This window comes from Oreochromis aureus, linkage group 14, assembly GCF_013358895.1.
Source record: "Oreochromis aureus strain Israel breed Guangdong linkage group 14, ZZ_aureus, whole genome shotgun sequence".
Classification (NCBI taxonomy): Eukaryota; Metazoa; Chordata; class Actinopteri; order Cichliformes; family Cichlidae; genus Oreochromis; species Oreochromis aureus.
The window spans coordinates 423,927-485,189 of NC_052955.1; the positions used below are offsets into that span (position 1 = coordinate 423,927).

Below are 61,263 nucleotides of genomic sequence, written 5' to 3' on the forward strand. Positions count from 1 at the left end.
TGTGTCGCCCCGTCTATGTCCTCACCATGTGGGCTCAGAAGCACATCCCAGTCTGTGGTGTCGTAGCAGTCTCTCAGAGCTTTCTCCTTTTCTGGGGTCCATCTCCTGATGGAATTAATTACTTTTTCAAAGTAACTTGCCCAACACTGCTCAATACACTATGTCCAGATGAACAGTAACAACTGTTTGGGACTACAAAGAGACCAAAAAACCCACGAAGACTCAAAATTACAACAAAAATAACAAAGAGGAATTGGACAAAAAGGGACCAAAAAAACCCCAAAAAACAGAAAAAGGAGACCACAAAACAAAACGACATAAAATTTGATTGCTGTTTTATTTATATATATATATATCACAACAGTAGTCATGTCAAGGCGGTTTTAATTGTAATGTAAAGACTGTGCAATGATACAGAAAAAGCCCGGCCTGCTATGAGCGAGCACTCACCGACAGTGGGAAGGACAAACTCCATTTTAAGAGGCAGAAATCTCTGGCAGAACCAGGCTCAGCCAGGGGCAGTGATCTGCCACAACCATTGGGAGTGAGGGCAGAATTACAGCCATAAATTCATCACTGTCATGGTCCTGGGTCTGTGAGCCCGCATTTATGTGTCTGTTGATCACTTGTTGTGATCCCTCTGCTTATACTTGTATTCATAGCTTCTGTCATGCCTCTTCTGTTCCCTATGCTTAGTTGTTCTCCACGGTCACTGTGTCAGGCTGAGGCTCTGTCTGTGTGTTTCCTGTCTTATTTTGATAGTGTTTTGTCCTGCGTGCATTGTGTTCAGTATTAGGTCCAGCGTGTTCCTACCTGTAGCCTATCCTCTGTCATCCTGTATGTGGATTCAGGCCCTCTGTCTTCCTTTGCTCATTGTCATGTCGTCCCCTGTTAGCTGTGTGTTTTCTCCTCTTGGTTTGTAATTTCGTGTTCAGTGTTCAGTATTTACTCCCTTTGTCAAGTCAAAGTCATCTTTATTGTCAGAAACCACATATACAGATCATACATACATCATATACAGGGCAGGGATAGCTCAGTAGGTAGAGTAGTGGCCCCATGATCGGAGGGTCGGGGTCCGAATCCACTGAAGGGCTACCCTGAGGTACCCCTGAGCAAGGTACCGTCCCCACACACTGCTCCCAGGCGCCCAATGGCTGCCCACTGCTTCACAGAGTGAATGGGTTAAATGCAGAGAGGATTTCCCACGGGGATCAATAAAGTATACATTACACAGGAATTTGACATTGCAGTGCTGACACGGCCCTCAGTGTGACATGAAAGATACAAATGTTGTTCCTGCGTTTGTGTCCATCATCCGCCTGCCACACAGTCAGACATGACAATGATAACTCATCATTAAATGCAGAGAGGTGCATAAACACACAGTGAGTGAAGAAGAAACACCCAGTGCATCATGGGAATCCCCCCGCAGCCTACACCTATTGCAGCATGGCTCGCCCCTAGGATACTGTAGAGAACTGAATCATGAATGTATTGGAGTAACCATTATTCTTTCTCCTGAAATGTCCTTTAATGTAGTTGTATCGTATTGATAACCCTAACCTACTGAAAATGATTTGCTTTTTCATAAATTGTCAACTCTTCTTACAAAACGCACCAGCCACAGGGGTGGCTGTAGTTCAGGTGGTAGAGCGAGTCACCTACTCACTGGAAAGTTGGTGGTTCGATCCCAGGCTCCTCCAGTCTACATGCCAAATATCCTTGGGCAAGATACTAACCCTATGTTGACCTCTGATGCATCCATCAGAGTGTGACTGCGAGTGAATGTTAGATAGAAGCACTAAAAATCTTAAATAAAGTGTTTGTGTGAATGGGTATGATTGGGTGAATGCACGAGTTGTACAAAGCGCTTTGAGTGCTCAGTGAGTGTAGGAAAGCGCTGTATAAGAACCAGTCCATTTACCACAGAAGTGCTCTTCATTTGAACTTAAACGGGTTAGACAACAGGCAAGAAATTAAAGGACATTGTTAATAAATTATTTTACAAATAAAATGGCATGTGTATCTAAAATATATGATCCAATCAGTGGTATGCCAGTCAAATAAAATTATATTAAAAGAGAAGAAGTGCATTTCATTAATGCCAAAAAGGAAACACAGCATTTTGATAATGAAATAAGGCACAACTGGAACATATAATTAAACATAAAACTATGAACGGGCCTCCCTTGTAGGTTCTCAGTTATCCAGGTCTGTAGGAAATTAATGTATACCTTCAAGACACTTATATCCAAATTTCCTAATCCTTCTGAGGTGCTTAGTGTGTCTTAGTGTGTCTCAGAAGGATAACAGAAAACCAGACTGGGCTCAGTTAAATCACACTTTACACCAGTAATGAGGGAAACAGATACAGCCCTGAAAACACCACTAAAATCAGGGCTTAAAGGGGCCGCTTTGGCTAACGCCATGTTTTCAGATCACCTCGGATTGCCTAGAACTCTCGCTGAGTAGGTGCTAAAAAAGTACCTGGTACCAGGTCAACATGATAAGTTATGTTTTGGTGATAGAGTTATGTATTCAAATATACAGTTAGTATACAAAATTATACATAATACTGATCCGCCACCCTTGAAAACATTTGGCGTGCCCTGTGCTGAACAAATGTCCTGCAGTCGTCTGCCTGAGCAAAGCACCGCTTCAAAAAGCGTAAACACTTTCACAGCTTTGGTCATGATGTGAAAAATGGATTTTGAGTCTCGTCAGCATTAATCTCATTATTTGTTGTATGGAACTGTTCGTATATGTTTATGTTTTTGACATTTGTGTTGTTCATATTTTTGTGTGTGTGTGTTTTTGCTGACTCATTTTAAATGTATCTTACTGTATTTTTACACAAAAAAAATTACTACATTTTTACAAAGTGCTAAATTTTAAATAAATAATCAAACAAATAAATAGACCTGGTCCAGCCCTAACTATATGCTTTAGCAAAAATAAAGTTCGAAGCCTAATCTTGAAAGTAGAGATAGTGTCTGTCTCCTGAATCCAAACTGGAAGCTGGTTCCACAGAAGAGGGGCCTGAAAACTGAAGGCTCTGCCTCCCATTCTACTTTTAAATACTCTAGGAACAACAAGTAGGCCTGCAGTGTCAGAGCGAAGTGCTCTAATAGGGTGATATGGTACTACAAGGTCATTAAGATAAGATGGGGCCTGATTATTTAAGACTTTAAAACTGACCAGCACATTTATAACATCAAAAGAAGGCTTTGTGCTGCTGCAGACGGTAGTAAATCTGACCCTGGATGTTATATTATATTTCACAGAAGAGTCTGTGAAATATAAGGTTGAAATTTCAACCTTATATTTCACAGACTTTTCAGGTTTAAATTACCTCCAGAAAACAACGTTGTTAGATGCAGGTTTTGTAGTCCATCTTCTGCAAACTGTAGTGTGAGCACTTCAGACATCCGATGTCACATCATGGAGGAAAAACAAATGTGAGGTCGTTCCTGTCCTCAGCATACGGCTCTTCTCTTTTCCTTGACCTCAGTGACATTTTTATCGAGGTCAACGAAAACAGGTTAGGAATAGGAGTGTGACAATGAACCTGCAGGTTGTGTGAAACGTCACAGTAACGTTGTGTGTCTCAGTGTAGTTTGCAGTGAGAAGGGAGGTATGGGTCTGTTGATTTCGAGCTGTTCTTTGTGTCCAGATGCCATGGCTATGTGGCGACGCCACCATGATGGAGATGATTGAGAAAAAGAGAGTTTTATGTCGAGAGATCAAAGCTCGTCAGCGGCCAGATAAGAATCTGTGCAAACAGGACAGTATGCCCATCCTGCCCAGCTGGAAGAGGAAGCAGCCACCGCCATACTCGGCCTCGCCCACTGCCGCCGGCCATGCTGCCACCGTGTTCTGGGACACCGCCATCTGAAAGACAAATACTCGCGCCATGAAACACCCAAAACACTGTTGTGTAAAACGGAGAAACACAGCGATGATGATCATGATGAGGTTCCAAATGCACTGAATGCTTTAATGTGATCAAAGATGCTTTTCCTTCCTTGTTTCACGAGAGCAAGAGCAGAGCCACTGCTGAAAGTCACCAGACTAAACTTCTTTCTGCCCTTCTGAGCATCTTCACATTTTACATGAAATCAAGTTATAATGAATCTAACAGTCATGAAAGAGCAAATGTTCTTCAGTTATATACAAAAACTGACAGTTGGACCTGCTCCTCTTTGTGGTATGTTTGTCGTTTAAAGAAAGAACATACCACAGTAAAGCTACAGATATCCTGATGTGTCCAGATCCATCAAAAGAATAATCAGAGAAATCAGTCAATCTGTGCAGAGGGCAGTAATGTTCACACGCACTCAGAGCCCTCGGCGCGACAGGATGTAACAAGTCCTGGAGTCTGAACTAGGACCTCCAGGAAAAGGCACTGTCCAAATCAGCGTCTTCACAAAGAAAAGGGGCGTGGTTTTTCAGTGATCTGGATATTGATTAGCCAATCTGTTTCCTTGCATGGGTTAAGCAGGAAGTTGCCCCTACATGCTTATCAGGTACCTTGCCGGTACCTGATAAGCAGTCACCTCCTACGCAGTACAGCACACATTAAAAGGACCAGAAATGTCCTCAGTTTAAAGTCGACCCCCCCCCACACACACACACACACACACACACACACACACACACACACACACACCATGCAGGTGTTCTCCTGCCATCCAATCAGAGTCTAGAAGGGCGTGGTCATTCCGGTGTAGCAGAGCTTTCTGTCGTCTTTCTACTTGTTATTTTTCTATCTGTAAAAGACTGATGTTTTTTTTTAAGTCTGACAGATGTGTAGAAAAAAAGTCATTTATAAAGTGTGTAACAAAAAAAGGCTGAAAATGTTGCTTAATCGTGTTTTTATATTTAAAAATTAAAGGCTTGCTCATCTGTGTGTGAAAGAAATGTCAGGACGCGTGACCATGTTTTATACGGAAAACACTTTTATTCAGATGAGAAAAGCTATTTTGAAAAGAGAATATTTTGACAGGTTGTTTGTTCGTCTGCTCTCATCAGCTGCCCCGACTGTCATCAACAAGAGGGAGAGACAGCTTTGTCAGGGTCAAAGGTCACTTCTTTGGGGGCAGTAGATGATGATGACGGTCTGCAGAAAGCTTTCACTTGACGAATGCAGTTTATTGATCATTGGTGAATGAGCTGATTGATTATCATGATGTCAAATCAAAGCACTGAAGCAAAGCATTATGGGATATCAGACAAAGGTAAATCAGCCTCAAGCCAAGTGGAGTCTGACTACAGACGGAGGACAGGAAATCATGTGACATCAGCGACCTCGCTCTTCTGTAACAGAGGAGCATCTCAGGCGGGGGTTATAATCGAGTCATGTGATGTCTCCACCTCAGCTGATTCTACAAACATCAAAGTTTGACAGAGAATTATGAGGGCCTGTTCCTCGTGGTTGTGCACGCCCGCCTGCTCGGCCACGTGTAAACGACTGCACGTGTCTTCCACTTCTGAGGTCACGTGACTTCCTGTCCGCCACAGAAGTTGGCCATCTTGTCCGCAGCTGTTCTCGAAGCCATGGGGAGATTTCATGTTTGGATATGCACACAAACTCTCACACTCAATGTGATCAATACAGAGTGTGATCATGTGATCTATAGCGTCCTTGTTAACGATTTGATGCTTTTTGTTCCTGTAATCAACCAAGTGCACTTCTTCAGTTTGTAAAAGTCGATATTAAAATAAAACTTTATTAACTCGTCCTGAGACATTTTAAGATTAATCAATGAACAGGATCAGTGTCTGTGAAACATACGATTGATCGTTCCCTCAGACTATCTGTGAAATGTTTAAATCATTGTATCTGTTCCCACCGCGCTCGGTGTCACTGAACGTTACACACCAGAACCACAGCAGAGTGCAGGACAGATTCTACTGCGATCCCATGATGCTGAACGCAGCTGTGCAGCCAGGTAACAACGTGATGATGATGATGATGTCCATTCCACAAAGACTTACTGAGCGTGCTCAGTTTGTCTTCCTCCTTTCCTCTGTGCCAGAGTGTGAGCAGCCGTAGCACAGGCTGTAAAATCAGCAGCTGGTCAGAGAGAGGGACCAACATGTAATCAGTTCATCATTACTGTATCACTGAAAGATGACGGTACTGTATGTAAGGTAATTACATACATGTAATGTCATGTTGACCACTGCACTGAGGGAACAGTCACATGACCTGTGAGTGTCACATGACTCCTCCATGCAACATGAAAAACTAAAATATTTTATTCTTCGAACTACGCCTGGTTTAAGGCTCGGGATGAAGCCCTGTGTCGGGATGTAAAGGTCAGTCACATGACAATCAGGTCAGTGAAGACTCATTTTGTCCACATGATGGCACTGTTTCACCCTCATTCGTGTGCTACACCTGTGGGCAGGTGTCTGTGTGACTGAGCGGAGTGCTGGCACTGAATCAGGGTCCTGTTCCAGAAAGCAGCTTCAGTTAAAACTCCTGAAAGGCAGTTAAACTCTGAGTCCGTTACTGTGGCAACAGACTCTGTGAACTTCACCTTTTCACTGGCAGGTGTTCTCTCTGACTCCGCCTCGAGTCCTGCAGCCCAACCATCTGACTGACCTTCCATTTCGTAGAGTAGCTGTCAGAGATCAGAGCGAAGTTCGTACAAACACTTATTTTTCACTGTGACCTCTGACCTTAACACATTCTCAGTGGGTATGCCAGACAGCAGGGATTCCACAGCACTCACTCTGCAGGATGGATCCAAATTGGATCAGGTGCACGGATTCAGACCGGATCAGACTGAGGTTCGGTTCGGCTCTGTGTTGGATCTGTGTTCCCCATTTAAACGTCTCCTCCTGAAATGTTTGACCATTTCTGAGCGGCGTGCAGACAGCTCTATAACAGATGCTGTCGGCAAACTGGCTCCGATCGTTGGATTTAAGGTCAAAGGTCACATCACGATTCAGCTGATCTGAATCAAACTTTATTCAGTTTGTGACGATGACAGAGCGCTCTTTGTTGACGCTTTGCCCTGGTCTGTCAGGCTGAACATACTCAGAGCTGATTGGACCAGCTCGAATCATCTGGAACAGAAAGTTCAGAGTTTGCTGAAGCCGCTTCCTGGATCAGGGTCCAGGTGAACGAGTTCAGAGCCTGTGTTTATTTTTATTGACTGTTGTGACACTGTGATGAAAATAAATCAGATTTTTAATGAACACACTTTTGCCATTTTTATCATTAAACTGGAGTCAAATAGTTTACCACTGTGGATTCAGATTCATGGTTTTACTGGGTCAAAGCAAAGAATGCTGAGTAAAACATTAGTGACTGTCTGTTTTCAGACGTGAGATTTCTCTTAAACTGTGATTCTGATTTTAAATAAACTTAGCAAAAATATGTCCAGCGTGTTACAGACAGAAATATATCTCCCTCTGGTATCCAGCAGAACTTTAGTTCTCTCTTGGGGAGGTCGCCTGAGGGAAACTGTGGTTCCAGCACCACAACACCAGCTCACCTTAAATGCAAATAAGAAAAAATACAGCATCAGCAATAAGAATTTAAAAGGTGATAATTAAAACAAGTCCCGGAATGAAAGTGCACCTCTGAGTGACCTTTTACCCAAGACCAGAGAGTGTGACGCTTCAGTATCTCAGACGATCTTCTGGACAGACACCCTCACAGTTTGGGACACAAAGCTTCCTCTTTTTCTTTCAGCTGCTCCCTTTACAGGTTGCCACAATGGATCATCCTCGTCTTTCTCACCAACCCTCTGCATGTTCTCTTTCACTACATCCATGAGCTCTCTCTGAGGTCTTCTTCTTCCCTCCTGCCTGAACTCATCCATCCTCCACATCCTCTCAGCTCCATCTCTGCCGATCGATACAAGTTCTCATCTCGTTAGTGTCCAGCCTCACATACAGCTCACTATAAGCCTTTTCGTTCTAATTTGCCACCTCTCTCTTATCTGCACACCTAGCCTCTTAGTACTCCTGCAAACCTTCTTCATCTCCTGTCTCATTTTTCATTTGATAACCTCTTCCTTTGAATACTTTCTGAAATTGCACCTGATATGGGGGCAAAGACGGAGGAAGCTATGGATGTGGTGCACAGAAACATATCATTATTCTGGAGACATGTGAAAGAAGAGATTTAGCGTTGACTTAGCTGTCGGTAAGAGTGGGAGGTTCCACTTTGCTGATGTGCTGCTGTGGGAGGACTGGGAGGACCAGGAGGAGGCTGTGGCCTCACACTGAACAAGCGAGGCAGGCTGGGAAACGGTTGGAGATGGTCTGAGGTGATGACAGATGAACAATTTTGTTTAAGAAAGTTATTACTGGGCCAACAGAGTTCTGTTAAACGTCACCTGTCACTGATCTAGCCGTAAGTTTTTCGTTTCAGTTCTTTACTATTTTTTACGTGGCTTAGGGTTTTTTTTCTGGTACTTAACTCCTATGTTAAACTTAAAAATGTTGTTTGGCTCATTAAACATTCGGAGTTTGAGCGACATATTAGGATGTCACATTTTGGAATGACCAATGGGGAGACAGGTTTTTTTTCAGCATTTTCCTCATTCACTCATTTCACTTCACTGTGATTTTGACTGCAGCTCATTACCAGTTAAACTCTCAGATTTCCATAAGCAGATGCCTCTTTAATGGAAATGAATATACAAATATAACTTTACTCCTCACAATACAACAACAGGTACATCGACTGGGTAAAATAATCTGCGGATGAATGATCCAAAGGGATTTGGCTTGTAGCCCATTTTACGGATGAGGAGGGTGTGACCTGTTACCTGTGAGAAGTTCACAGGTAACAGGTCTGTGAACTGTTACCTGTTCACAGGTAACAGTTGATGGAACTATAAAAGTGTCCCTTTGAGATCAAAGATAAAGAAGATATTATGCTCTCTAAGGTTTCCTCTGGACTGACACGGCTCCGCAGAGCAGGAACTGACTTTTGTGACACAAACAAGGCGATTAGAACTATTTTGTCCTAACCCAGTTATATTCTTAAAGAATTTAAGAATGAGGAGATTAAGGTTATATAAAGAAAATATATTTCTCTTCCCCTTCCTCCTAAAGTAAAAGAAGTAAACGTCAAAATAATAAATAAGATCTTTATAAGATTGAAATTTAATCTGAATACGTGTGTATTCTGTGAAAACGACACTGAAAGCCTGCATCACGTGTTTTTTCACTGTAAATGGGTTAAACTTTTTGGAACGACACGTGGAGCTGCATGCAGTCCAGGGCAACTCAACCGTCGGGATAGTTATTGATAATAAAATCTGCATTCTGTTTTCAGGACAGTGCTGTTATGAGGGATATCTTTTTATCTATAAATGTAGATGCTGTGAAGCTTAACTGTGTATGAACAGATGGCTGAATGAAAAACTCCCGATTAAAACACTGAAACTTGCAGATGACAAGAAAGCCTTAAATTAGATGCTCTATTTAATAGGTTTAGTTTATGTTAACATGACTCACATTTTCATTGTACATGTGTATGATAATAAGGGGCAGCTCTATTTTATTCTACTTTTCTTCTTTTGACATACAGTAAAGGACTTGTCATTATCTCTTCACCTTTTGTGTTGACCTTTGTCACACTGTAACAGGTTTTTTTTGTATAATCTTTCAGGCTCAACCTTGTGGACATATGTTTCTTTAATCATTGTTGGACTGATGTTCATAAATAAAGTTCAGTATGATAACCTGATAACATCGTTATTTGGATAAATTTCATCTGACGTTTTAGAATTGACCTCTTTATGTTAGGATGAATTGGATATGATTTTTTTCTAATTTTCTCATTTTTCTGATGACGTCTCCTCAGACACTCTGGGTGCGTACGCTCAGTTAATTTGTTGAGCGCTTCACCTTTCCTCCAGCATGTGGTGGTACTACCACGAAGAAGGAAAAGAAGAGAGATTCGCCTTCTGACCCGGAAGTAACCATCGCGTCAGACCGCCATGTTGGCTGCAAAGAGAGCGGGGAATCATCCCGCGGAGAGTGTATTCGTCTGACCTCTGACCCGGACCGGCTGACCCGAACCCTCCTCGGTCGGTTCCTCCGAGCCTCCGATAATGTGTGCGCGCGGACCGGCACGGGACAAAGACAACATGGCAGCCCTGAGCACGTTCTCTTCGCAGGTGGAGCTGATCATGGAGGTAGCCGTGGGGAGCGCCGTGCACGAGTTAGAAAGGGAGGGCGCGCGAGCGGAGCTCGGCCAGGTGAGGAGCTCAGGTGAAGATTATGTGAGAGCAAAATCCGCCGTCACTTCCGGTTTCGCGTTAAAAACATCCTGCAGAAAATAAGGGATCAAAGGTAAAAGCGGCCGATCTTCCCCACGTATTGGCCCCGCCCACTGACACGCAGGAGACGCCTGGAGGCAGGTGTTTGATCTTTGACCCAGGTGTATGCAGCTCTGAGGTGCGCATGCCTCCAGGTTTGTCCAGAAGTGTGGTGCACGTGCATGGTGTAGCTGTAACTGCTCACATGACCAAAGGTTAGGCTGTACATAAACGGGTATGTTCGCAGTCATCATCCTCTACTTAACCTAAACAGAAGCTTAAGGTTAACCGGCATCAACAGAGGAGAAAACAGCAGCACCTAAACCTTTAAGGTACAGCCTCACTAACCATCCTCATTAGAAATGAGGCCAAGGATCATGGTGTCATCTGTAAACTTGGAAGTTGAGATGCAGCTGGGGCTGCAGTCACTGGGTTCAGCACACAGCTTTGGGGGAACCTGTGTTTAGGATGGCGTGGTGGAGGCGTGTTTGCCCACTCTGACGTTTTGACCCGTTACGAAGTCCATAATAGAATGGAAATGCCTTTTGTTGTCATTGTGCATGCACCAACTGTCCACGGAATAAAAAGATAAATAAAAGCAGAGAGGAACCGTGGCCCAGAGTGCTCAGCTCACTAACCACCGTGTGTATTGCATGCACAGCTAAAACCTGTGAATGACATCATCACATGACTGTGAGCGTGCAGGTGATTGTGAAGAGCTGTGGAAACGCCGTCCTCAGTGGAGCGGTTCGCCGTGTAGGCAAACTCGTCCAAGTCAGGTTGGATGGTTTCACTGAGAAGTTTGTCTCAGCACTCCGGGGGTGTCGGTGTTCATGCCACAGGCCGACAGTCAGTCAGGCATTTGCACTGAAAACATGCTGCACGTCATGGAGAACACTCACTGTGAACAGCAGTCAGTCTCTGAGAGAGTCAGCATGACGGTGAACTCCTCAGGTGAATGTGGGCGGGGCCTGTCTACAGGTTGTGTAATCAGAAATCAGTTACGCTCGGGTCCTCAGACCACATGTTTTACCTGTTCCACCTGTGCATCTGTCATGTAACCCATGCGTCTGTGCTGCAGGCTCACCTGTCCACCGTGCTGGGGGGCGTGGCCAGAGAAGCGGCCCGTAAAATCTGCAGAGTCTTCAGGGAGCTGTATGCGAGCGTAGAGGCGGAAAATGAAGCTCTCAGGGCAGAACTGAGTTGCCTCGAAAAAATACCCGGCGCTTCGAGGACAGCCAAACCGCCAGTGAAGTTCAGCCCGGCAGGTGAGACCCAGGGTCAAAGGTCAAACAGTCATTGAGCTCAAAACCCTGGGTTAAAGTCTCACAGGAAACTCATTTGGTTTCTCCTGCAGATGCACCCACCCTGTCTCTGGATGACCAATCAGCTGCTGCCACCGCTGCTGTGGCTGTGGTCATCCTCAGCCCGCCGGTGCACGCACCAGTCACAGGCCAAAGCAGTCTGACTGCACTGCAGAATGGTGCTGTGGGCGTTTTAGACATGACGCACTTCTCTGCAGATCCTCTGGTGTCACATGATGTGATCCAGCCCGCAGATGTGACATCACTTCCTGACTGTGAGGATCAGCCGGCCGCTGAGCTTCCAGGTGATGAACCCCATGAAGAGCAGTGTGACGCTGTGAGTGACGACAGCTGCTTCAAACTGGTTGATTGATTGGTTGATGGTTCTGTATGTGGTGATCAATAATACCATGCTTATCTCTCGTCGTGTTTTCCAGGCAGCAGAGACGAAGTCTGAACCTGTAGGACAGAAACATGATGATCAGCAGGTGCCCGGGGGTCCGACAAGTGAGAGCTCTGCCTCCCATCTACTTTTAAATACTGTACGAACCACAGGTAAGCCTGCGGTGTGAGAGTGACGTGCTCTAATGGGATGATACGATACATTAAGATGAGATGGGGCCCGATTATTCAAGACCTAGTACGTGAGGATCTTGATGATGTTGTCCTTCAGAACAGCTGATGGTCCATTAATCAGTCGCTTCTGTTTGTCGAACCTGCAGGAGCATCTCTGACTTCCTGTCTGTCTTATTGTTCAGGTGTGAGCGAGGAGCAGCAGAAGGAGCAGGAGAGGAGGCGGAGGAGGGAGCTGTACAAGGAGAAGAGGTTTTTCTGTGAGCTGTGTGACAAAGGCTTCCATCAGAAGCACCAGCTGCTGAAGCATGCCGCGTGCCACCTGAAACCGTTCCCCTGCAGCTCCTGCGACAAAGGTTTCTACAAAGCGCAAACACTGCAGCGCCACCTGCTTGCCCACCGTCTCCGCGAGGCGCAGGAGAGCGACCCAGACAAGCTACTGCGCTGTGACCAATGCGACAGGAAGTTCAGGCTGCCACGTCAGCTTCGAGCGCACCAGGCCTGTCACCGGCTTGAGAAAACGCCGCTCAAGTGCTACGCATGCGACCGCACCTTTACCTCCAGTGGGGCACTGCGATACCACGAGGTGTCGCACGCCAAAGTCAAGCCCTTCATGTGTGACGTCTGCGGAAAGAGCTTCACGCGCAAGAAGAGCCTGCGAGAGCACCAGACCGTGCACACCGGGGCACGGCCGTACTCCTGCCAGACCTGCGCCAAGAGCTTCTCCACTGCCAGCAACCTGCGCGTGCACAAGAGGTCGCACTCCGAGGAACGCCCGTACAAGTGCGACGAGTGCGACAAGGCATTCAAGTGCCGGATGGGGCTGCTGCAGCACCGCGTGGTCCACTCAGGAGAGAAACCCTTTACCTGTCCCACCTGTGGCCTGAGCTTCGGCCTCAAATACAACTTCCAGAGACACCTGAGGCTACACAGCGGGGAGAAGCCTTTCAGGTACAAGGCCCCGAACTATAACGAGTATTTTGCGGGTCTCAGCAAGTCCATTTCGGTATTTGACAGAAATCTCTGCTTTTTATTGGCTCAACACACAACATCTGACAAAAAAAACACACCTGAACGATCAAGGGTCGCACACACACACACACACACACACGCTGCTCCAGGATGCACTCTGACCTAGAGCTGGGCGATATGACCCAAAATTCATATCTCGATATTTTTTAGCTGGATGGCGATATAAGATATATATCTCGATATTTTTTTAAAGCCATAAAGTAAGAACAAAAGAGAGTTCTTAGTCAAAGCTGTGTCCCAGATGTCACACAGGCACTTTTATTAACATACAGCATAGATGTACATGAAAAAACTACTCAAAATAAATTATGAGCATTTATTAAATAATGATGCTCTATAAATAAAAGAAAACTATGTCGTTTTGTGCATAACAAAGAGCTCACAATTGTGCAGTCAAAATGTAAACTAACAGGCGCTGAGCATAATAACAAAGACAGATTTCACAGCTGCTCTGTTCCCAACTTCTACTGCGTGACTGACAGCCTGGAGTTTGAAATCCGCTTCAGAACCATGTCTCTGAACAGGAGCCATTTATGGTCCTTATACACACACTGTACGGTAATATTACGTTGACGCACAGTACGTATCACTCCGAGGCTCCTCGGTAGCCGTAATGCTCCGACAATCCATCAAGCGGTGCAGCTCCGTAGCTTAGCAAAGTCGAACTAAAACATTTATTGACAGATTGCTGAGCGCTGTGTATCACATAAAATCGTTTCGCGGTCATCAAGCACAACCAGAATTCATACAAAAGGCGCGCAGTCAACTTTTGAGAAAATGAAAGGATTTCAGGCCGTGCATGGCGTTAGCGTGGCTAGCTTGTTAGCGTGGTTAGCTCGTTAACACGTTGACACCGTCCAGCCCCACGCACGGGGCGATGCGCAGTAACTCATTAACGGAGATTTGCCGTGTCCATCTTGTCGCTGCCTGCAGGTGAAGCGATGGGGAGGAGGGGGAGTTGTGTTCAGTGAAGGAGAGGCGAGGTCGAGTAACGTTGCATAGAGACAAAAGTGGACAAAAGAGAGGCAAATTTGCGGCTCCGCAACTATAATTATAACGTAACATAGACTATATCGATATAAAGGATATTGTCACATCTTATATCTCGTATAAAAATATATCGATATTTTTTTAAAAATCGATATATCGCCCAGCACTACTCTGACCCTTGGGTGAAACGCTTGCCTGTCTCTCTTAACATACCTGAGTGAGGTGTACAGGTAAACGGCATCAGCGCAGTCCCTAACAGGAAGACTAGACTCATGCGACTGCAGGTGAACTGATTAAATAAGGTGATCGTGGATTTCATGAGTGCTTCAGTGTGACGTCAAACATGAAGCAGAGGCGTAGTTGTTTGCTGACATCCACCAGTGAACCACCAGCAGAGTGCGGCATGGTGTTGCAGGCAGACAAAAGAAATACCAGCGTCAACTTTCCTGGTCCGTTCATTCAGTTCAAGTTTATTTATATGGCGCCAACTTCGCAGTGCTTAATACTGTACAGTAAAAACCCTACAGAACTACAGACGACCCTGTGAGCGAGCACTCGGCGCAGATGGTGAACGCTGTTTTTGTGTTGGTGTGCTGATCACTCAAAACATCAAGATCATGTTGATTTCTGTGAGTTGCATCTTCTTTAACCTCTGACTCTTCCTCACCTGTCCTTCCTTCCTCAGGTGTGATCAGTGTGGCGAGGGCTTCACGGGGACCTGGGCTCTGAAGACTCACATGCTGGTTCACGGCGTGGCAAAGCCGTTCATGTGCGACCTGTGCGGAAAGACGTTCTTCTACAACTGCCAGCTGCAGAAGCACCAGCAGCTGGTTCACGGCAGCGGTGGCGATCGGGGAAAGTCCTGCAGGGAGGCGGGCAGGCGGCGGTCCTCCGGAGTCAAACCGTTCAGCTGTAAAGTCTGTCCAAAGAGCTTCAGCAGCAGCAGCTCGCTGCGCACGCACGAGAAGAGCCACGCCCAAAACAAAGAGTTCACCTGCGACACGTGTGGGAAAGCCTTCCACCTGCGTCACCTGTACCTGTACCACCTGAGGCAGCACAGCGGCGACCGGCCGCACGTCTGCGCTGTCTGTCACAAAGGCTTCCTGCTGACATCGCAGCTGAAGCAGCACGAGCTGCTGCACACAGGCGTCAAACCTCACCGCTGCGAGCACTGCGGCAAAGAGTTCAGGACGCCACAGAACTACCACCGCCACCTGCTGGTGCACACCGGCGAGAAGCCGTACGAGTGCGCCGTGTGTGGCCGGAAGTTTCGCCAGTCCAACCAGCTGAAGTCTCACATGCAGATCCACACCGGCGTCAAGCTGTACTCGTGCAAGCGCTGTGGGCGGGGCTTCTCCGACTCACGCCAGCTCAAGAAACACCGCTGTGGAGACGGCGAGCACGACTCGCGCGATTCTGCCAGCAAGAACAGGAAGCAGGCAGACGCGTTCCCATGGACGCACGAGTTCACGGCACAGTGACACGGAAACAGGCCAGCAGGAAAACCTGGTAATTTCCGCTGACACCACCCTCCGCGACTGCGTCCGGCACATCAACATCAAATTGTGTTTATGGAGTATGTCCATCCGCCTCCCGAAGCCGGCACTGATTGGCTGGTTTGTTCCTTTGGAGTTTCTGGTTTTTATCCCCTGTTAAAGTCAGCGACACAGAAAATGTTTGGTTTCTGCTGCAAAACCACCTCGCACACTCACCTGACGCCCCCGCATGTCTCGGGTTGAAATCTAAAACAAAGTTCAAGAGCAGCTGGGCCCTGACAGCATCTCCAGCCTCAGGACTTAAAATGACAGCTCTTTTAAATGGACTTTGGCTCTCACCTGGCGTCTCACCTGGTCGTGGTGATTTAAGTTCAGCTGCCAAAATCAAACAGACCTTGAGCTCAGTCATTGACAGAAGAAGAATCAGATGAAAGCAGCTCTAATAAACGTTTAGTTTCTGTTTCATCTGTGAAAAAATGACTTTGCTGTGTTTCAGTGTGTTGAATAAAACTCCTCCTTTGACTGACGAGCTTTTATTGGAGTTGCTGCTCCAGCTTCAAAATGATTTTTCTGCCCTCGATAGACGTGAAGTAATAATTCAGATTAAAATGCAGCTGAAATGTGTCAAAGTTAATGTCTACTAATCAAATACATTTTGTCCATTAAATTTAACGTGCAGACTTATGTAGCTAAAGCGAAAATTTACATGTGATTAGTTGAAGTATGAAGTCATACATTTTACATCAGATGAAAACTTTGGTTGTAAGATTCAGGAAATTATTTAGTAAAAGCGAGACATTTTAAATGAGAATAAGAAAGTATTTCTTTGTGCCCCCCTTTCCCTGTTAATGCCCTACCTGGCCCCCTGGCAAAACTTTGCTAGACCCGCCCCTGCACAGTTACCAGCTACATAGAAAAGGATCCTGGTGTTATTTGTCTCTCAGAAACAGTTCATAACTTCCCTTCAACTCATTCATGTCACCTAAAAGGTAAACCTGTTTCTCCATCACCTGTTCAGCTCTGATGATTCAGTAAGGACATCTCCTGGTTTCATCTGCATGTTTCCCTCTCACCACATATCCAAACCGATATCATATCACTATCAGTTACTTCATAGCACCCGCCCAGCTGTATAGAAACTCTGTCATGCTAGCTAAGACGCAGATACGAGTTATTGTAACTGACCGCGGCCGCCTCAAGTCTCTCATCCACCCGCTGGCCTCTGTGGAAGCTCCGCCACAGCCACCACCAAATAACTGAGTTATTTTACACATCGGCCAGCATCTGGCCAATCCACCACCTTTCATTGTTTATACCGTTACAAAAACAACAACAACAACAAAACCATCGGCCGTAAAAACGATGGTCGGTACGAGGGAAATTTCTTTGCAGTTCATCTGAAAAGATGCACTTGCGCTTTGAGATCTTTTAAACATCATTAGGCGCGCTGCTGCGCGCTGTCTGTCCGTCTGTGAGCGCAGAACAAGCACTCACAAAGCAGCAGTTCCGGGATGACGTCTCACACATGGGTCCTCTGTGGGAATACAAGAAAACCCGGACATTTTATCAATCTCGAAAATCCCCCGGACGCCCTGGACAGAACGTGAAAAGTGGACATTTCTGGGGAAACGAGGACGGTTGGTCACACTACCCTTGGGACCTTCGCCAACTCCTCCCGTCTCAAGAAAGCCAGGTCCATCACAGCTGACCCCTCGCACCCTGCTCTCCACCTGACGGCACTCAGGTCAGTCAGGTCCCACACCTGCAGACTTACAACCAGCTTCTTCACCTGGGCCATTCAAACTGTAAACAAACACTCCTCTTGTCTGTAATTTATTCCTGATGTCTTACTTATTATATTTTTATTCCATGCACAGTCGGTGTGGAGCACCCACACTTGAACAACATGTACAATGACAAAAAAAAGGGCTATTCTATTATATTCTAAACGTTAGTATGTGTGTGGGTTTCCTGCGGTATCTGTGGTTTGTGTAAGTTAACTACAGTAACTGAGCTTGTAGAGCTGTGAACAGCAGGGGGCGCTCCGTGAGAATTGGGTTAATCCACGAAGAAGAAGAAAAGAGAGCGACGAGAGAGAGGGAGGGAAAATTGTTTTGGTCACCAACAAAAGGGCTCTCAAAACAATATATATATGTGAATTTTTGCGTGTACTCATATAATTATTTTTTTTTTTACCTCTGGTTTTGTATGTTCATGTTCTGTTCTTTTGTATACTTCATCTGTTTGTATGTTGTATACTCATTGTGTGTTCAATAAAGTTAATTTTAAAAAAATTGTTTTGGTGTAAAGCGCATGCGCATTGTGTCGACAGCCTGTTCACGCGGGTGTTCGGTGCTAGCCGGTTAGCTGCAGTAAAGTCGGTTAAACTCCGCGAAACTCAGAGAGTCTTAGTGTAGGCGTTGGTCTCAGGTAAAGCGTGGCAGTTTCCCATGAGAAAAAAGAAGTTTGGCACTGTTTTTCTGCTGCTTAACCCGCCAACAGACAGCTGCTAGTTCGGACATAACACGGAGCTAACGTCAGCATCCACGGAAGCTTCAAACGGCCCGGCAGCTCAGGTGAGTCCAAGTAACCGTGACGGCATACTTCCGAAACACAGACACCTGAGCCCGAGCTAGCTGAACTTTGACCCCGTTAGGTGCTGTGGTAGGAATGGATTGTTTACTGGCTCGCGGACCTTGGGGTCAGAGGTCAGCAGCGGGCTCTAGCTGCCACAGGGGGTAGTATTGAGCAGTAATCGAGTACGTTTCCTTTGACAGCTCAATCCTGGAGACAGGAAGTACAGCACTACCTATCTCACTGAGTTTAGGTCCTGCCTTGCTGAGCTGTAACGTCTAAGAAGAGGAGGAAGATGTCTCCGGTGTCAGAGGTTGAGGGCTCGGACGTAGGGGGGCGGGGCCAGGAGACTACGCTGTCCAAAGAAGACTGTCTGTGTCCCGTCTGCCTCGAAATCTTCATGGAGCCCGTCACACTGCCCTGTACACACACCTTCTGCAAGGTAACACACACAGACAATGTGTGCGTGTAGCTCAGGTGTGTTAAGCTACCTGCACGACCAGCAGGTGTCTGCACAGACAGGTTAGGGGGTGTGCGTGCATGTGCCGCAGTAGTCAGGACCTTTTTTGTGTGTGTGTGCGTTTCCGTTTCTCCCTTGAATGATATCATCAGGCTGATTCATTTCCTGTGACTGAAGAAGTGGTTTTAAATAAAGTGATTTATAACTGACCCAATGAGAGCTTCAGCTCCTTCTGCTTCAGTTCCACCAGTCACACAGCTGCATTCTTATCTGAACAGGCCAACAGCAGCCAATTAAATGGCCTGATCCCATAGGCAAGTCAGCCAATCAGTGACTCTGATGGCGTTTAGCCTCCAGAGCTGGTCTTCATGTCAGAGGTCAAAGGTCTGCTGGATGCCAGTACCTTCAGCCTGACCTTACACATTATAGTCACATGACTTCTCCTCTGGGCGCTCCGGCAGAACTAGGCCTGACTGTGTGTGTACCTGTGCAGGTGTGCTTCCTGGAGTCGGTGGATAAAGCCACACTGTGCTGTCCCATGTGCAGGAAGAGGGTTTCCACCTGGGCTAGGTTACACAGCAGGAACAACACACTAGTGAACGAGAGACTGTGGAGACGGGTCCAAACCTGCTTCCCCCGACAGTGCGAGCATCGCCTCAGCGGGCAGGGCGAGGTCGAGGACCCCCACTCAGGTAACGCGTACACAAGTGTATGGCTAAAAACTGCTGTTTGTGAGGGGCAGCCAATCTGAAAAGGTACTGCTTTTGTAAAGGGTGAGGGGCAAACAGCTTGTTTCACGGAAGCTCAGAAAAAGAAGGATTACTGTGAAACGTGAACTATGCAGAGCTGCTTTCTTACAGGTCAATGTGACGTTGAACCCACTCTGTGTGTGTGTGTGTGTGTGTGTGTGTGTGTGTGGGCAGCGTTGGTGTGTTTCCGCAGAGTTAGTGAACCTGGAGAGCTGAGGCAGGAGTACGAAGACCAGATCACCAAAGTGAGTTCAGTCTCTGAGACACACACACAGTCTTTTGCTCCGGATGTGTGAGAATGTGCAGCGGCCTCAGTGTTACACGAACCCCAGGGACTTAAGATAAGATAAGATAAGACTTTATTAATCCCTCGGGTGGGTTCCTCTGGGAAATTCGGTTTCCAAAAGCACAGCACCGACAGAAGTTACAGAACGTGAGCAGAATATTATATATATACACATATATAAATACAGAGTATACAAAAGGGATAAATAGAATAAATAGGAATAAGAATACAAGGGAATTGCACATTTCAAGTATTGAAGTCTATTGCACCGTTGACTATTAACAAAAGTATTGCACAGTGAAGTGAAGAGTCACTACAGCTTAGTTGTCCCCTCCTTTGTCCTCCTGTCCCCCTCCTCTCCCCTGCAGAGAGGAGTTAAACAGTCTGATGGCGTGTGGGACAAAGGAGTTTTTAAGTCTGTTGGTTCTTGTCTTTGGGAGAAGCAACCTGTCACTGTCCTCTGGTTGTTTATGGCCGTGTGCAGAGGATGCCCATAATGTCCAGCAGTTTCTTTAGTGTCCTTTTCTCTGCCACTGACACCAGAGTGTCCAGCTTCATGCCGACCACAGAGCCAGCCTTCCTGATTAGTTTTTCCAGCCTGGATGAGTCCTTCTTTGCTGTGCTGCTCCCCCAGCACACCACAGCATAGAAAAGTACTCCAGCAACCACTGACTGGTAAAACATCCTCAGGAGCTTCCTGCAGATGTTAAAAGACCTCAGCCTCCTGAGGAAGTACAGCCTGATGTACTGTGGTCTGTCAGTGAGGTAGTCGGAGATCCAAGCGACCAGGCAGGGGTCCACCTGCATCCTGTTTAGTTTCTCCTGGAGCACACAGGGCCAGATGGTATTAAAGGCACTGGAAAAGTCAAGAAACGGGATCCTGACCGTGCCTTTTCCCTTGTCCAGGTGTGAGTGGGCTCTATGTAGGAGGTACAGGATTGCATCCTCCACTCCGACATCCACCTTGTATGCGAACTGTAGTGGGTCCTGGGCATGTTGTACCTGTGGTCGGAGGAGCTTGAGGAAGAGCCGCTCTAGAGTCTTCATAAGATGTGACGTCAGTGCCACCGGTCGGAAGTCATTCAGCTCATTGGGCGGTTCCTTTTGGGGACCGGGACGATGCAGGATGTCTTCCAGAGGCGGGCACTCTCCCCAGTCGCAGACTGAGATTGAAGACTCGTTGTGGCGGCTCCCCAAGTTCAGCAGCACACAGGGGTGTCATAGTGTCAGGAAGGGGGGGCGAGGAGGTAGGAGAGTGGGAGAGGGCTCTGTAGTAAAGGTGAAGGTGAGGGTGGGGGTTGTGGGCTGGTCAAACCTGTTGAAGAAGTAGTTGAGTTCGTTTGCCTTCTCCACAGTCCCCCCCACTGAGCTGTTCTTGGTGTTGTGGCCTGTGATGGTTTTCACACCATTCCAGACCTCCCTCATATTGTTCCTCTCCAACTTCTGCTCCACCTTCCTCCTGTAGGTGTCCTTTGCTTCCCTCAGGCAGCGTTTCACCTCCTGCTGTGCTGCTTTCATCTCCTCCTTCACTTTGCTCCTGAAAGCCTTCTTCTTCATGTTGAGGACAGCTTTGACTTCCTGTGTTATCCACGGCTTGTTATTAGGATAACACCGTACCGTCTTAGCAGGGGCGACCGTGTCCACACAAAAGTTGAGGTAGTCTGTCAGACAGTGTGTCGCCCCGTCTATGTCCTCACCATGTGGGCTCAGAAGCACATCCCAGTCTGTGGTGTCGTAGCAGTCTCTCAGAGCTTTCTCCTTTTCTGGGGTCCATCTCCTGATGGAGTGTGTTGTGACAGGCTGCCTTTGGACGAGGGGTGTGTATTGTGGCTGTAGGTAAACCAGGTTGTGGTCTGACTTCCCTAGTAGGGGGAGGGGGGTGGCTTTGTATGCATCTCTCACATTAGCATACAGTAGGTCAGTTGTCCTGTTGCTCCTTGTGGGACAATTCACAAACTGGTGAAAAGCAGCCAGAGTAGAATGCTGTGTGACATGATTAAAGTCTCCAGATATAATAATGAAAGCCTCTGGGTGTTGTGTCTGCAGTCTTGCTGTAACTGTGTGTATAGAGATTGACAGACCACGTGACTTTCGCGCATTGCATGCCGGGAGGTGAAGGCAGGACATTTAAATTACCGCATCAAATGCAAGCATTTGCAGCACCATAAAACGTTTTTTCTCACGTTCCAATACCGTCTTGCTTTTTCTTTTCTCACCAAAAATAATGTACAAAACGAAGGAGAACAATGCCGGTCCGTTACAAAGACAGACTCGAGGAAAAGGCAAAGAAAAGGTACTTGGAAAAAATCAAAGGAGTGAAAGGGTTAGACCCTTACGAGCACACAGACTGGACAAAAGACATCAGCGTGCTGCCCAACTTTAACCACGCTCAGATTTATAATTACATGGTTCTTGGAGTGAGTGCATACACTCATGAAGTTTTTAGTAACTTCAGGTCACTGCAACAGGCCCAGGTGCAGTTCACGGACGGATGGGTACAGGACCTGGAAATGCACCGTGTTGAGCACAAGACCATCGTGACGCGCACAACGGTAAGTTTACCTGTCTCACAAATCGTCTTCATAAATACACATTCGTGAACCGTTTATAAATAGGACCTTTTAGCTCACGGTAATTAATTAGTAGTGCAAAGAATATATGGTATGCATTACAGAAATGTAGCAGTGATAATAATATTGTATGCTGTAATCGTACTGGGCAATCACTGAGACAAAAATCTGTCATATATCCTGTGAATAAAAGTATATGTTGTTGTCTATGTACCATGGTAATAACAGAAGCGATACGCAATATTCTGCCAGGACAATTTACCATTTATGCAAAGCTACACATTTACTGTACATTCTGTCCTCACAAACATGTTTTTCTGCATTGACTGTTTCAGGTAAATCACTCCATGCGCCTCAGCCAAAAGCCTCTTCAGCCCTGGGTTATTCTGCAATCTAATGGGGACGTTGAAAGTGCACATTGCACATGCATGGCTGGTGTGGCAGAGAAGTGTGTGCATGTAGCGGCTCTCCTTTACAAAGTTGACACTACTGTGCGTCTACGAGGTAATATCACGCCGACAGATGTCAAAGCTTACTGGATTATGCCCTCCAACATCAAGAGAGTGCAAGGAGTACCAGGCCACACAATTGACTACACCACCAGTGCAGCAAGAAAAAGGGCACTCGACCAATCATGTAGTGCTGGACAAAGTGACTGTTCTCCCAAACCCAAAATCCGGACTCGCACTGGTGGCAGCTCACTACAAGTGCGCACACTGGCCGATTTAAAGTCTCTCACAGATCTCATGCATGAAAACCGGTCAGGCCTATGCGCTGTTATGGAGGACTTCTGCCACCTATATGCTGACCCTGTCCAGCCTCGTGTCCTCCCAAATCACTGCTACGCATCTTTGACCCACAGTTGAAGGGCTGTCAGCTATCTGTCCTTCTGCAGCACTGTGAACGCCTGAAGCACTGTGTCGTTGTCTCAAAGGCTGAGGCAGAGGCACTGGAGGAGAAAACCAGGGAGCAGCACAAATGTGACCTTTGGCACACAGCACGAGCAGGAAGAATCACTGCGTCAAACATACATGCGGTTGTGTCCACCTCCACTGCCAGTCCTGCGTTGTCAACTGTAAAGAAAGTGTGCTACCCACAAAACTGTCACATCAGCTCTCCAACCAAGAACCGCAACAATTCAAGTGGGAAGAGACAATGAAAACACAGCACGCGAGTGGTACACCTCACAGGAAAGGTGCAGCATAGAGAACTTAAAGTTGATAAGTGTGGTTTCATAATCAACCCCGCATTCCCAGAATTAGGTGCCACCCTGATGCGCTCGTAAAATGTGAATGTTGTGGTGAAGGATGTGTGAAATTAAGTGCCCATATAAACACCGCAACAACAACCTCCTGCAGGCCTGTGAAGATGACAGGTTTTGTTTGGGGTTAAAAGATGGAAGGGTTGAGTTGAAAAGACACACATTTACTACAAGCAGGTACAAACACAGATCTATGTTACAAAGTCACACTTTTGTGACATTGTTGTGTGGACAACAAAAGCTTGTGTTGTTACACGTGTGATGCCAGATATAGACTTGTGGACTAAAATGTTGCCTGTCGCTCAGGATTTTTTCTACAAAGTTGTGATGCCTGAGCTCTTGGCCAATCACTACAGTGATCCAGAAACCAGTGTTTCACAAGGGCCACATTACATGGATGTCACCGTGACAAAAAAAAAAAAAAGACAAAAAAGCTTGCATAGAAAACTAATCAAAGTATTTCAGTTACACACATTCTGAGACAACTCTTATATTGAAGGACTTTCTTGTGATTTCATGTTTAGTGTCACATTAAGGTGGACACATCTTCCTGTACTCTGCACTTTATGGTTTGTTATCTGTTGTTCTGTTACGCACAGTGAATTATTATAACGTGTTAAAATTGCAATAAATGTGTCTCACACCACTGCACTCTACAGCTGTGCTGTAAATTATTATCTCTTTATGTCCATACGCAATCTTTCTTTTCAGACTGTACTAATATACAGTGTCAGAACCAATACAAATAAAGTAAGTGTTGCACAAGTCATTCATCAGGACTGTCTTTATTTATAACTGACAAGTTTTACATGTTACTATCGAAGCTTACAGGACAAAGGCAAAATAATATACCGTTGTGCATTATTATTTCATTTTGTTAAAAACATAGCTGCACAACAAAACAAGACCAAATTGGAAAACAGTTATTCATCACTTGCTTGCTTTACAACAACACTTGGGCACATGTTTGTGAGCGCACATGATACAGCAACTATCTTATCCAGCAAAGTCATGTTCTCACCTTCGCATGGCACCACAAAACCTAGACGGATGGTGTCGTTTAGGATAGTGTACTTGGACCGTAGACAGCCTATAACACGTTCAACATGGATCCTGACATGTGCCAGTTTTCGTGTGTCCTCCACATCTTTTGCTTGTAGCTGACTGCGACCCGTGTAAATGCTGGAATTTTTAAAGTGGCACCCATTAAGGCAACACTTTCCTGATATCAAAACCCGGTCTCATGAGCACTATGTCCCCGGTGAAAGCTTCTGTAAAAGCCAGAAGTTTCCGCTATTCGCTTTATCACTTGTACGCCCTCCCATCCTCCTTAGAAATGAAAGAGATGGTCCCCTGTGGTGTGATCCCAATGAGATATTTCATTGTGTGTCTACTTTTGTATGTTGAATATGTCTCCGCCATGGCACGTAAATTTTGTGCCCTCTCTATGAACAGTTCAAAACAGTCAATAATAACTGTCACCCGGTCACCAAACATCTCTACATACTGGTGTGGCATACTGGCCTGTATGCAATGTCTTCCAGGCCAGTGCACCAATGGACTCAGGTGAGCGTACAACACATTTACAGTAATGTTAAACACAGTGGAAGTGGTTGTCCGGCTAATATCAAAGAGGTGTGCAATATGTGCAATCGGAAGGTTGAGTCTTAAACGCATGAGAGTTAGCAAGAGCATCTGAAACTGGGAAATTTTCCTGTCAGTGTCTGGCAAGCTCGGGCTGATTTGTTGTAGCACCCCATTAGTAAAGCAAAAGAAGGCAGCCCTGTGTAGAATTTAACTTTAGAGTTCTCGCCTTTCAAGAATTCCATGTCCCTAATTTCTTTTTGGACAGTTCTTTTTTTTTAACACTAGGTTTTCTTCTTGAAGGTGTGCTATTTCTTGTAACCTTTGAGAACACATTTTACACTCCTGCAGATCTTCATCCTGGTGCTTTGGATTTATCTGCTGTGGTTGGCTCTCAGCTGTAGTTTCCGTAGTGACTGGTGCTGAAAGACATACATGCACACAGACAAAGACAAGATCATTGAAAGTGCAAAAATAAGACAGTGCTTAATGTGGAAAAAGTGGTATTTATTTATGTACATTGACAATTTTACCTGGATGGATTTCACCTGCATGAGCTGTCTCTGCCCCAGAGGAACGCGGGCCTTTTCGCAGTGGCTGTTTTGATTTCGATCTCTGTTTTAACCGATCAAATCTAGCAGTGGTAGAAGCTTTAACTTCTGTGTGGCCCAGTTTGAGAGAGGGTGCCCAGTCTGGATCGCATTCCAGCATTTCGTAGGCTGGTTTGCCTACAAAATACAGCAAACATTACACAGAGCCACAATAAACAAAGGAGCATAGCGTGATGATTTCTGTTCAGCGCCATATAAGACGTATTAAATACCACAAAACACTTACCGTTGTGGAAATGCTTGGAGCAGACTAACATGTGAGGTGGAGTGTTTTCGAACGTTATATTAGGTCTTCTGATAGCGGCAATCCAGGCCATCCGTCGCCTCTTCGTGACTTGGAGACATGGCTTGAGAATTTCTCTTCCACGCCGAATCCGATAAAAACCAAACGCATTTCCGTCGACTTCACGCGGCTGTCGCTCTCCGGCTTGTGCAGTTAATAATACAACAGGTTCTTGGCATTTTTGTTTCTTTTTATCGCTGTGTAACTTATTTCAATTGAAAGCCTGCGTGCGCTAGTACCTCTTGCCTTGGGTTCCCACAATCCTTTGCGGTTTTACCCCTCAATGACGTCACATTTTCAATCTCTATTTCCTCACAGGCAGCTGCTGCGTCGGCCCTCAGAGGGATGTAAACACACACACAGATCACATGACTGAACTCCCGAGGTAGATAATATGGCCGCAAGCTAACGGCTAGCAGCTCCAGGTCCGGACGGCATACCGAAACTTTAACGGAGACGTGTCCAGGGTTACAATATCGGTGTCGGTGGTTGTTCAGAGCGCACAGTTCATCAATCTTATTCTGTAGCGAGTTCACGTTGCCCATTATCACTGTCGGGATTGATGGTTTGAATTGCCTCCGGTGATCCGCTTTCCTCGCTCCAGCCTTGCAGCCTCTGTAGCGCCTCTTTATCTCAGTCGGGATGTTGTGTCGCATGCCGGTCTGTGCCTTTGTTCTTAGTGCCAACAGCTCTGCTCTCAAATAGATGGAGCTGTTTCCAGAAGTTTTAAAAAGTGCATTATCCATCTTGTATCGCTATATCTAAGAGGTAGAAGTAGAGTAACTAGAGGAAGGTGAAATAAAGTTTGAAAGCCTAGGCTAAAAAAAGTTAAAAGTTAAGAAAAGGTGCGGTGCTGCAGAGGTACTTGGAAAGGCTGCCGTCACTCCAGCGCCATCTTGACTATAATTAATACTTGACTATACTTAATTTGGACCCCATAGAATGTAAAACCACTAATGCGACACACCTGGCTGTTTACAGGCATTGTGAGTCAAGGCTGCTCTAATGTGGGCCAGAGCTGATCAGTAAATATTTAGGGAACTGTAGGTAGTGAAAAGACGAATAATTACTGCTAATGAGCCAGGTCAGAGCTGGGAGTGTGTGTCCACATGTGTGAAGAAGTGGGCGGGTAGCTGCTGTGCAGAACAGCAGGGGACGCTGATGAGGTGCTGCAGGTTTGATGGCGAGGAGATAAAACCCTGTGATTGTTCGACTTTTACAATTATTTTTTTTAATGTGTTTCGTAGCAGCTGTGAGTAGGGCTGCAGCTATTGATTATTCCATCAAGTAATCGGATGATAAATACTTTTGTCCTATTAATGAGTAATAATAAATATTCAAAAGAGAACCCTAACCCTGCATCTGTCAAACCCTTTGATTAGCTTTAATTGTGTGCTGTATTGAAATTTTAAACTTTTACAGACAAAATCTTCTTTAAAAATATACAAATAATCACAAGTATAGTCAAGTAAAATATATACAGCATCCAAATTAAGCCATAAAAAATTACCCCTACTCTTCTTGGAAGGCTTTCTGACATTAGTCGGAGGCGGGTTTTAATGCTGCTGAAAACAGACGTCATGATTGTGTAGACATTAATATTAATAATTCAGTGTCCATCCTCACACCCTCAGGTCACAGTGTTACTGGCCCGTGTACATCTTTACTGGTTTCTGAAAAAAGCTTTTATTTTTACACTTTCAAATATTAGTGCAGTTTAAGTAATAGAGTATTTTATAATATTTCACTTTAAATCTAAAAAATGTTACGAAAGCCTCCAAATAAATATGGTGCAATACACCCCATTCCCCCCTTTAGACTCACCCCTGTTTGCTTCCACATGTGATAGGATAGCTGCGTCAGTCTCAGTAAGGCTCCACCTCTTTACTCTTGGTGGTATAAATAGACTCCGCCTCCACATTAAACCCTGCCAGCATCATCGCTGCTGCTGTTGTGTTTTTGCGGTGTGAGCTTATGTGGTCAGAGGTCTTATTCACAGGCTGCTCATAATGTTCATCCTCGGTAATAATTTAAGTTATTAACATGTCATTGTGTACCTTTGTTTATGAGTTTATGCTAATGTGCACTTTTACTTTACGATCTGTAATAAATGATCTAAATTCAATTCAATTCAATTTTATTTATATAGCGCCAAATCACAACAAAAGTCGCCTCAAGGCGCTTTATATTGTACAGTAGATCGCACAAATCACTGATAAAACTAATAAAACTTAAATACTTAAGAAATGATCTTTCACCATCACTGCTGTTGTTGCAGGACGGGTGAAAGCTGACCGCTCAGCCATTGGTGGGCGTGGCCATAACACGTTTATAGTTATTCTCACCTGTGACTGAAGCTCTCAGCCTGCAGTAGCACCCTCCAGTGGGTTAAACACATTTCTGTAATAAGAATCCATATTCTCCTGTGTGTGTGTGTGTGTGTGTGTGTGTGTGTCACTGACTTTCATGTCTGTGCTCTCACTCTCTGATGTCTCGGCCTAAAGGTCTGAAAAGGTCCTGGACGGCCTTAAAGTATGTGTGAGATCTGTTGTGATGATGGCCTGTGGTTTATGTGTTGTCTGACCCAAAGAGGACCTTTGACTTCCTGATGAACACACTTTGGTCCTTCAGGTAAATCTCAGGTGTGTCTGTCCTCTCTCAGCTGACCAAGGAGAAGCGGGAGCTCCAGGAGGAGGAGAGGAAGGCCAGTGAGGAGTACATCCAGAGGCTGCTGGCTGAGGAAGAGCAGCTGCTGCGGGATGAGAGGAAGAGGAGGGATGAAGACGAGCGGCTGGCCAGACTGCTCAGTGATCAGCTAGTCAGTGATTGGTCCACACTGGGAGAGGCTTATAGATACAGATGCCTCACAGAAAATCCCCATGTTTGATTAACAATCAGAAACTCTGAGCTTGTTGACCAGTGATCAGTTGGTAGATTCTTTCTCTGAGGAAATTTATCGCCCTCTCTTTCCCTCCTCGGCAGAACCCTCCTCCTCTCGAGGACAGGGGTCATGTTGCTGTGACACCACTGAAGAAGAAGAAGGCGGCCTCTGTGGGACACATCGAGAAGTAAGCGACTGTTTTAAAGATCAAGGTCATCGAGGAAGAGTGGTTAGAGTCACATGACCCTTAAGTGTGTCAAAGTAAACTGTATTGTCATCTCTGCTATATACAGTACAGTATATAGAGAGAAGAGACGTCGAGGCTCCAGTTCCATTCAGTGCAAAAAACAACAATAAATATAGGAAGAGTAAGAAATAAATATAAACTTTGAGACTGAGGTAAGAGGAGTAAATATACAGTTAAGCTAAAAGGGATCAATAACAGTCTAACTTTACAATTGAGATTTAAAGTGGCCTTGAAGTGGTTTATAGTGACCAGCATGAGCAGGATTGTCCATAGAGCAGCATCTGTATTTACAAAGGCAGTAGCATGTGGAGTGCAGTAGAATCAGTTAATGGTTTGTGTGGGTGTGTGTGGTGGGCGGGGGGAGCTGGTAGTGAGTTCAGGAGTCTGATGGCTTGTGGGCAAAAACTGTCTCGCAGTCTGGAGAATCGGGCCCCGATGCTGCGATAGCATCTGCCAGATGGGAGGAGGGAGAAAAGTCCATGTGAGGGGTGTGAGGGGTCGCGCACGATGCAGGAGGCCTTACTGATGCAGCGTTTGTGGAAGATGTCCTGTAGCAGAGGGAGAGATGTTCTGTTGATCTTGGCAGCTGCTTTGACGATCCCATGTAGCTGGCTGAGGTTGCCGACTTTGCAGTTTCCAAACCACACGGGGATGCAGCTGGTCAGAACGCTCTCTATGGTGCCCCTGTAGAACGCGGTGAGGGTGGGAGGAGGGATGTTTGCCCGCTTCAGGTGTCTCAGGAAGCGGAGGCACTGCTGGGCCTTTTTGGTGATGGAGGTGGTGTTGGTGCTCCAGGTGAGGTCGTCTGAGATGTGAACTCCCAGGAACTTGATGCTGTTAACAATCTCTACTAGAGCTGGGCGATAGAACGATAACAATATGTATTGCGAAATAACTTTTTCTCAATAGAAAAATTAAAAAAAAAATTAAAAAAATTGAAAAATTATTGCGATAGGCCTCATCTCTTTTGTCCTCTTAAAAAAAGAAAAAAAAAGAACAGCCAATCCAAATTAAGTAGCGCAGAGCCGAACCAATCACAGCCGCAGCGTCACGTCACGTGACTTGTTACGTGCAGCACAAGTGCCAAGGCGCACATGTGTATTTGTTTTTGCAGCCGTGCAGCCCGGGTAATGAAGGAAATGAGTTTGCCGACTAGAGAAAAATCAACCGAGAGCGTGAGCGAAGGTTACCGAAGAAAAAACCGATGATGGTTCCAATGCCGGAGAGCTTGTCGAACGGAAGGGCCACAGAAGTTCCGTAGTGTGAAGGTATTTCAGCTATTTCAAGTCTGACAAAAAAACAGAGTAGCGCGCACTGTAAATTGTGCGAAAGCAAGTCTGAAATACAATAAAGCGGTGCATGCTCAATCTCTGACTGAAAGCGCTAATTGGTCATTCGCTTTTGTCAGACTAAAGTAACTGTTAAAACTGTTTGAAAAGCTGCTGTACAACAAGGAGAGATTGAGAATTTCCTTTTAGTTCTCAGTTTATTTGATATTGACAAAAGTTAGTCAATTTTGTCTGTTCTTCTGTAAAACGAACTAAGATTTATTTTTAGAATTAATATTTTGTTTCTAAGTGGAATTGACAATTTAGTGGTCTGTTTTGTTTGTTCTATTTTGAAACTTAAACGCTTTAGCGGCTGCCTTTTGTGTAGTTTGCAATATTTGCCTTTATTTATCTGAAACTGAAGTCTCATGTTCCTTAAGTACATCTGCCCTGTTGAACTTATTATGGGAAATAAATATTTTAATTAAAACAACCTGCTAATTATTTCACATTTTACTTGTGAGCAACGGCACATTTAAATCTTACAAATATAGTTATTTGGCTTATATCGTGATATATATCGTTATCACCTGAAATGAAAAAAACATATCGTGATATAAAAAAATCTTATATCGCCCAGCTCTAATCTCTACCGTGGAACTCTGGATGCTGAGTGGTGTGTGGGTGGAGCGAGTCTTCCTGAAGTCGACGATCATCTCCTTGGTTTTGTCCACATTCAGTGACAGGTTGTTCTCGCTGCACCAGAACGCCAGCTGCTTGTGTCGTCAGCGAACCTGATGATGTGGTTGGAGCTGTGTAGGGCGGTGCAGTCGTGTGTCAGGAGAGTGAACAACAGAGGGCTGAAAACACAGCCCTGAGGAGCTCCTGTGCTCAGCCTGATGATTCAGACGGACTGAGGCCTCTCTGACAGGAAATCTAGTATCCAGTTGCAGAGAGAGGTGCTCAGTCCCAACTTGCTGAGTTAGTCAAACAGTTTTTGGGGGATAATGGTGTTGAATGCTGAGCTAAAGTCTATGAACAGCATTCTGACATAGGTGTCTTTCTTGTCCAGGAGGGAGAGGTGTAGTGCAGTGGAAATAGCATCCTCGGTCGATCTGTTCGACCAGTATGCAAACTGCAGCAGATCCAGTGAGCAGAGGAGGCTGCTCTTCACGTGTGCCATGTCTCTCGAAGCACGCCATGATGATGGGGTCAGGCGATGGGACGATAGTCATTCAGGCAGGATACTGAGGATTTCTTTGGCACTAGGATGATGGTGGTGGACTTGAAGCACGCTGGAACGATCATCTGTATCAGCGATGAGTTGAAGATGTCTGTGAAGACATCGGCCAGCTGATCAGCGCAGTCTCTCAGCACGCGACCTGGGATGTTGTCTGGTCCAGCAGCTTTCCATGGGTTGACCTTGGTGAGAGATCTCCTCACATCGGCTGCAGGCAGAGAGATGGTCTGGTCGGTGGTGGGGGGCGTGGCTTTCTTCACTCACGTGTTATTCAGTGCATCAAACCGTGTGTAGAACTTGTTCAGCTCCTCAGGAAGTGTGACATCTCCATCACAGCTGCTTGGTGCAGGCTTGTACTGTGTGACGGCCTGAATGCCCTGCCATAAACTGTGTGAGTCCTTTGTGTTGTGGAATTGGCTCTGGATCTTTTGTGCATGTGCACGCTCTGCTTTCCGGATGGCATGAGAGGCTGGCTCTGGCTGTTCTGAGAGTTGTTTTAACTCCAGACCGGAAAGCAGCATCTCTCCCTCAGACATGCATGTACTGCTGCAGTGAACCAGGGTTTCTTATTGGCTCTCGTGGTGATGTTTCTGGAGACCGTTACATCCTCTGTGCACTTACTGATGTCACAGGTCACAGATTCAGTGAACTTGTCCAGGTCCAAGAAGCCATTTTGGGTGGCTGCCTCTTTGAACATGTCTGTGCACTCAAAACAGTCCTGCAGCGCTGAGACAGCCCCACTCGGCCAGACTCTGATGGTTTTTCTGGCAGGTCTTGTGCGTTTCAGCAGTGATGTGTTTGTGAGAGTCCTAGATGGGTCTGGAACTCAGAGATAGCCCCTCCCCCTTTAACCCTGATCAGTAGTTCAGTCTGTCCTGTTTTCATGACTTTACCTGAAACATACCAGAGGTCACATTGATCAGCTGCTCCGAGTTTACTGGTCGATGAGGTGTCAAGGTGCCAGTATAGCCTTCACGTTGGTTGCTTTGACACTGCTGCAAAATCATCACACAGTCACTTGTATTTATGCCGCTGCAGTATTCACCTGAACAGCAGGTGTCACCACTCAGACAGCACTACCACATCAGCGTTGAGATAGGAGGAGAAGAAGACTTTACAGAGCGGTTGGGTTTTTTCTTTTCTTTCCAGAAAGTCTCTAGTTTTCAAACATTTGCCCCGTATGTCGGTACGTCTCTGATCGCCTGTACTGGAATATCATTAAAGTGGCAACGTGATCGTACACTAGTCTGCAACACAGCAACGCCCCAGTTTATAAAGATCTAAAGGTGCACGCATTCAAACGCCACTGGAATTGGACGGACCCACAGCTGCACACACAGCTTTCAGCCAAGTTATAGTCACAACACTCCTGTACTCCTCTTCCTGATCACCTGAGATACACCCCATGATGGCTGTGTCATCCACAAACTTCTGAATATGATGCACAGGTGAGAGGGGACAGCACAGTTCCCTGTGGCGCTCCTGTGGCACAGTGCCAGACGTGACGTCCTTCAGCCTGACGTACTGTGGTCTGTCAGTGAGGTAGTTGGAGATACAAGCGACCAGGCAGGAGTCCACCTGCATCCTGTTCAGTTTTTCCTGGAGCAGACGGGGCCGGATTGTATGGAGGCCCTAGAAAAGTATAGGAACAGGATCCTGACGCTGCTCTTTCCCTTAGGTACAGGTCAAGGTCAAGTTTATTTATACAGCACATTTCCACTAAAATAAGTAAAATGCAAAACGATGCAGTAAAATACAGAAAAACAAATAAGTCAATAAAAACAAAAACAACAACTAAGGCTGTTCAAAGCAAAATGTTTAGGTTGACATGTATTAAAAGCCAGACCATAAAAATGTGTCTTTAGTAACAATTTAAAATGTTTGTGCAGGTCTAAAATTAAGAGGAAGACTATGCCAGAGTCCAGGGGGATGTCATGATGTCCGGGGGGTTGTGTGCTGGTCAAACCTGTTGATGAAGTTGTTGAGTTCGTTTGCCTTCTCCAGTTTGTGGTCTGAGGCTACGTCTACACGTACCCGGGTATTTTTCTATGCGTTTGCACCTTTCGTCCACACGTAAACGGCATTTTCAGTCACTGAAAACGCAGATTTCTAAAAACGCCTGCCAGGGTGGATATTTTCGAAAACTCCGTTTTTGCATTTACGCGTGGACAAGAAAAACGGAGAAAACGCAGTGTCAAAGGTGTGCGCCACATTATTGTTTCGGTGAAATGAATTTCTACAATACTGTTACTGTTAATTGTACTCTCTGCAGTGTTTAAATGCTTACATACACACACATAGTTACTGTCCCTCCACACATACGACTCGGTTCTGCTTCTGTGCGCCATCTTTGTTTACTGTTTCCTACCGAGGCTTCTAGACTTCTGATTGGCCAACATTTCTACACGGTTAGGAATATATTGCCAACTGTTGTTTTGGCATGTTCCTAGCAGCGTTTTCCTTCATTTCTGCATTTACGTGTGGACGGGATTATTTTTAAACGAAAACGGAAAATCTCCGTTTCAAAAATACCGTGTACGTGTGGACGTAGCCTGACTTCCCTAGTGGGGGAAGGGGGGTGGCTTTGTAGGCCTCTCTCACATTAGCATACAGTAGGTCAGTTGTCTTGTTTCTCCATGTGGAACAATTCACAAACTGGTGAAAAGCAGCCAGAGTCCAGGGTGACATGGTTAAAGTCTCCACATTTAATAATGAAAGCCTCGGGGTGTTGTGTCTGCAGTCTTGCTGTGTGTATTTCCTCACAGGCAGCTGTTGCGTCGGCCTTGGGAGGGATCTAAACACACACACAGATCACATGACTGAACTTTCAATTTAGATAATATGTTAACGACTAGCAGCTCCAGGTCTGAACAGCATACAGATACTTTAACGGAGACGCGCCCAGGGTTACAATATCTGTTGTTGATGTAGACAGTAAGTCCCCCACCTCTGCTTTCTCCACTGACCTGTTGTCCCTATTGGCTCTCACAGACATGAATCCACATAGCTCTACGTTAGCCCCTGACGTTAGCTTGGTTAGCCACGCCTCCGTGAAGATAAACAAGCTACACTCACCGTAGATTGGATGGTTGTTCAGAGCAGACAGGTTGTCAATCTTGTTCTGTAGTGAGTTCACGTCGCCCATTATCACTGTCGGGATTGATGGTTTGAATCGCCTCCAGTGATCCACTTTCCTCGCTTTCAGCTTCGCTCCAGTCTCGTGGCCTCTGTAGCTCGGCCAGGATGCTGTGTCGCATGCCGGTGCCTTTGTATTTAGTGCCAGCGGCTTTGCTCTCGAATAGACGAAAGGCCGCTGTTGCTCCAGCGCCATCTTGAAAGTATGTGATGTCAAACTGAAATTAAAAACACTGAGGAAGTGCCTACTCACACCATGGACAAATAACTCGCTGTGTCGGGAACGCCATCTCTATGACCTCACACATCTCTATTTGTTGTTTCAGGTTCCTGTCCCCCCGAGTGGCTCCGCCCAGCTCCACCTGTAGCTCCACCTGTAGCTCCGCCTCCAGCCATGTGTCCAACAAGGTGAGTTTGAACTTCTATTTGATTCAGTGTTATTTATATAGCACCAAATCACAACAGCCGTCACCTCGAGGTGCTTTATATTGTAAGTCAAAGATCCTACAACAATACAAGAAAACAGAAAAACTCAACAATCACATGACCTGCTGCGAGCGAGGGCTTTGGTGACAGTGGGAAGGAAAATAGGAAGAAATTGGTTGGAGTTTGAAAATGTAAAAATAAAAGCCTTTTTCACAAACCAGTAAAGATGTGCACGGGCCAGTACCTGAGGGTGTGAGGATGGACACTGAATTATTATTAATATTAATGTCTACACCATCATGACATCTGTTTTCAGCAGCACTAAAACTCGCTTCCGACTAATGTCAGAAAGCCTTCCGGTAAAGGTTCGTGTTTTTATCTTATTTTATTTGACTTTGTCTGTACTTGAGATTATTTATATATATATCTTTTTTCATTTTCATTTAAGAAACGTTTCATCATCATCATCAGGTGACTTCTTCAGTCTCAGCTGACTGCAGGTCTCAATCTTATAAACAGGACATTTGTATAATGACTGAAACCAGCCCACTGAAGGAACAATGGGCTGGGAGGTCAGTCTGCTCATCATTAATATGTACATTCTCATGACCATTGATCAACAACCACTGATCAATGGTCATGAGTCCCACTCACAGAGTTGGGGAATGGCTGCAATCACAGCATAAGATGGTGACAGATGTATTCTTGGTGGTGTTCCAGGGTATGATAGCAAAGCCCTCTTTTCCACTTCTTCCATGTACAAATTGGCCACGATGGCTGAAACTGGGGAACCCATGGCACACCCATGTTTCTGCCTGTAGTCCATCCATCCATCTTTATCCGCTTTATCCGAGGCCAGGTCATGGGGGCAGCAGCCTAAGCAGAGAAGCCCAGACCTCCCTCTCCCCAGCCACCTCCTCCAGCTTATCCGGGGAACACCAAGGCGTTCCCAGGCCAGCCGAGAGATATAATCTCTCCAGCGTGTCCTGGGTCTGCCCTGGGCCTCCTCCCGTGGGACATGCCCGAACACCTCACCCAGGAGGCATCCTTGTCAGATACCCGAACCACCTCAACTGGCTCCTTTCGATGTGGAGGAGCAGCGGCTCTACTCTGAGCCCCGGATGGCTGAACTTCTCACCCCATCTCTAAGGGAGGGCCAGCCACCCTTCGGAGGAAGCTCATTTCTGCCGCTTGTATCCGCGATCTCGCTCTTTCGGTCACTACCCACAGCTCGTGGCCACAGGTGAGGTAGGGACGAGATCGACTCGGTAAATTGAGAGCTTCGCTTTTACACTTAGCTCCCTCTTCACCACGACGGTGAAGCGTCCGCATCACTGCAGCCGCAGCACCAATCCGTCTGTCGATCTCCGGCTCCCTTCTCCCATCACTCACGAACAAAACCCCGAGATACTTGAACTCCTCCACTTGGGGCAGGAACTCATCCCCGACCTGGAGTGGGCACTCGACCCTTTTCCGGCTGAGAACCATGGCCTCAGATTTGGAGGTGCTGATCCTCATTCCCGCTGCTTCACACTCGGCTGCGAACTGTTCCAGTCTGAGCTGGAGGCCTTCACCGATGAAGCCAACAGAACCACATCATCCGCAAAAAGCAGAGATGAGATTCTGAGGCCACCAAGTGAAAGCCCTCCGCCACTTGGCTGCGCCTAGAAATCCTGTCCATAAAAATTATGAACAGAACCGGTGACAAGGGCAGCCTGGCGGAGCCCATCACCCACCGAAACGAGTCCGACTTATTGCCGGCAATGTGAACCAAACTCTTGCAACGGTTGTATAGGGATCAAATGGCCCATAGCAATGGGCCAGACACCCCATACTCCCATACACCTCCCACAGGACACCTCGAGGGACACGGTCGAATGCCTTCTCCAAGTCCACAAAACACATGTAGACTGGTTGGGCAAACTCCCATGCACCCTCAAGTATCCTTGAGAGGATAAAGAGCTGGTCCAGTGTTCCGCGACCAGGACGAAAACCGCATTGTTCCTCCTGTATCCAAGTTCGACTATCAGACGAACTCTCCTTTCCAGCACCCTGGCATAGACTTTCCCAGGGAGGCTGAGGAGTGTGATCCCCCTGTAGTTGGAACACACCCTCCGGTCTCCCTTCTTAAAGATGGGGACCACCACCCCGGTCTGCCAGGGTGGTGGCAGACCGGCCCTGATCTGCCACCACCCCTGATCAGGGGTGGTGGCAGATCTGCCCCTGATCTCCACGCAACATTGTAGAGGCGTGTCAACCAGGACAGCCCTACAACGTCCAGAGCCTTCAGGAACTCGGGGCGGACCTCATCAACACCAGGGGCTCTGCCACCAAGGAGTTGTTGAACTGCCTCAGTGACCTCGCCCCCGGAAATTGGCGGGTCATTCCCCTCATCCCCAGACTCTGCTTCCTCCGCGGAAGACGTGTCATTGGGATTAAGGAGGTCCTCGAAGTATTCCTTCCACCGCCTGACAATTTTCTCAGTCGACGTCAGCAGCGCTCCGCCAGCACTATACACAGTGCAGGTAGAGCACCGCTTTCCCCTCCTGAGACACCTGACGGTTTGCCAGAATCTCTTCGAGGCAGTCCGAAAGTTTATTTCCATGGCCTCTCCGAACTCCTCCCACACCCGAGTTTTTGCTTCAGCCACTGCCTGAGCTGCATTCCGCTTGGCCTGTCGATACCTGTCGGCTGCCTCCGGAGTCCCACAGGCTAACCAAGCCCGATAGGACTCAGTCTTCAGCCTGGTGGCTCCCTTCACCTCTGGTGTCCACCATTTGGTTCGGGGATTACCACCATGGCAGGCACCAACCACCTTGCGGCCACAGCTCAATGCAGCAGCTTCGGCGATGGAGACGCTGAACATCGTCCATTCGGACTCAATGTCCCCAGTCTCCCTCGGAATGCTGTTGAAGCTCTGCCAGAGGTGTGCGTTGAAGATCTCGCGGACTGGGGCCTCTGCTAGACGTTCCCAGCACACCCTCACTAAATGGTAAATGGTAAATGGCCTGTATTTATATAGCGCTTTCTAGTCCCTAAGGACCCCAAAGCGCTCTACATATCCAGTCATTCACCCATTCACACACACATTCACACACTGGTGATAGCAAGCTACGCCAGTAGCCACAGCCACCCTGGGCGCACTGACAGAGGCGAGGCTGCGGACACTGGCGCCACCGGGCCCTCTGACCACCACCAGTAGGCAACGGGTGAAGTGTCTTGCCCAAGGACACAACGACCGAGACTGTCCGAGCCGGGGCTCGAACCGTTAACGCGTTTAAGTGCACCGGGTCTGTCCAGCGTCCTCCCCCGCTACCTGATCCAACTCACCACCAGGTGGTGATCAGTTGACAGCTCAGCCCCTCTCTTTACCCGAGTGTCCAGAACATATGGTCGCAGGTCTGGTGATACGATTACAAAATCGATCATCTACCTGCAGCCTAGAGCGTCCTGGTGCCACGTGCACTTATGGACACTCTTATGTTCGAACAAGGTGTTCGTTATGGCCAGACTGTGATTTGCACAGAAGTCCAATAACAAAACACCGCTCGGATTCAGATCAGGGAGGCCGTTCCTCCCAATCACGCCCCTCCAGGTCTCGCTATCGTTACCTACCTACATGAGCATTGAAGTCTCCCAGCAGGACAACAGAGTCTCCAGGTGGGGCACCTTCCATCAGTCCACCATGGCCTCCGCCCGGCACACAATGCACCCGACCCCTATGGCGCCTCCTGCGGGTGGTGGGCCTGCGGGAGGATGGGCCCATGTCTCCTCTTCGGGCTGTGCCCAGCCAGGTCCCATGGACTAAGGCCCGGCCGCCAGACTCTCGCCCTCGGGCACCCTCCCCGGGCCTGGCTCCAAGGCGGGGCCCCGGTAACCCTATCCCGGGCAGGGTAAACTGTTCCCTCGATGTTCTCTTCATAAGGGTCTTCTGAATCGCTCTTTGTCTGGTCCCTCACCCAGGACCAATTTGCCATGGGAGACCCTACCAGGGGGCAAAAGCCCCCAGACAACATAGCCCCTGGGATCCCTGGGACACACAAACCCCTCCACCACGATAAGGTAGCGATTCACGGAGAGGTAGTACTGCCTGTAGTACTGACCTTATATGTGAAGTAGGTGGAATTAAGACACAGCTCAAACACACTTGGTCGATGCTGAGAGTGGTCCTGTTGCTGAGGTTGGGGTCATCCTGTAATCTCTTATGAACTTCCTCCAACACTTTCGTGACTGGGATGCAAGTGAAGAGAGATGTAAGATCGTACAAGACCATGGTTTCATCTGTCTCCATCATGACATCTCTCACCTTCTCAACACAATCCAAGGTGTTCTGGATGTGGTGTTCAGAGCTGCCCACCAGCGTGTTGAAGTCAGACAAATGGCACTTCAATACAATCAAAGAGTTTAGTTGTTGTTTTGACAGATGTTTTATCCAGTTTTCTCTCTTTTGAATATTTGTTATTACTCACTAATAAGAATAAAGTAGCTTTATCCCATTACTCGGTTAATGGAGTAAATAATAGACATAAAAACACCACCGTGCGTTTTATGTTCAGTGAACAGGATCTACATGTGAGCGTGGCAGTGACGACATGTCTGTGACTTCCTGTTTCAGGAGAACATCGTTGTTTCAGAGGCAGCGCTACCGGCAGAACGAAGACCACCTCAGCTGGATTATTATGGGCCTGAGACCGATCTCCGCCCACCTGAGGAGGTGGCTGAGCGTCAGCCAGGGAGTCAGGCAATCAGAGACGGAGGATGTTCATCAGTGAAGAGGAAGAGCTCAGAGCTCGAGGCCACAGAGGAGGTGACGGCAGACACCAAGCGAGTCTCTCCCCATTTCCTTGGCTCCTCTTCCTTCTCCTTGCTGGAGGCAGCCGAACAGGAGCTACAGGAGAGGAGGAGGCAGGAGGAGGATGACCGACAGCTTGCTTTGATCCTGCAGAAGCAGCTCGACCAGGAGGAGAAACGGTGTGCCACTGACAGAAGCAAAGGCTCCACCGACGCCTACCGGCTCCGACCACACCGAGGAGCTGAGCAGGAGGGCCGCACCTCTATCATGCCAGGAAGACCCTCCAGGAGAACGCCAAAGAACTGCACCGCCAAGCCCTCTGCTGCCTCCTCCTCCTCCTCCTCCTCAGGGAAGGGGAGCAAACAGACTCTTCTGACTGAGATGTTCTCCACCCACAGCAGCTGAGCTGTCCTCTGCCTGCTCCTCCTCCCCCCCCCTTCCTGCAGGAGCATGAATAAACTGAGCTGTCTACCTGAGCGCTGTTGTTACTTTAAAACACATCCTGACCAGAAGTTTGTGGACACGCTGCTGCCTCTTACCTGTGAGTCATCATGGTGAGCGCACGGCGGTCCACAGATTTGATGGCAGTGAACGCACGCTCGGGAATGGTGAACAGAGTTCATGTGTTTTAAAGTTGCTGCTGGAGAATGACTTCCTGCCTCTGCAGGTCATCCAGCTGGAACGCTTCTTTCTCATTGGTGGAAGCGCTGGCGAGGACTCAGTGCTGTCAGGTTATTTTTACCCGTTTGCTAGGTGACACAGAGTCACCATTTTGTTTCCAGCCCCAGCTTCTGTGACTCCGCCCAGAACGCCGTCCACGTCTGGTTAACCTGTTGATGATTTATTGGGTGGTGTGTAATGGTGTCACATGATAAAATGTGAGGCATTGTGGGATACGATGCATGCTGACTGCAGTGGGTCATGTGACGCTACATCTGATTTAATTTTATGGTTTGAATGTTGAAAGTGGGAGTTTCTGTTTTTCCCAGGGTCACCTGAATGCAGCACTCACCCGTTTAAGCGGCACATGGCCGCAGCATACAGTGGGAGGGATTAAAGAGGCTGCTGTGTCAACCTGTTTGTCTTTTTGTTTTTCTGAGAAATAAACCATCGACATCATCGTTTCCTGTTTTCTAACACTAACGAACGAGCAACTCCCCGTTCACTATTTTGCCCAAAGGAACTTTGGCAGACAGACACCCAGGGTTCAAGCCACCGACCTTCCACTTACAAGATGATGTGACGATTATAGGTGGAGCCTCTCTATGACATCACACAGGTCTCACAGTAGAGTTAATTCTATGTAGACCAGAGAAACACAGATCACATTTCAGCTTTTTAAAACTTTTGAACCCTTCAGATGTTTTTATGGTTAAACGATGATACGAGGTCGGTGAAAGGGTCACATACATAACATCTCCTATCACTAGTACGCAGATGATATCCAAATGTACCTTCCTCTAAATTTGGATGCCCCGTCCCCATTCTCGCCTTTGTTCCAATGTCTGCGGGTGGTTAAAGACTGGCTATCCCAGAACTCGCTTATCTTAAATGAAAGCATAACAGAAATTGTTTTCGATAGCCACGTTCCTCTGGGCCAGCTAACTGATACAATGGGGTCTTTCGCCAACCACCTTTCTCGTTCTGCCAGAAACCTCGGAGTGCTCATGGATAGTTCTTTTAAATTAAACAAGCAAGTATCCACTGTGCTAAAAAACTGCTTTTATCAATTACACCAAATGTCCAAAGCTAAACCCTATATACCGCATAAAGAACTTGAAAAACGTATCCATGCCTTCATCACTTCTAGATTGGACTATTGCAACTCTCTTTACCTGGGCCTCCAACTCTCCCTCCTTCAGCGCCTGCAATTAGCCCAAAATGCGGCAGCATGCCTCCTAACCGGCACCAGAAGGCATGAGCACATCACCCCTGTCCTCGCTAACCTACACTGGCTTACCGTCAAATATCGCATTGATTTCAAAATCCTTCTGCTCACTTTTAAAATTCTAAATAACCTGCCCCGTAGGTGTTTAACTGATCTCCTTGATCCGTACAACCTAAAGAGAGCACTAAGATCCTCCAGCCAACTGCTCCTAATGCAACCAAGGTCTCGTTTAAAAACTAGAGGTGACCGTGCATTTGCCATCACTGCCCTAGACTCTGGAATAATCTCCCAGTCGAAATCCGGACATTGGAATCAGTTCAATCGTTCAAATCCCGTTTAAAAACATGCTTGTTTAACTTAGGTTTTGAAACAAATTAGTTTGACTTTCATTCGGCCTGCATTACACCATGTAAATGCAATTTTAAGTATAATGTTCTTTGTTCTGCCCGCATTGCGGTTTTATTGTGAAGCACTTTGATCTACACTAGTCTTTTAAATATACTATAGAAATAAACTTTGACTTGACTTGACATGCGACCTCAGACTGAGGAACAGGAAGCATCAGCAGGTCAGAGACTCGGGGTCAGAAACCAAGTCACTGCGTACGGTCTAACAGGAAGTTACATCGCCAAACAGCTTTCTGCGGTTTCCCTGCGGTCATGTGACCCTGGTGACTGATGTCAACATCCCCGAGGAGTCATGGTTTCCGCTGTGTGACCTAATGAGCTCCACGAGAAAATGTGAGGAAGTCGACCACATCAGGGCTGATCGATGAGGATGCTTCGACGCGGGCTACTTGGCTCGCCGTTCGGGTTATTGGGACTGCGACTCAGAAACTCCAAAGGAGACGCTGCTGTGGACCAAAGTTCACTCCAGTTCATCAGACTCAGAAGAGGATGTTTCTGTGTCTCACCTGTTTAAGCTTTAAAATTTGCAGCATTAGGGGCGTGGCCTCTTTGACGTACAGGTGGCACAGAAACTGACGTCTCACTGAGATTTTTCTATTTCACTCGCATGAGCTCGGGCGCTCTCTCTGGAGTATTCAGCATGAGCTCAGGTGTCCACTGTGGGCTGAGAACTGATCAGCTGCTGTCTGTACCAACACAGATGAGATGAATGAGTAAACATATCTAGTAACGTGCATACATCTCATCATTCTCACATTCCTGCTCTTATATTTGGTTGTTTCTTGTATTTTGCAGCTCTGTTGCTTGTGAAGCTGGCACACAAGCATTTCACTCACATGTGCTGTGACTATAAAAGTGATTTGATTTGATTACAGAGAAAAGCAGCAGAAACATCTGATCTGAACAGGCACTGATTTGATCTTTGAGTGGCCTGTGACCTCTGACCCCCTGACTGTTAGGAGGTCTTTCTCAGTCCAGCCTCTGGAGCTGTGAACTTAGTTCAGTCTACAAATGCACCAAAACCTCCAAATAATTAACTTCTAATTAATTTCATCTTTCGAGGTCTCAATGTGATCGGAACCAGTCATGTTTTACCTTTATGCCATTCTGCTGACCAGTCACGATCAGTGGTGACAGAATCGACCAATAAGAATCCACCCTGACAGATTTAAAAATCCAGCGAGCAGGCTGAGAAACCTCCCCCCTCGTGTTGAGCCACAGAAGCAGAATCACCAGCTGCTGCGTCACATCATGTGTGTGTTTGTAAGTCCAATTTTATCCTGTTTATTTCTGTTTTTCCATTTTGATACCGAGCCGGTCCTGTTGAGCGTTAGTTTCCATCTTTTGTACTTCCTACATGCGTAATAGCGGGAGGCGTGTCCTAGTGCATGTGCTGATAGATATTTGTAGTTGCTCCTCAGACAGAGTCTAAAGTGGATCGTCAGTCAGCCTTCCCGGTGAGTCGACTTCTGTTATTATTAATAGAAACATATGACTGTTGCTCAAAGTCTGTGTACTGTCACAGATTTTTTAAAAATCATCTTACACATAATAAATAAAATAAAACTGAGAAATTATATTTGTAAATGGGTTTAATAATTTCAACATAAAAGTACAAATAGAAGGAGCCTTTATTCATGGTTTTACTTTGATGAGACTTGTAGTTTGACCTGAATGATACATGATCACACGGTTTAGTATATATATTATTATTTAGTGATTTAAACACAAGGACTGAAGAACGAGTGATTATTAATCTGTATGATTGAATCAATGTTTTTATGTGACATCTTTAAACATGTTTCTATTATTAATAATGATTATTCAGTAAATTCAGTATGACTTTATTGATATTGACAGAAATATGAATGTGATTATTTCGATGACATGTCAAGGATGATTTTGTAAGTTTATAAATATAAATAAATTTATAAAGAACCAGATTAAATGAGTCACATCACAGCATAATTAGAGGAATCCAATAACAGGAATCAGAAATGAGGACTCATTTTACAGGAACCCGATCACAAAAGTCAAATTACAGGAGTCATATTGAAAGAGATTATAGAACCAGATTATATGGATCAGATCACAGGATGTATATTACGGCAAATTACAGGAACTGGAATACAGGGTCAGACTAGAGGAGTCAGAGTATAGGAGCAAGATTACAAAGAACAGATTACAGGAGTCAGATTAGAGTAATCATGCTAGCAAGATTACAGAGTCATATTAGAAGAGTCAGATTGTGCGATTCAAATTACAGACATCGAATTACAGGAGTCAGATTAGAGGAATCAGAACACATGAGCCAGATTTCAAGAGCCACATTACAGGGGTCATATTAGAGGACTCAGTTTATAGGGACCTGATCACAGGAGTCGGAATTTAGATATTTGGTTTAGAAGAAATGACAATACTATGAAGGATGTGTTTTTACCTTCAGAGACTCGCCTGCATTAATCTCATGACTGTTTTCATGTGCAGTCTCTATAAGAATCTAGATGTGTGTATCAAGGTGTCTGCGATGTGTGGGCGTGTCTCTAGTTCCCATGGCGATTGTCTGCATACTGTGCAACATCCTGCTACTGGTTCCTGAGCTGAAGATCCAGTTCCTGTTGGACGGTCATGTGACTAGAGAGGCTACCTGGGCCACAGGACTGTGGGGCTCTGGCTTCCTGGTGAGTGTGTGTATATACATGGACTGGTTCTTATACTACACATAAATATATATATATATAGATATAGATATATATATATATATGTATACTACTATAACATGCCTCATTCATGCATGTTTGTGTATGTGAGCTTCAGATCAGTAGGCCAAAGTAGGGTTCTACATATCACCTTACTTTGGACCTTTCATCTCTTCCTCAAAGTTAAATAAGGTCAGCTTTAATAAAATGTCTGTTGTCTGTGAAACTAAGCTTCATCTCTGGTGCCTTCACATTTAGGAAACGATTGGGGTCAACCTGAAACAAAGGCAGATGTGAAATGTAAAAGTGAGATCGAGGTCAACTGTGACATGATATTTAGATGCAAAATATAATGTGATAGTCACAATCACATAGTACGATTAAAAAGAACAAAGTAAACAATATGAAAATATACAGAATATAATATTATTCCCTCAAAAGTAAATACTGCACAGAGCTCCCCTAGCAGAAGTCTGCAGACTGCTTCTTCTTCTTTAGACTCTCTCCAATCTTTCTTTCTGAGTTAACTTAAGTAATGACTTTCTCCAAAACATCAGTGTGTCTACTACACCTCAATCCTACAAGACTGCTCACTAATTATAGGCCAATCTCCAACCTTCCTTTCATATCACAAATCCTTGAAAGAGTAGTTGTCAAACAGCTAACAGATCATCTGCAGAGGAATGGCTTATTTGAAGAGTTTCTGCTGTCTATTAGTGCCTCTATTTTGTCTGTGCTAGTGCCGTACCCTGTCATTGACTTGTGTTGATTCTCCATATTACTGTGAAGCACTTTGGTGTGCCTTCGGGTTTTTAAATGTGCTATATAAATAAAACTGTATTGTATTGTATTGTAAGAGTTTCAGTCAGGTTTCAGAGCTCATCACAGCACAGAAACAGCTTTAGTGAAGGTTACAAATGATCTTCTTATGGCCTCTGACAGTGGACTCATCTCTGTGCTTGTCCTGCTAGACCTCAGTGCAGCGTTCGATACTGTTGACCATATTTCATTGAGTGATTCAGTCACAGCTTGGGGCAGATAGCCCCCCCCCTCATTGAGCCTGGTTCTGCTGCAAGTTTTCCTTCCCAGTGTTTCCAAAGCGCTCGTTCATTATGATTTTTGTTGTTTTTCTGTTTTCTTTATAGTATTGTATACCTTACAGTATAAAGCACCTTGCGGCGACTGTTGTTGTGATTTGGTGCTATATAAATAAAATTGAATTGAATTGAAAAGTTGCATATCAATGATCATAAACAGACCTCCCAGCCTATTGTTTGTCAGTGTCGCTGGTTTCAGTCATTGTACAAATGTCCTGTTTATAAGGTTGAAACCTGCAGTCAGCTGAGACTGGAGAAATCACCTGATGATGATGAAACGTTTCTTCTATTGAAATGTCCAGATGAACAGGATCAACTTTGGGTATAGACCAATTACCTGTATTACCTGTGGTTTCAAAGGTTATTGAAAAAGTTGCTGCTAAACAACTAAAAGAACATTTGGAAAGAGCAGCTTTGCTCCATCCAATGGAGCTTAAATTTAGATTAAACCAACCAAAACTGCAGAGCTAATCCATTTGCTTATATGGAATAGAATAGACACATTGACATTGTACATGTACAACAAAACTGTGGGTGCTCCCCACCAAGTGTCCAGGTATGAAGTATAAATAGTAAGACAGCAGGGACAAATATCAGACATGAGAGACATATACAGAACAAGAGAACAAGGCACACATTAGAAGAACAGGTTCCAAGTGCTTGTAAGTAGTGCAGAGGACACCGTCTGGGTAGAGTCTGTGTGTGAGTGGCCTGAGTGATCAGGGCCACTCAGACCATGGCTCAGATGGGTGGGAAGGGGTGGGGTGTGGAGGGGATGGTGTTTTTAACAGTCTGAATGGCCCAGGGAAGAAGCTGTTAGTGAGTGTGTGAGACCTGACTGACCAGAGGCGCCGACCAGAGGGCAACGGGTCAAACAGGTGGTGGGTGGGGTGCTAGGGTTACCTGTGATGGCCCTGGTTTTCCTGAAACAGGAGGATCAGGCAATGACCTCCAGGGGTGTCAGAGGGCAGCCAGTGATGTTTTTGGTGGTTTTAATGACCCTCTGTGCAGCCTTCCTGCTCTCAGTCGTGGCCCCTGAGTACCAAACAGGAGGAGAGCACACTCTCCACTGAGGAGCAGTAGCAGCTCCTGGTCCAGGTTATTCTTCCTCAGGAGACAGAGGAAGTGCAGCTGCTGCTGGACCTTCTGGGCGATGCTGTTGTGGGTCCAGGTGAGATCAGCTGAGATGTGGGTGCCCAGAAACCTGAAGGTGAAGACAGATTCCACCTGTTCTCCATTTATAATGAGAGTGGACCTGTCTGTGTCTCCTGAAGTCCATGATGAGTTCTTTGGTTTTAGGATGTTCAGCTTCTGTTTGTTTTCTGAGCACCAGCAGGACAAGTTCTCTACCTCCATGTAGAATAGAATAGCCCTTTATTGTCATTGTATATATACAGTGAAAATTGCACGTGTGCCATAAGGTGCTCTATAATCTGCTGTTATGGCACCGGTCCTGGAGTACATAAGCACACAGCCCGCAGCCCATTACCTTACCAGAGTCTTTGTTGCATCCTGGGACTGGGGAACCAGCAGCTAGACACTCAGAATGGCTAATTGAAGGCAGGACAGTCCTGATCCCCAAGGACCCCCAGAAGGGACCGATCGCATCCAACTACTGGCCAAAAACCTGCCTCAGCACCATGTGGCAGCTCCTGCCAGGCATCATAGCGGCTAAGATGAACAGGCACATCGCTCACTACATGAGCGGGACACAAAAAGAACTGGCAGGAATACCAGAGGAGCGAAACACCAGCTACTGGTAGACCGAGCAGTCAGCCGAGGCTGCAAGACCAGAATGACCAAACTGTGCACTGCCTGGATTGACTACAAGAAAACCTGTGACTCAATGCCCCACACCTGGATCCTGGAATGTCTATACCTGTACCAGATCAACAGGATCCTAAGAGCCCTCATCAGGAACTCAATGGGGATGGCGAACAGCACTAGCGGCCAAGTGTTTTTCTACTTCAACTCTTGGCGGAGGCGGACTCCTCTCTCTCTCCCTCCCTCCCTTATCTTTCCTGCTTAGCTCCTATGTCCTTGTCTAGTCTCGTCTAACTCAAGCGCTCCTCTCTAACTCAGCGCTCCTCTCAGTCTCGTTCTTGTTCTCTAAAATGTAAAGAAGAATTATGGATTTCATCAACTGGTCCCTTGATGCAATTGACACTCTTCTCTCACGAGGAGCCTGGGCTTGAGAGAGCACCAGTGTCCTGGAGGGACGTTCCTGCTGGATACACGGTGGATGGGTAGCAGAAGTGGTGCGTCGTATGCATTTAAATAGTCCATTTAAAAACATTTTGCCGCATGCTTCAAAGAGCCACAAAGTAAATAAAAGGCAGACAGAAATGAGGCAGGCCGAATCTTCTTACTTTACACGCATGCGCAGTACTGGAATGTTTTAGACGAAGGTAGTCAAACTGAGGGGATCGAACTACCAGAAGGCAACATTGCAGACATAGAGGACAGTTACAAGTACCTGGGGATCCCTCAGTAAATGGAAACCACAAAGAGGCCGCTAGGAAAGTTGCAACCACCAAGTACCTGCAGAGGGTCAGGCAGGTCCCGAGGAGTCAGCTGAACGTTAACAACAAGATCTGGGCCATCAACACCTACGCCCTGCCCGTGATCAGGTACCCTGCTGGTATAATAAGCTGGCCAAAGGAGGAGATAGAAGCCACTGACATCAAGACAAGGAAGCTCCTGACCATGCATGGAGGGTTTCACCCCAAGTCCAGCACCCTGAGGCTGTACACTAAGTGGAAGGAAGGGGGCCGGGGACTGGTGAGTGTCAGCACCTCAGGCAGCAGAAACGTGAGAAAGAAGAGGAGCAAGAGGAGGCACCATCATGGAAGCACAGGCCCCTGCATGGTATGTACCACCGACAAATAGAATAAGTGACTGACATCCAGAAATCCTACCAGTGGCTGGACAAAGCTGAACTGAAAGACAGCACAGAGGCACTAATCATGGCAGCACAAGAACAAGCTCTGAGCACAAGATCGATAGAGGCTGGGGTCTATCACACCAGGCAAGACCCCAGGTGCAGGCTGTGTAAAGATGCCCCAGAGACAATCCAGTCATATCATTCATATTCATGTTATTTTAAATAGCTGAATTTGTCTTAGTACAAGTTGCTTACTGAGGATTTTTTGTGTGTTCCTGGTTGTGGTTTTATCTGCTCAGTGACTGTCAATAAAACCTGGGTGCTGGGTCTGGTACAGTGCATTTTTTCTTTTGGGATTTTAATGTTTATTTGGTTCTAAATCATTTAGGATGTTTGGCTCACTGTATTGACTTGTCAGCTGCATTTGCATCAGTATAATTTGCTTACTGATGATGTGTTTTTATGTTTCTCTTTGTGATTTGACCTGAACAAAGTTAAAGTAGAAAATGAAATCAAAGTGTAACAGTTTAACTAGAATTTTTAAACTCTGATTTCAGGTTCTACTTGGAGCTCGAGCCTTTGTCCAGAGCAGCAGAACCCGAGGCTGCTGTGCATTCAGGAGTCAGGTGACCTCAGGCTCCACCCCCTCTTGCACTAATTTTCATCACAGATATTTTTTATCAAAGTGAAATCTGGAAACCACATCTGTATTTTTTTGCTCCAGATGTTGTCAGTCATACCACGACTCTCTCCTCCAGATGTTGTGCCAGCTGCTTTACTCCTGCCTGTGTCTGCTCTCTGCTGCCTCTTGCTGCCTGGTCAGTGCCACTGGTCTGTCTCAGGGTCCCCGCTGCCTCTACAACGACTCCTCTGGTCCCACCTGGGGGGTCCCACTGAAGCCCCTCCCAGGCCGGTGAGACACACTCACACAGATGTTTCACTGGTTTCCTGTCTCTCTGTCCCCAGACACTCGGAGTAATGTCACAGATGTTTCCTTGTACACTTGGACAGATATTCTCCTGTCTCCTTAGACACTCGGGATACCTGTTCAACAGGACTCTGTGGTCTGGGGTCTGCTTGGAGCCCAGCTCGGTGGTCCAGTGGAACTTGGTCCTGTTCAGTGTGATGGGGACTGTGAGCGGACTGCAGACGGTCCTCTGTGGGGCCAACATCCTGAACTCCATACTGGGCCTGATTCTGGGTCAGGGCCTCTGCCACAGCAAGGTCTGTGGGAGAACACAGCTGTGGACCTCTGCTCCAGATGTAGCAGTTTATTCATCCTGCGCGTGTGTGTGTGTGTGTGTGTGTGTGTGTGTGTGTGTGTGTGTGTGTGTGTGTGTGTGTGTGTGTGTGTGTGTGTGTGTGTTTCTATGTTTCAGGTCAGTCCAGTTTCAGTTTGACATGGATTCGATCCTGGGAGCTCCGACTGTGATACACAGAATTAAAATTAAGTCTTTCACTGATGCACTTTAGATAATCAATAGCATGAAGATCAATAACTTGAGATACCTCGACCTTACGCAGGATTGCAGTACATGTACCATTTAATAATTATTTATTTATTTTCCTGAATAAAACTATTTAAACCTCCAGTTAAGCTAAATAATCAATAATAATTAACGTGAGACTGACTGCTCATTACACCCTGAAAAGAAAAACCGTCAACAACATGATGATTTTTCCTCCAATCAGACCTCGGACCGTGTCTGAACTCTGCTCGCAGCCTTTCAAAGATCAAATACTCTGACTACAGACGGCCTCGGGCTTCCTGTAAGCTGTTCAGGTGAGCTCATTCTGACTGTAACTGTCACAAACAGGCGAGGGGCGTGACCTTCAAACGAGTCAATCTCTTTATAATCGAGCTCTGGACGACAGGAAACCAGGATATTTGCATCACTGTCACATCATTAGGAAATGTAATAATTTAAGCTTGATTTCTGATCTGCCGCTGATTTTAAAGTTGTTCACCATGTTGCACCCCCACCTCTGAGAGCCAACCAGCAGAGCTGTGAGACTGTAGCTCCACCGTAAACTTCCTGAGGATCTGAAAACTAGCAGACACCATGAGAGTGGAGACTGTCAGCATTTGCATGCATGTGCTGTGGATTGATATGGGATTTGGACATCACCAATGAGTTCTGAAACTACTTTAGCCGGGCGGCTGTATTTGTATTAGCATAATATTGCTTATTGATGATGCAGTTGTGCTTGTTATTTGACCTGCCCAAGCACTGCAGGGGGAGATTAGCTAGCAGCTGAAACTGGTGTCATGTGTTTTTTCTCTTTTGTTTGGGGTGTTTCATACATGGACCCTGACAATAAATTTAAACTAAATGAAGACTGGTTTGTGTCAAGCTTCAAAGATTTACAGGAATCTGGAAAAGACTCCAAAGTCACACTAAAGAGTGTTAATAAGAAAAACCGTCAGCTGAAGAAATAAAGAAGGAGAACATCCTGTTTCATCCTGCTCCGGGCTTCCTGTCTGTCTCTGCTAACTCTGACCTCTAACCTGTGAGACACGCACGCCGACAGCACTCTCTGCCTCCCATGACCTCCACGACACCGTTCACACGCTCTTCCTTCAAGATTACCTCTGCTTCATTTTCTGCACCATGTTCGAACAGTGAGTGAAGGAAAGCTGTGTGTGTGTGTGTGTGTGTGTGTGTGTGTGTGTCTTGTTTCCCCGCTGTGTTCCCATGTTCTCCTTGTATTCAGTGTCATGTCTCCCAGCCCGTTGTGTTCTCTGTATGTGTTCCATAGTCTGATCCATGTCTCGTCTCCCATTGTCACTTCCCTGTTCTCTTGTTAAGTCCGAGTGTCTTACTCTGCCTATTTCCTGTTTTATTTTGACAGTCCTGTGTTCCATGTTCGGTGTGTTTAGTTTTGCTTCTCCTGTTGTCATGTTCATCTGTGTCAGCTGTTACCTTTCTGTGCATTTAAGCCCTCTGTCTCCCTCTGCTGGTTGTCTGACCGTCTGTTAACCTCCTCATGTCTCATGTATTTCCTAGTGTTCCTGGTTTTCATGTATTTAGTTTTCCCAGTTTAGGTTTTTTGCGATTAGTTTCTCTTTTTCGTGTTTGGTTAATGTTTTCGGCCATAATAAAAGACGTTTTCTGTTCAAATCAGCTCCGCTTCCACGCTTGGGTCTGTCTCTGGATCCACTAATGTCCACTCCACAGACTGTGACATGAGAACATGAGCTGAAGCTCAGGAGGGCTCAGAGACACCAACAGGTGCAGAGGGCTGATTGATCAATCATCACACAAGTATTGATGAAATGACATGTTAGCTCTGGGCGCCCTTCCTGACACCCCCCCACCGGATTTGTGTTTCCTGCCATAAACAGACCAGGGGTCTTCTGCTTGTTAGGCAAGTGTGTAAACTAGGACTGGGCCATATTATACCGTTCATGGTAATACTGGTATAATGTTAGGCAATGGTAAGAAAATGAAATATTGCGATAGAACATGGGTAAAAGCGTGCATGCGCTGCACCTTTATTTTCATACGCACATGGCAGAAAAAGCATGGCGGAGAATGAAAAGGGCGCAGCGGATCGTTGAATGAAACAGATGAACCAGAACTGGTTTGTAAAAATGGTGCAACATCAGTGGTGTGGAACTGGTTTGGTTTTGTCCATCAGATACACAACAAAGCACATTTTTGTAGAGCATGCAAGTGGGCCGTCGTTATTACCATATTTCCGCACTATAAGGTGCTCTTAAACGCATTTAATTTTCTCAAAAATCGACAGTGCGCCTTATGTATGAATTCTAGTTGTGCTTACTGACCTTGAACTGATTTTATGTTCTACACGGCGCTCAAAGATCTGTCAAAAGAGTTTTAGTACGACTTTGCTAAGCTACGAAGCCGCACCGCTTGATGGATTGTTGCAGCGTTACGGCTACCGTAGTCAGGAGCCTCGTGGAGTGATACGTACTGTGCTTCAACATAATATTACCGTATAGTGTGTGTATAAGGACCACAAAATGGCTCCTGCTAAGAGACATGCTAATGAAGCGGATTTCAAACTCTATCAGTCACTCAGTAGAACATGGGAACAGAGCAGCACTGAGAGAATTCAACATTAATGGAAGCAAGAAGAATGAGTAAAGTTTGATTTATCTGGCTGTTTGGTTTTCTTATAGTCCCGTGCACCTTATGGTCCAAAAACATGTATTTGACTTATTTATTTGGGACACTGTCAGTTTCATGTTGCAAAGCACCTGTTTTTAAGTTTTGTGGATATTCTACATGGTTATGCTCAGGATATGTCGGCCAATTTCCACTGGAAATGCCTTTTGGTTAAACTGACAGCGAGGAATTTGCCACCCTGACTCCCACAACACAGACTGAAAGCTCTTACCTGAGTGCTGCAGTCACAGGGGTGAAGGATGTCTTGCAGACACAGAGAACAGCAGAGGTCAGTCACACTTGTGTGTCATGGAGGAGCAGGAATGAATTCAATGTCCATCCATCCTCTTCACCTTATCAGGGTCGCGGGGGGCAGGAGCCTGTCCCAGTTACCACAGAGCAAGAGGCGGGGCACACCTGGACAGTCACCAGTCTGTCGCAGGGCTAACACATAAAGACAGACAACCATTCGCACACTTGGGCAATTTAGAATCACCAGCTAACCTAACCCCACTGACTGCACGTCCGTGGACTGTGGGAGGAAGCCGGAGTACCGGAAAGAGCCCACGCAGACACGAGGAGAACATGCAGACTCCACAGAAAGGCCCGGCCAGGTGGTGGAATCAAACTCAGGACCTTCTTGCTGTCAGCTAACCACCACACCACCGTGCACTTTAATTTAATGAATTAATAAGTAAATGTGCTATAAATCATTCATTTTTGTTACCACCCTGGCTCCAAGGGAGCGCACACACGAAATGCAGTGTGTGTGTGTGAGACCGCATACAAACTGAATCATTGGTTCAGGTGACAAACATCACAGTGAGAAAGACGCTGACATAATCCGAGAACCACCGATGAGGCCGTCACAACAGCACATTCATTTACAAATCACTTTTTCTTTTCTTCTGTTTGTTTAGACATAAATAAAATCATTCATTATGTGACGATCTAACAGACAATAAAAGCAATTAGAAATCAGCCTCTAAATGAATATTAACCATTAATACTTCTGATGGCAAACAGATTTACAGAAAAAAACTGATATTAAAAATATTTTCAAGTTCAGAATTTAAAATTCATCCATTTCCTGCTGCTTATCCAGCTCTGGGTCACTCCTCGCCGCCCGGGGCACCGAGGCCTTCCCAGGCAAGAGTGCTAACCTCCGCCATGAGGCCTGGCTCTCCCTGGGCCTCCTCCCTCTGAGCTCCTCCTCTAAGGGAGAGCCAGCCGCCCTCACAGGAAACTCTGCAGTCTCCTCCACCATGGTCAGGACTCAGAGGGTGAGATCACAGGCAAGGGCGGGGACGAAGATCGACAGCTTGGCTCTCAGCTCTCTGACCACCGAGCGCGCCGGTCCGTCTGCCTGGCTGTGTGTAACACATAGGTGGCACTGTTATCTGCAGTCTGTGCGTCCTCTCCTCATCAGTCTTGAGGTCCAGCAGCTCGTCGATGTTCACCTCTTCGGGCATGTCCTCTTCCTGAGGAGCACACACACCTCAGTATCAGAGCTTCATGTCTGCACTTCCTGTCTGAGACTGCTGTTACCTGCCATTAAAGTGCTCACATGAACCCTCTGAAAATAACTTCATGTCCCAGAATGAGTTTCTGAACACCTGTCTGTTGGAGGCGTGGCACATCCTGGACAGGTCACCATTCACACTTATGGGCAATTTACAATTACCGTCTGTGGGAGGAAGCCAGGGAGAACCCACGCAAACACGGGAAGAACATGTTCCACAGAAAGGGCCATCCAGGTGGTGGAATCAAACTCAGGACCTTCTTTCCGTGCTGCCCGATTTAAATCCATGTTTTCTAATTCGTTTCTCTCTGGTTTTATTCTATTTTATGCTTTTAGTTGTTTTTATCTCCTTATAGAAGACTTATTCTGCTCAGCCTGTGTCTGCACAACAGCTTTGGCTGATTCACACTCATCCTCTCAAACACAATAAAAATGACCCTCGCCACTCACGACATCTTTCTTCTAATTGGCTGTTCTAAAACCACTGGGTGGAGCCTCTCTGTCAAATCCAACATTAAACATCACTACAGCAATCACACACACAAACACACACCCTGCCCCCTCCACACTGAGGAGGACAATGAAGTCAACAAGAGCTCACGTGTGTGTGTGTGTGTGTGTGTGTGTGTGTGTGTGTGTGTGTGTGTGTGTGTGTGTGTGTGTTTTGGTTTCTGACCATCAGCAGAGATCACTATAACCAACCAGAAACTAACTGCAGCTCCCTGACAAATACTACAAATACCAGTACAAGTACTTCTGACAGGAGAACCTGAGCACTCACGGCCTGAATCATGGTGGTTGTGTAAGAAATTCCCTTTTTCTGTTTCCTCCCATCCTCCCGTCACCATCATCCACCACACCCAGTAACAGAGTACTCTTACTCGAGTACTGAGATTGAGCTGGACTTACACTTCCAACTCAGAGGGGTCCGCACAGTATCAAATGCAGTATTATCTGCAGTACTCAGGAGTACCAAATGCAGTATTATATGCAGTACTCAGGAGTATCATATGCAGTATCATATGCAGTACTCTCAGTATCAAATGCAATATTATATGCAGTACTCAGCAGTATTATCTGCAGTACTCAGGAGTACCAAATGCAGTATTATATGCAGTACTCAGGAGTATCATATGCAGTATCATATGCAGTACTCTCAGTATCAAATGCAATATTATATGCAGTACTCAGCAGTATCATATGCAGTATCATATGCAGTACTCTCAGTATCAAATGCAATATTATATGCAGTACTCAGCAGTATTATCTGCAGTATCATATGCAGTACTCTCAGTACCAAATGCAGTATTATATGCAGTACTCAGCAGTATCATATGCAGTATCATATGCAGTACTCTCAGTATCAAATGCAATATTATATGCAGTACTCAGCAGTATTATATGCAGTACTCAGGAGTACCAAATGCAGTATTATATGCAGTACTCAGGAGTATCATGTGCAGTATTATATGCAGTACTCAGCAGTATCATATGCAGTATCATATGCAGTACTCTCAGTATCAAATGCAATATTATATGCAGTACTCAGCAGTATTATATGCAGTACTCAGGAGTACCAAATGCAGTATTATATGCAGTACTCAGGAGTATCATGTGCAGTATTATATGCAGTACTCAGCAGTATCATATGCAGTATTATATGTAGTACTCAGCAGTATCATATGCAGTACTCTCAGTATCATATGCAGTACTCTCAGTATCAAATGCAATATTATATGCAGTACTCAGCAGTATTATATGCAGTACTCAGCAGTATTATATGCAGTACTCAGGAGTATCATGTGCAGTATTATATCCAGTACTCAGGAGTATCATGTGCAGTATCATGTGCAGTACTCAGCAGTATCATGTGCAGTACTCTCAGGATCATATGCAGTATTATATGCAGTACTCAGGAGTATCATGTGCAGTATTATATGTAGTACTCAGCAGTATCATATGCAGTACTCTCAGGATCATATGCAGTATTATATGCAGTACTCAGGAGTATCATGTGCAGTATTATATGTAGTACTCAGCAGTATCATGTGCAGTATTATATGTAGTACTCAACAGTATCATATGCAGTACTCTCAGGATCATATGCAGTATTATATGCAGTACTCAGGAGTATCATGTGCAGTATTATATGTAGTACTCAGCAGTATTATATGCAGTACTCTCAGTATCAAATGCAGTATTATATGCAGTAGTCAGCAGTATCATGTCCAGTATTATATGTAATACTCAGGAGTATCATATGCAGTATCATATGTAGCACTCAGCAGTATCATATTCAGTATCATATGCAGTATTATATGTAGTATTCAGAATAGAATAGAACAGAATGCCTTTATTGTCACTATACAGTTGTACAATGAGATACAGAGCATCTCCTACTCAGTGCAAACATGCTGGGGGGTACAGTTCTGCAGCGCTATATACATATGGACAGTATTAACAGAGGAAAAAAGATATATATATATATAAAATGTACAAATATACAAGCCGGTTTTAAAAAAAGGTAATATGTAATAAATAGTGTTGTGTATATACAGTTGGGTTATTGCACATAGAATTGGTATTGCACAGTGGTGGTTCATAGAGGAAGTGGGAAGGAAAAAAAAAAAAAATTGGGGGCTGTGTTATCGGTGCATGTGTGAATTCAGGGTGGTTATGGCTTTGGGGAAGAAACTGTTTTTGAGTCTGTGGGTTTTTGTGCTGATGCACCTGTAGCCCAGGCTGAACATGTTGAAGCCAGGGTGGGAGCTGTCCTTGATGATGTTTGCTGCTCTGCTGAGGCAGCGGGAGGAATAAATGTCCATCAGGGAGGGGAGAGGGAAGCCGATGATCTTCTGTGCTGTCTTGACCACACTCTGAAGCCTCACTCTATCCGCCTTGGTGCAGCTGCCGTACCATACCGTGATGCAGCAGGTTAGCAGGCTCTCAATGGACGAGCGGTAGAAGGTCAGCAGCAGGTTGGAGTTCAGCTTGTACTTCCTGAGGACCCACAGGAAGTGCAGCCGCTGTTGGGCCTTCTTGACGACCGCTGAGATGTTGTCTGTCCAGGAGATGCCAGCAGAGATGAGGACACCAAGGAACCGGAAGGTGTGGACCCTCTCCACACACTCCCCGTTGATGTAAAGGGGGGCTAAGTCAGTGTTGTGTCTCCTGAAGTCAACAATGAGCTCTTTGGTTTTCTTAGTGTTCAGTGTCAGGTTGTTTTCTGAACACCATGCTGCCAGCTTCAGGACTTCCTCTCTGTAGGCTGCCTCGTCTCCCTTTCAGATGAGTCCGACTACCGTGGTGTCATCAGCAAACTTGATGATAAGGCTGCCACAAACGATTATTTTGATAGTCGACTAGTCACCGATTATTTTTGCGATTAGTCGACTAATCAGATCATGCATCCATTGGATGTAAAACATACAGCTTATTTCACCAGCATGCATCTGCTCTTATATAACTATCATTAGCTTACAGCTTTAAGTGTTTAAGGTGCTAACTAAAATTAAAGACAAGATGATAGTTTTTTAAATTTTAATGACATTTGTAGTTTGTTTGGTGGAGTTTAATAAACTCAGCCGTCTGCTCCTTGCTATCTAAAATATAACAGGACACCGGAGTATTTTCTCGAGCATCTCACACTTCTGATAATCAGTCGTCTCCTTGACGTTTATTCAGCTGTGTAAAACTATAACTTTAATCTCAGCCAACCCGATTTACTCAGGAACAAATAAAATACTAAAAAAAGCCAAACAATATCATTTTTAAGTTATCTAAGTGACTTATATATGTTTAACCTGAGTAGCGAAGGATGGCGGTGGGTTTGAAAATGATTTGCCGGGAGTCCGGTGTTCTCACCGGCTCTAGTGAGCCTAGAACCCCAGCTAGCTATCGAGCTGGTGGGCAACAGACGTCTCCGAAAACGTCGGAGCGCTTTTGCAAATGTCTTGATAAACTGAGCAGATATTTGAGGTTTACACAGCTACTTTCTCGCCTGAAAATATGTTAAATGTTTATTTTGTGACCCAGAAAGAATAATAAGAGTAATATTAAAACTAACTACCTGCCGCTATTGTTGGAAACAGAGCAGGGCCGCGCTATGAATTCTGGGACACAGCTTCTTCTTCTTCGGGGTTTAATGGCAGCTGGAATCCTTGTACATGCAGTGCTGCCATCTTCTGTTTCAGTCCGTTATTACACTCTTAAATCCTACTACTTATTCCTTATTTTGGGATCTTACAAAGCTTCAAACGACGCGTCGACTATTAGTCGTCGACAATTGTAATAGTCGACGTAATCGTGACTAGTCGACTAATCGTGGAAGCCCTACTTGATGATGAGAGTGTTGTTGTGGGTCAAACTGCAGTCATGGGTGTAGAGAGAATACAGGAGGGGGCTCAGCACACAGCCCTGTGGGGATCCGGTGCTCAGTGTGCGAGTGGAGGAGAGATGAGGGCTGAGTCTTACAGTCTGGGGGCCGGTTTGTGAGAAAGTCCTTTATCCAGGCACATGTGAGAGGAGGGAGGCCAAGAGTGACCAGTTTGGTGATGAGGATGTCCGGGATGATTGTATTAAAGGCTGAGCTGTAGTCCACGAAGAGCATTCGGACGTAGCTCTGCCGCTGCTCTAGGTGACTCAGCACAGCGTGGAGGGCTGTGGCGATGGCGTCTTCTGTAGATCTGTTTGCGTGTATCCTGCTGAACACCGTTAACGAACAGCAGCAGGCCCACCCGGACGGTGTTCACATAATTGCAGGTGACTTTAATAAGGCCAACATAAAGACTGTACTCCCAAAGTTCTATCAGCATGTCAAATGTCCCACCAGAGGAGAAAACACTCTAGATCATGTTTACTCCAACATCAAGCATGCATATAGAGCCATACCCCTCCCCCACCTCGGTCAGTCCGACCACCTCTCCCTCCTGCTCTCCCCAGCCTACACCCCCCTCAGATCTGTTTGCGCAGCAGTATCATATGCAGTATTATATGCAGTACTCTCAGTATCATGTGCAGTATTATATGCAGTACTCAGCAGTATTGTACGCAGTACTTACCCGGCCCCGGTACAACCGGTCCAGCCCGCGGTCGATCCACCTCCAGTCTCCTCTGCAGCTCATCCCGGTTGTACGTCACAGTGACCAAGGCCCGGCGCCGCTGGGGGCTCTGACCAGGGTCCCGCCCACCCCCGGCACGGCACGGTGACGGATTCCCGCACACCTTGTTTACCTGCCGCCCCACCCGGTTCTCCGCCATCAGAACCGAACAGACCGGAGAAAAACGACCGGGAGAGAAACGGAAACAGAGAGAGGAGGCAGCCACGGATAACAGCAGTAATACTACATATTTCATTTCTTTATTTATTTCACACATGGTTCAATAGTGTTTCTTTTCCTACATACAAAACCTCCTTCCCATTAATATAACTCTGCACCCATGGGTGAAAAGGAGCAGGAAGAAGAATAAATTCTTGTTAGCACCTGCCCCCTATCTGCAATCCAAATACTCTTACAAGAGGGCGCCAATACCCCCCAAAAACAATGCAAAACTAAACAACAAATCAATATAATCAGCAATATACAGCATTAAATGGCAATGAAAAATTTTTCTTCCACATTTATCCCAAATTACTTTCATGTTCTTCATATTGATTTATCCTTTTAAATATGTAACACATTTTAAAACGGTGCATGTTTGTACAGCTCTTGAGATTATCTTCGAGAGAATTCCATATTCTTATACCTTTAACTGTCGGACACATTTGCCTTTGTGTGGTCTTAGCAAACTGATGCTTAAAGTCAAACTTCCTCCTACTGTCCCCACTTCCTGAACACAATACAAACAAACTTTGTAACTTAAGAGGTAATGTGTTATTTTTTGCCTTGCACATGAATAATAATGTCTGTAATTTCACTAAGTCTTCAAATTTCAACAATTTAGATTTTATAAACAAATTATTTGTATGTTCTCTATATTTAACATTATGAACCATTCGTACCACTTTCTTCTGTAACAAGTATAGAGGATGTATATAAGTCGCATATGTATTCCCCCACACCTCAGCACAATAACTGAGATAGGGGAAAATTAGTGAGAAATATAAAATACGCATCGCCTTATAATCTAGTATATCTCTGACATTACCCACAATATAAATATTTTTAACCATCTTTTTTCTAATATGTTCAATATGAGATTTCCATTTTAATTTATCATCCAATACTACCCCCAAAAAACGGAGTTCAGTAACTCTCTCAATCAAAACTCCATCAATGGACAGAATTACTTCATCCTCTTTTACCCGATTTCCAAAAATCATAAATTTCGTTTTTGTCAAGTTCAAAGATAATTTATTTACATCAAACCATTTTTTTAGTCCCTACAGTAGTAGGGACCGTATCAACACCGGGTGGACCGGGACAGGGCGGGTACGCTGCCGCTGATGCCTTCACGTGCTGTGGGAGCTCAGAGGCCTTCTGGTCTGCGTGGTTTCCCCTTCTGTTCCTCAGACTGAAGCACCATCAGTCCCGTGAAAAGCCACCTCCTGTCTCCTTTTCCTAAACACTTAGAGGAAAA

The 61,263-nt window shown here is 45.8% G+C and overlaps 4 protein-coding genes and 1 pseudogene across 7 annotated transcripts in view; 4 read left to right on the forward strand and 1 right to left on the reverse strand.

The window, feature by feature from the left end:
• The window catches only part of LOC116318190 (neuronal tyrosine-phosphorylated phosphoinositide-3-kinase adapter 2), a 97,700-nt gene extending 93,379 nt beyond the window's left edge, over positions 1–4,321 (forward strand). Inside the window, 1 exon segment of the mRNA XM_039622296.1 lies at positions 3,674–4,321. Coding sequence (XP_039478230.1) covers positions 3,674–3,895 — 222 coding nt within the window. The 3' untranslated portion in view covers positions 3,896–4,321.
• A 5,532-nt stretch (positions 4,322–9,853) lies between these two features.
• On the forward strand, positions 9,854–16,213 carry LOC116335361 (zinc finger protein 708-like). Of its 2 annotated transcripts, none has more exons than XM_031759036.2 (6): positions 9,854–10,232; positions 11,374–11,560; positions 11,650–11,933; positions 12,034–12,103; positions 12,355–13,120; positions 14,877–16,213. In XM_031759036.2, exons 1-6 carry the CDS (start codon positions 10,086–10,088, stop codon positions 15,670–15,672), a joined length of 2,250 nt encoding a protein of 749 aa, XP_031614896.2. In that variant the 5' UTR covers positions 9,854–10,085; the 3' UTR covers positions 15,673–16,213. The 2 variants fall into 2 exon arrangements, with proteins under 2 accessions (XP_031614896.2, XP_031614895.2); XM_031759035.2 differs by having other exon boundaries at positions 9,855–10,232; positions 12,034–12,151.
• Positions 16,214–17,999: 1,786 nt separating this feature from the next.
• On the forward strand, positions 18,000–41,173 carry rnf168 (ring finger protein 168). Its single transcript, XM_031759025.2, has 8 exons — positions 18,000–18,263; positions 18,465–18,703; positions 19,215–19,413; positions 19,645–19,715; positions 28,728–28,883; positions 29,048–29,133; positions 35,163–35,244; positions 39,878–41,173. Exons 2-8 carry the CDS (start codon positions 18,557–18,559, stop codon positions 40,457–40,459), a joined length of 1,323 nt encoding a protein of 440 aa, XP_031614885.2. The 5' UTR covers positions 18,000–18,263; positions 18,465–18,556; the 3' UTR covers positions 40,460–41,173.
• Positions 41,174–43,429: 2,256 nt separating this feature from the next.
• LOC116335323 (transmembrane 4 L6 family member 5) lies at positions 43,430–50,667 on the forward strand. Of its 3 annotated transcripts, XM_031758982.2 has the most exons (6): positions 43,430–43,806; positions 44,837–45,030; positions 49,587–49,655; positions 49,788–49,942; positions 50,061–50,253; positions 50,409–50,667. In XM_031758982.2, exons 2-6 carry the CDS (start codon positions 44,854–44,856, stop codon positions 50,427–50,429), a joined length of 615 nt encoding a protein of 204 aa, XP_031614842.2. In that variant the 5' UTR covers positions 43,430–43,806; positions 44,837–44,853; the 3' UTR covers positions 50,430–50,667. The 3 variants fall into 3 exon arrangements, with proteins under 3 accessions (XP_031614842.2, XP_039454206.1, XP_039454207.1); XM_039598272.1 differs by having other exon boundaries at positions 50,061–50,667; XM_039598273.1 differs by having other exon boundaries at positions 44,897–45,030; positions 50,061–50,667.
• A 1,479-nt stretch (positions 50,668–52,146) lies between these two features.
• Positions 52,147–59,943, reverse strand: LOC120432787 (annotated as a pseudogene).
• Between the last annotated feature and the right edge of the window lie 1,320 nt (positions 59,944–61,263).

Excerpts from the sequence above, each read along its gene's own strand:
- LOC116335361 (XM_031759035.2), top strand. The coding sequence starts at position 10,086 with ATGTGTGCGCGCGGACCGGCACGGGACAAAGACAACATGGCAGCCCTG. Across the intron at positions 10,233-11,373 it reads CGCGAGCGGAGCTCGGCCAG|GCTCACCTGTCCACCGTGCT; the intron begins GTGAGGAGCTCA and ends TCTGTGCTGCAG. Across the intron at positions 12,152-12,354 it reads AAATACTGTACGAACCACAG|GTGTGAGCGAGGAGCAGCAG; the intron begins GTAAGCCTGCGG and ends CTTATTGTTCAG.
- rnf168 (XM_031759025.2), top strand. The coding sequence starts at position 18,557 with ATGTCTCCGGTGTCAGAGGTTGAGGGCTCGGACGTAGGGGGGCGGGGC. Across the intron at positions 18,704-19,214 it reads GTACACACACCTTCTGCAAG|GTGTGCTTCCTGGAGTCGGT; the intron begins GTAACACACACA and ends GTACCTGTGCAG. Across the intron at positions 19,716-28,727 it reads ACGAAGACCAGATCACCAAA|CTGACCAAGGAGAAGCGGGA; the intron begins GTGAGTTCAGTC and ends GTCCTCTCTCAG.
- LOC116335323 (XM_039598272.1), top strand. The coding sequence starts at position 44,854 with ATGTGTGTATCAAGGTGTCTGCGATGTGTGGGCGTGTCTCTAGTTCCC. Across the intron at positions 45,031-49,586 it reads TGTGGGGCTCTGGCTTCCTG|GTTCTACTTGGAGCTCGAGC; the intron begins GTGAGTGTGTGT and ends CTCTGATTTCAG. Across the intron at positions 49,943-50,060 it reads CTGAAGCCCCTCCCAGGCCG|ACACTCGGGATACCTGTTCA; the intron begins GTGAGACACACT and ends CTGTCTCCTTAG.